Source organism: Elephas maximus, chromosome 14, assembly GCF_024166365.1.
Source record: "Elephas maximus indicus isolate mEleMax1 chromosome 14, mEleMax1 primary haplotype, whole genome shotgun sequence".
In the NCBI taxonomy this organism is placed as follows: Eukaryota; Metazoa; Chordata; class Mammalia; order Proboscidea; family Elephantidae; genus Elephas; species Elephas maximus.
The window spans coordinates 902,063-972,323 of record NC_064832.1 but is presented as its reverse complement, the minus strand read 5'-3'; positions in this window follow the sequence as shown (position 1 = coordinate 972,323).

Here is a 70,261-nt window from a genome sequence, read left to right as displayed (position 1 = left end):
CTCTCCACCCGGGGCCTTTGAAGAGCCGCGAGGGCTTAGGGCGTCTAAGCTCCGGCGTCATCTCCTCTTCAGTCCGGGCAGCCCGGGGTCGCCAAAGCTCAGGCTCAGGAGCCCAGAGGGAACGAAGCAAATAGTCTCCTGAGTCACACATTCCTTCTTTTCTTCACTTCCCTTCTTGGTTGCTCCTTCCTTTAACCCATTGGTTCCCTTAAGAAACCCTTCTGACCGACGAAAATCAAGAGATTCGGTAATGCGCAAAGGTGGCCACGCTGTGGACACATCGGCCCCTTCCCAAGTGGTCAGCAAGCAATGAGGAGGCACAAAGGGTCAGACAGGCAGTGGCGGGCTGCTGGGACCAAATGTCTAGACGCCAGCAAAGGAAGAAACCGCGGGAGGAAGAAGAGCGGGCAGTATGACTTCATTCCTACTGGGCAAGTGGGGGAGTGCGTAGCCGTCTGGGATAGGGGTAGGTGATTGGGATCATAGGAATGGGGCAGAGGCCCTGGAGAGGCACTTGTCATTTCCCAATCCTTTGTGCTCTGGAGATTTTTTGTTTCGCATGCATGTTCTCTGTGTTTCAATAGTGGCATTTTGTTTTCTTTTTTTGGTTTCAATTATCTGTCTGTTCCACCAATGAACTCCTTCATCCAGCTCGATAATCTCTATCACCTTTCCGAGGCTACCACGTCCAACGACGATGGGAGGAGTCTCAGGTGAAAGACGCTAAGAAAGAGGCCTGGTGTTTATGTATAAAAACTTAATTATTAATAAGTTGGGCAAGTGTCTGGACAGATATGACCCGGAATATATATACATTACTCCAAACACGTGCGACAGCAATCGCATCGATACACTTTCTTCGGCGATGGAATGGTGTTGCTCTAAGGCCTTTCAGTCCATCTTCTGTGTGTTGAAAGTGGCCCAAGGGAGACATCCGTTCACAGGGGGGCGGTTGCTCTGGGACGTAAACTGTGCCATCGTTCCTTCGGTGATAGCTGTGGAACAAACTGTCTTCCAGTTCCCAATTCCCACTCTCACACCTAAGGGAAAAGAAACATGTTCAATAAAAAAAAAAGAAAGAAAGAAAAAGAAACAACTGTCCTTTTTAAAAAATCCCCTTATGAGTAGAGAGGGCGTCCGCTCTTTCTCTACACACCTACCCAATAATTTCCAATTTGAGGGCCCATCTCGCCAGAAGGGAAAGAAGTTGAGATGTGTACAAGGTAGGCCTATTTCCGTCGCCGGGGTTCGCTTAGGATTCGTGGATTGCACAGACCGCCAAGGAGGCAATGATGGCAGGGAGGAGTTCCGATCAGTCGTGCGAAGGCTTTTGTTCATCTGGCTTTAGCCAATGGGTCCATCGCCTGGTGCCCCTGGTGCCTCCGGGGGCAAGACCGAGGAGCCTCCAAAGGATCAGGCGCCCCACGACTTGAGGATGCACAGTCAGCGCTGCGTCCATGTGCTAGGTCCAAGTTTCCCAGAGTCTTACCTTTCCTCCCGCGTGCCTTCTGCTCCGGAACACCGCGTCGTGGCTGTCCAGCATCTCTTTCCATCGTACGGATTCGTCCTCAAGGGATAGATGCCTGGATGTGGGTTCGGCCAATCTTGCAGCGCGTCAAGCAGAGCCCGAAAGCCAATGTCGCCGAGGGAGAGTTCGAGTTGTGGAGGGTCCTCCTCCTGTGGATCCGCGTTCAGAAAGGTTTGGGACTTTCCCTGCAACTCTGGGGCGGAGAGGAGTTCATCTAAAAGGCTCTCGGTTTCCTGGCAGTCTTGGTCTGGTGGATGAGATGACCCTTGAGCCGATTGTGCCGGCTCTGCCCACGGGTGTGCCTCGGAGTGTCCGGGCTGCTGGAGTGTCTCTTGGCTGGGTTCCCATCGGGCAGTCACACCCTGGGCCACCTCACAGCCCCATTGCGTGAAGGGAGCTGTGACTTGCTGAGCCGGAACCTGCCATTGCGTCTTTGAATTGTCAGGCCGAGAAGGGTCTTGGGCGAGCCACCCTGCCGAGACAGCGTGTTGGTCGCGATCCTGGTCATTTCCTGGGTATCGGGGCCAGAAAGGAGCCTGAGGGTCTGACAGCCTGTCTCCCACAGTGGGTCCTGTTGGCGATTGGTTCAGGTGTGTCCCCGGGGCTTGAGAGGTCTCTGCTGTCTTCTTCACAATCAGGGCGGGCTGGTCCATCACGGCACCTGGTGCTTGGCCGGCACAGCCCTGGGTGGGTTCCGAAGGAGGAAACGGTGTACGGGACTCAGTGAGAACAGGTAGGATGGCTTGGTTGCTGCTGGAAGGATGGGAGGGTGGGCCGAGAGGGTAGGTGCTCTGTACAGAGGACAGGTCGCTCTGGTCAAGTGGAAGCGTGGCCGCAGGAGTCGGGCTGTCTGCCAAGGACTTCGGCGGTGCACTCGCGCTCTGCACCGGCTTCCGAGCTCTTCGGTTCTGAAACCATACGTGAATTCGGGATCGCGGAAGGCCAGTTCGTTGAGCCAGTTCTTCCTTGGCCTCGTTACCAGGGTACCGGTTCTTCTCGAAGGCCTCGACTAGGAGACTCGTTTGCGATGTGGTGATGGGTGTGCGTTTTCGTCTGGCCGCTTTGGGGAAATTTTCCGGAGACCAAGGCTGAGGCCCTCCCTGTCCCTGGGACGGCTCTTCTTCTGAGGCCCGTCCGGAGGCCGAGCGGCTCTTCCTTAGGTGACCTGCTCTGCGGTTTCCGAACCAAGTCTGAATGCGATCCTCCGCGATGCCAGTTTCTCTGGCGAGTTCTCCTCTGGTAGTTATATCAGGGTAGGGGTTCTGTTCAAACGCTGCTTGCAGGGTCTCTCTTTGACTGGGCTTCAAAACCAACCTCTCTCGTCGGCCTCGTGGATTTTGAGAGCGACTCGAAGCGCCGGTCGGATCCATCGCGGCAAGTCAGCCGGACTGCACGGAGACTCGCGGCCAAGTGAACAGCTCCCGGAAACGCGGGACTCAGCCACACCCGGAATGCTTTGCGCAGCAAAGGAAGGCCCCAAGGCCCCTGTGGGAAATCACCTGACCCACGGGAGTCCTTCATTAAGTACCTGAGGCCTTGGAGGAAAGCGTTGAAGGGCCAGATGACTCACTCCTAAGTGGAAGTAGAGATTTTATCAGGGGATTTGGCAACGGTCGTCCTATTAGTGTGTTGCGTCAGAGGAATGCATTTCCAATGGAAGGATTTTCCGGCACCTTGTCAGGTCGGTGGGGGCTGGGGGACCGGACTGGGATTCCCAGGCGCCTTAGTTCGCTGGTGCCGCCCTGACAGAACTAGCACCCGTGCGTGGCTTTGGCAAACAGAAAGGTATTCTTTCACAGTCGACCAGGCGACGAGTTCCAATTCAGGGCGCCAGCGCCTGGGGAAGGAGTTCCCTGTCTGTCAGCTCTGGGTGAAGGCCCTAGTCATCAGTCAACTTCTGGTCTACGAGCTGCTCAGTGCAGGGACCCGAGGTCCGAAGGACGCGCTCTGCGTCTGCCTCTTCTTCCTTGGCGCCCACTGGTCCCTCTCCTCTCTGCTAGCTTCTCTCTTTTCTGTCTCAAAAGGGACTGCCTGCCCAGACAACCTAATCCTGTACGTTGCCTCCTCCCTCATTGACATAACCGCCGCCTGTGCTCCTGCCTCATTAACATCGTAAAAACCATCATAGAGGGTAGGATTTACAACCCCCGGGGTAATTAGGACGGATCACAAGTCCCAGAAGGACCAGACAAGTCTGGGAATCCTGGATTCCTTGGATTCTCAGGCCGCCAAGGGTCTTGACCCCGCAATCCTGCCAGACGGTGAGTTGATTGTGATCCTAGCGATATCCCGCCTATTAAGGCCAGGAGGGACTCTGAGTTTCTGACAGCCTCTTTCCCACAGACGGTTCTATTGGCGGCAGATCCGCGCCTCCCCCAAGGTGGTTGCCCCCACCCCGCCCATCGCCTTAGCAGGATGAGCTCCCTGCCCCGCTGGCTGGTGCGCCTACACATCCCGCCGCTAGTGGAGCTGGGTTGGGGCTTTGGGGGGAGGGCGGGCCCGGCGGGTACCCTTGCGTGTGCGGCCCACGCCCCTCCCTCCCGAGTCCTCTCTCCGTCGCCTTCTCTCTCTTCTCCTCGCGGGTTGGGAATGCCTGGATAATTGGACAGAACGCACCGTTGTCCGGAGGGTTAGTCAGGATTATTTTGACACAATCAGTGTCCCATTCCACGGTTTGTTCCAAAGAGAATGCCGGTGGTGTCCTCCTGGGGAAGCAATGGAGACCCACTCTCTTTCAGAAAATCCCTTGGCACCGCCAGGTGCAGCTGGCTGAACCGCTTGCCCCGGAGACGTTCTGCCTTGCGGCCAATAAATAAATGAAGGAATGAATAAGTAAGTACGTCACAGGATTATTCACTGGAAACAAAAGAAAAAGGAAATGAGATTAAAATCTCACAATACGGTGGCGTCTCGAGGCTTCGTGTCACGCAGTTCAGCAACTGAGGGCGTCACCCGCGCAGTCCACCGCCTCTCATACCGCACCGTACAGAGTATTCAGCGTTGGTTTTTGTCCTAATGTTAACGGTACATCGTAATTCCCGTACATCGCTCCTTCTTTCACCTTGAGTTACTACTTCATTCTCCAAAACATAACTATATAGAAAAAATAGACATGCATATCTCTCTAGACATAACTGACCCCGGCTCACAAATACTAATTCCCACAATATCGTACGTAAAACAGCAGAAACTTTGACCAAATCAGCGACTCCAAAAAGCCCAGCGGCAAAGAAAACAACAGCAGACAGACCGCGGAACCACGCGTTTCCAAGCGTCCTTGTAATCGGGTGATCGCCACATCTCTCCCCACACTGCTTTATCAGGTTCCGAAGGGAGGTTCGCATAGCTTCTTTAACCTTGTAGTTGCATCGACACACGTAAGCACGGCTTGCGAAAAATGTTTCTGTAGTTATGTGTACCTCCAGGGATATCGTTTTCAAAATAACGTACGTCTGCTGGAACGCATCGGCGACGTTTCTGGACAGTCGTTTTGGTGTGGCCCTCTGACAGTGTCACCCGGTTGGGTCCGCTTCTCCACGACCCCCATCCCGTGACTTCACTGGGAAAAGCAGGTCAACCCCTTTAGGTAGTCACGTAGGCGCGCAGTCGGCCCGGGATAAATTTGCTCTCCTGGACCCACTGAGTTTGTCGCGGACTCATTCCCGGACTCACCTCCCTGACCCGCCTTCAGCTGCCGCCCAGGCTCCGGGCCCGCCTCCTTGCCGCCCGCGGCCGCCAGAGGGCGCAGCCTCCCCTCGAGAGCGCGGCCTGGTCCCCTCCAAGCGCCGGGAGCTCCCGGGCTTCCCGCTCCAGCCTAGGGCCTTCGCCATCCGCCCTGACCTGGGGAGCAGGCCTCTGCGGAGGGCCTTGACACCGCGCGGACCTCGTCGCCTCCTCTAGCTCTCCCTGACTCGCTTCTGGACACACTGAACCCCGTCTGAGCTATCCGCCCTCCCCCTCCCCAGACCAGCCCCCCACCCCTCGGAGGAGCTAATTCACGCTGAACCCGCCGCTCTCCGCCTGGGGCCTTTGAAGGGCCGCGAGGGCTCAGGACCTCTGAACTCCGGCGTCATCTCATCTTCAATCCCGGACAGCCCGGGATCGCCAAAGCTCAGGCTCAGGAGGGTTTTGGTTAAGGGTAGGCTTAGGGCTATGGTTCAGGTTAGGGCTGGGGGGGGGGTTAGGGCTAGGGCTAGAGCTAGAGCTAAGATTAGGGCTAGGGCGAGGGCGAGGGCTAGGGCGAGGGTTAGGGTTAGTGTTAGGGTGAGGGTGAGGGTGAGGTGCTAATTCACGCTGAATCCGCCGCTCTCCACCCGGGGCCTTTGAAGAGCCGCGAGGGCTTAGGGCGTCTAAGCTCCGGCGTCATCTCCTCTTCAGTCCGGGCAGCCCGGGGTCGCCAAAGCTCAGGCTCAGGAGCCCAGAGGGAACGAAGCAAATAGTCTCCTGAGTCACACATTCCTTCTTTTCTTCACTTCCCTTCTTGGTTGCTCCTTCCTTTAACCCATTGGTTCCCTTAAGAAACCCTTCTGACCGACGAAAATCAAGAGATTCGGTAATGCGCAAAGGTGGCCACGCTGTGGACACATCGGCCCCTTCCCAAGTGGTCAGCAAGCAATGAGGAGGCACAAAGGGTCAGACAGGCAGTGGCGGGCTGCTGGGACCAAATGTCTAGACGCCAGCAAAGGAAGAAACCGCGGGAGGAAGAAGAGCGGGCAGTATGACTTCATTCCTACTGGGCAAGTGGGGGAGTGCGTAGCCGTCTGGGATAGGGGTAGGTGATTGGGATCATAGGAATGGGGCAGAGGCCCTGGAGAGGCACTTGTCATTTCCCAATCCTTTGTGCTCTGGAGATTTTTTGTTTCGCATGCATGTTCTCTGTGTTTCAATAGTGGCATTTTGTTTTCTTTTTTTGGTTTCAATTATCTGTCTGTTCCACCAATGAACTCCTTCATCCAGCTCGATAATCTCTATCACCTTTCCGAGGCTACCACGTCCAACGACGATGGGAGGAGTCTCAGGTGAAAGACGCTAAGAAAGAGGCCTGGTGTTTATGTATAAAAACTTAATTATTAATAAGTTGGGCAAGTGTCTGGACAGATATGACCCGGAATATATATACATTACTCCAAACACGTGCGACAGCAATCGCATCGATACACTTTCTTCGGCGATGGAATGGTGTTGCTCTAAGGCCTTTCAGTCCATCTTCTGTGTGTTGAAAGTGGCCCAAGGGAGACATCCGTTCACAGGGGGGCGGTTGCTCTGGGACGTAAACTGTGCCATCGTTCCTTCGGTGATAGCTGTGGAACAAACTGTCTTCCAGTTCCCAATTCCCACTCTCACACCTAAGGGAAAAGAAACATGTTCAATAAAAAAAAAAGAAAGAAAGAAAAAGAAACAACTGTCCTTTTTAAAAAATCCCCTTATGAGTAGAGAGGGCGTCCGCTCTTTCTCTACACACCTACCCAATAATTTCCAATTTGAGGGCCCATCTCGCCAGAAGGGAAAGAAGTTGAGATGTGTACAAGGTAGGCCTATTTCCGTCGCCGGGGTTGGCTTAGGATTCGTGGATTGCACAGACCGCCAAGGAGGCAATGATGGCAGGGAGGAGTTCCGATCAGTCGTGCGAAGGCTTTTGTTCATCTGGCTTTAGCCAATGGGTCCATCGCCTGGTGCCCCTGGTGCCTCCGGGGGCAAGACCGAGGAGCCTCCAAAGGATCAGGCGCCCCACGACTTGAGGATGCACAGTCAGCGCTGCGTCCATGTGCTAGGTCCAAGTTTCCCAGAGTCTTACCTTTCCTCCCGCGTGCCTTCTGCTCCGGAACACCGCGTCGTGGCTGTCCAGCATCTCTTTCCATCGTACGGATTCGTCCTCAAGGGATAGATGCCTGGATGTGGGTTCGGCCAATCTTGCAGCGCGTCAAGCAGAGCCCGAAAGCCAATGTCGCCGAGGGAGAGTTCGAGTTGTGGAGGGTCCTCCTCCTGTGGATCCGCGTTCAGAAAGGTTTGGGACTTTCCCTGCAACTCTGGGGCGGAGAGGAGTTCATCTAAAAGGCTCTCGGTTTCCTGGCAGTCTTGGTCTGGTGGATGAGATGACCCTTGAGCCGATTGTGCCGGCTCTGCCCACGGGTGTGCCTCGGAGTGTCCGGGCTGCTGGAGTGTCTCTTGGCTGGGTTCCCATCGGGCAGTCACACCCTGGGCCACCTCACAGCCCCATTGCGTGAAGGGAGCTGTGACTTGCTGAGCCGGAACCTGCCATTGCGTCTTTGAATTGTCAGGCCGAGAAGGGTCTTGGGCGAGCCACCCTGCCGAGACAGCGTGTTGGTCGCGATCCTGGTCATTTCCTGGGTATCGGGGCCAGAAAGGAGCCTGAGGGTCTGACAGCCTGTCTCCCACAGTGGGTCCTGTTGGCGATTGGTTCAGGTGTGTCCCCGGGGCGTGAGAGGTCTCTGCTGTCTTCTTCACAATCAGGGCGGGCTGGTCCATCACGGCACCTGGTGCTTGGCCGGCACAGCCCTGGGTGGGTTCCGAAGGAGGAAACGGTGTACGGGACTCAGTGAGAACAGGTAGGATGGCTTGGTTGCTGCTGGAAGGATGGGAGGGTGGGCCGAGAGGGTAGGTGCTCTGTACAGAGGACAGGTCGCTCTGGTCAAGTGGAAGCGTGGCCGCAGGAGTCGGGCTGTCTGCCAAGGACTTCGGCGGTGCACTCGCGCTCTGCACCGGCTTCCGAGCTCTTCGGTTCTGAAACCATACGTGAATTCGGGATCGCGGAAGGCCAGTTCGTTGAGCCAGTTCTTCCTTGGCCTCGTTACCAGGGTACCGGTTCTTCTCGAAGGCCTCGACTAGGAGACTCGTTTGCGATGTGGTGATGGGTGTGCGTTTTCGTCTGGCCGCTTTGGGGAAATTTTCCGGAGACCAAGGCTGAGGCCCTCCCTGTCCCTGGGACGGCTCTTCTTCTGAGGCCCGTCCGGAGGCCGAGCGGCTCTTCCTTAGGTGACCTGCTCTGCGGTTTCCGAACCAAGTCTGAATGCGATCCTCCGCGATGCCAGTTTCTCTGGCGAGTTCTCCTCTGGTAGTTATATCAGGGTAGGGGTTCTGTTCAAACGCTGCTTGCAGGGTCTCTCTTTGACTGGGCTTCAAAACCAACCTCTCTCGTCGGCCTCGTGGATTTTGAGAGCGACTCGAAGCGCCGGTCGGATCCATCGCGGCAAGTCAGCCGGACTGCACGGAGACTCGCGGCCAAGTGAACAGCTCCCGGAAACGCGGGACTCAGCCACACCCGGAATGCTTTGCGCAGCAAAGGAAGGCCCCAAGGCCCCTGTGGGAAATCACCTGACCCACGGGAGTCCTTCATTAAGTACCTGAGGCCTTGGAGGAAAGCGTTGAAGGGCCAGATGACTCACTCCTAAGTGGAAGTAGAGATTTTATCAGGGGATTTGGCAACGGTCGTCCTATTAGTGTGTTGCGTCAGAGGAATGCATTTCCAATGGAAGGATTTTCCGGCACCTTGTCAGGTCGGTGGGGGCTGGGGGACCGGACTGGGATTCCCAGGCGCCTTAGTTCGCTGGTGCCGCCCTGACAGAACTAGCACCCGTGCGTGGCTTTGGCAAACAGAAAGGTATTCTTTCACAGTCGACCAGGCGACGAGTTCCAATTCAGGGCGCCAGCGCCTGGGGAAGGAGTTCCCTGTCTGTCAGCTCTGGGTGAAGGCCCTAGTCATCAGTCAACTTCTGGTCTACGAGCTGCTCAGTGCAGGGACCCGAGGTCCGAAGGACGCGCTCTGCGTCTGCCTCTTCTTCCTTGGCGCCCACTGGTCCCTCTCCTCTCTGCTAGCTTCTCTCTTTTCTGTCTCAAAAGGGACTGCCTGCCCAGACAACCTAATCCTGTACGTTGCCTCCTCCCTCATTGACATAACCGCCGCCTGTGCTCCTGCCTCATTAACATCGTAAAAACCATCATAGAGGGTAGGATTTACAACCCCCGGGGTAATTAGGACGGATCACAAGTCCCAGAAGGACCAGACAAGTCTGGGAATCCTGGATTCCTTGGATTCTCAGGCCGCCAAGGGTCTTGACCCCGCAATCCTGCCAGACGGTGAGTTGATTGTGATCCTAGCGATATCCCGCCTATTAAGGCCAGGAGGGACTCTGAGTTTCTGACAGCCTCTTTCCCACAGACGGTTCTATTGGCGGCAGATCCGCGCCTCCCCCAAGGTGGTTGCCCCCACCCCGCCCATCGCCTTAGCAGGATGAGCTCCCTGCCCCGCTGGCTGGTGCGCCTACACATCCCGCCGCTAGTGGAGCTGGGTTGGGGCTTTGGGGGGAGGGCGGGCCCGGCGGGTACCCTTGCGTGTGCGGCCCACGCCCCTCCCTCCCGAGTCCTCTCTCCGTCGCCTTCTCTCTCTTCTCCTCGCGGGTTGGGAATGCCTGGATAATTGGACAGAACGCACCGTTGTCCGGAGGGTTAGTCAGGATTATTTTGACACAATCAGTGTCCCATTCCACGGTTTGTTCCAAAGAGAATGCCGGTGGTGTCCTCCTGGGGAAGCAATGGAGACCCACTCTCTTTCAGAAAATCCCTTGGCACCGCCAGGTGCAGCTGGCTGAACCGCTTGCCCCGGAGACGTTCTGCCTTGCGGCCAATAAATAAATGAAGGAATGAATAAGTAAGTACGTCACAGGATTATTCACTGGAAACAAAAGAAAAAGGAAATGAGATTAAAATCTCACAATACGGTGGCGTCTCGAGGCTTCGTGTCACGCAGTTCAGCAACTGAGGGCGTCACCCGCGCAGTCCACCGCCTCTCATACCGCACCGTACAGAGTATTCAGCGTTGGTTTTTGTCCTAATGTTAACGGTACATCGTAATTCCCGTACATCGCTCCTTCTTTCACCTTGAGTTACTACTTCATTCTCCAAAACATAACTATATAGAAAAAATAGACATGCATATCTCTCTAGACATAACTGACCCCGGCTCACAAATACTAATTCCCACAATATCGTACGTAAAACAGCAGAAACTTTGACCAAATCAGCGACTCCAAAAAGCCCAGCGGCAAAGAAAACAACAGCAGACAGACCGCGGAACCACGCGTTTCCAAGCGTCCTTGTAATCGGGTGATCGCCACATCTCTCCCCACACTGCTTTATCAGGTTCCGAAGGGAGGTTCGCATAGCTTCTTTAACCTTGTAGTTGCATCGACACACGTAAGCACGGCTTGCGAAAAATGTTTCTGTAGTTATGTGTACCTCCAGGGATATCGTTTTCAAAATAACCTACGTCTGCTGGAACGCATCGGCGACGTTTCTGGACAGTCGTTTTGGTGTGGCCCTCTGACAGTGTCACCCGGTTGGGTCCGCTTCTCCACGACCCCCATCCCGTGACTTCACTGGGAAAAGCAGGTCAACCCCTTTAGGTAGTCACGTAGGCGCGCAGTCGGCCCGGGATAAATTTGCTCTCCTGGACCCACTGAGTTTGTCGCGGACTCATTCCCGGACTCACCTCCCTGACCCGCCTTCAGCTGCCGCCCAGGCTCCGGGCCCGCCTCCTTGCCGCCCGCGGCCGCCAGAGGGCGCAGCCTCCCCTCGAGAGCGCGGCCTGGTCCCCTCCAAGCGCCGGGAGCTCCCGGGCTTCCCGCTCCAGCCTAGGGCCTTCGCCATCCGCCCTGACCTGGGGAGCAGGCCTCTGCGGAGGGCCTTGACACCGCGCGGACCTCGTCGCCTCCTCTAGCTCTCCCTGACTCGCTTCTGGACACACTGAACCCCGTCTGAGCTATCCGCCCTCCCCCTCCCCAGACCAGCCCCCCACCCCTCGGAGGAGCTAATTCACGCTGAACCCGCCGCTCTCCGCCTGGGGCCTTTGAAGGGCCGCGAGGGCTCAGGACCTCTGAACTCCGGCGTCATCTCATCTTCAATCCCGGACAGCCCGGGATCGCCAAAGCTCAGGCTCAGGAGGGTTTTGGTTAAGGGTAGGCTTAGGGCTATGGTTCAGGTTAGGGCTGGGGGGGGGGTTAGGGCTAGGGCTAGAGCTAGAGCTAAGATTAGGGCTAGGGCGAGGGCGAGGGCTAGGGCGAGGGTTAGGGTTAGTGTTAGGGTGAGGGTGAGGGTGAGGTGCTAATTCACGCTGAATCCGCCGCTCTCCACCCGGGGCCTTTGAAGAGCCGCGAGGGCTTAGGGCGTCTAAGCTCCGGCGTCATCTCCTCTTCAGTCCGGGCAGCCCGGGGTCGCCAAAGCTCAGGCTCAGGAGCCCAGAGGGAACGAAGCAAATAGTCTCCTGAGTCACACATTCCTTCTTTTCTTCACTTCCCTTCTTGGTTGCTCCTTCCTTTAACCCATTGGTTCCCTTAAGAAACCCTTCTGACCGACGAAAATCAAGAGATTCGGTAATGCGCAAAGGTGGCCACGCTGTGGACACATCGGCCCCTTCCCAAGTGGTCAGCAAGCAATGAGGAGGCACAAAGGGTCAGACAGGCAGTGGCGGGCTGCTGGGACCAAATGTCTAGACGCCAGCAAAGGAAGAAACCGCGGGAGGAAGAAGAGCGGGCAGTATGACTTCATTCCTACTGGGCAAGTGGGGGAGTGCGTAGCCGTCTGGGATAGGGGTAGGTGATTGGGATCATAGGAATGGGGCAGAGGCCCTGGAGAGGCACTTGTCATTTCCCAATCCTTTGTGCTCTGGAGATTTTTTGTTTCGCATGCATGTTCTCTGTGTTTCAATAGTGGCATTTTGTTTTCTTTTTTTGGTTTCAATTATCTGTCTGTTCCACCAATGAACTCCTTCATCCAGCTCGATAATCTCTATCACCTTTCCGAGGCTACCACGTCCAACGACGATGGGAGGAGTCTCAGGTGAAAGACGCTAAGAAAGAGGCCTGGTGTTTATGTATAAAAACTTAATTATTAATAAGTTGGGCAAGTGTCTGGACAGATATGACCCGGAATATATATACATTACTCCAAACACGTGCGACAGCAATCGCATCGATACACTTTCTTCGGCGATGGAATGGTGTTGCTCTAAGGCCTTTCAGTCCATCTTCTGTGTGTTGAAAGTGGCCCAAGGGAGACATCCGTTCACAGGGGGGCGGTTGCTCTGGGACGTAAACTGTGCCATCGTTCCTTCGGTGATAGCTGTGGAACAAACTGTCTTCCAGTTCCCAATTCCCACTCTCACACCTAAGGGAAAAGAAACATGTTCAATAAAAAAAAAAGAAAGAAAGAAAAAGAAACAACTGTCCTTTTTAAAAAATCCCCTTATGAGTAGAGAGGGCGTCCGCTCTTTCTCTACACACCTACCCAATAATTTCCAATTTGAGGGCCCATCTCGCCAGAAGGGAAAGAAGTTGAGATGTGTACAAGGTAGGCCTATTTCCGTCGCCGGGGTTGGCTTAGGATTCGTGGATTGCACAGACCGCCAAGGAGGCAATGATGGCAGGGAGGAGTTCCGATCAGTCGTGCGAAGGCTTTTGTTCATCTGGCTTTAGCCAATGGGTCCATCGCCTGGTGCCCCTGGTGCCTCCGGGGGCAAGACCGAGGAGCCTCCAAAGGATCAGGCGCCCCACGACTTGAGGATGCACAGTCAGCGCTGCGTCCATGTGCTAGGTCCAAGTTTCCCAGAGTCTTACCTTTCCTCCCGCGTGCCTTCTGCTCCGGAACACCGCGTCGTGGCTGTCCAGCATCTCTTTCCATCGTACGGATTCGTCCTCAAGGGATAGATGCCTGGATGTGGGTTCGGCCAATCTTGCAGCGCGTCAAGCAGAGCCCGAAAGCCAATGTCGCCGAGGGAGAGTTCGAGTTGTGGAGGGTCCTCCTCCTGTGGATCCGCGTTCAGAAAGGTTTGGGACTTTCCCTGCAACTCTGGGGCGGAGAGGAGTTCATCTAAAAGGCTCTCGGTTTCCTGGCAGTCTTGGTCTGGTGGATGAGATGACCCTTGAGCCGATTGTGCCGGCTCTGCCCACGGGTGTGCCTCGGAGTGTCCGGGCTGCTGGAGTGTCTCTTGGCTGGGTTCCCATCGGGCAGTCACACCCTGGGCCACCTCACAGCCCCATTGCGTGAAGGGAGCTGTGACTTGCTGAGCCGGAACCTGCCATTGCGTCTTTGAATTGTCAGGCCGAGAAGGGTCTTGGGCGAGCCACCCTGCCGAGACAGCGTGTTGGTCGCGATCCTGGTCATTTCCTGGGTATCGGGGCCAGAAAGGAGCCTGAGGGTCTGACAGCCTGTCTCCCACAGTGGGTCCTGTTGGCGATTGGTTCAGGTGTGTCCCCGGGGCGTGAGAGGTCTCTGCTGTCTTCTTCACAATCAGGGCGGGCTGGTCCATCACGGCACCTGGTGCTTGGCCGGCACAGCCCTGGGTGGGTTCCGAAGGAGGAAACGGTGTACGGGACTCAGTGAGAACAGGTAGGATGGCTTGGTTGCTGCTGGAAGGATGGGAGGGTGGGCCGAGAGGGTAGGTGCTCTGTACAGAGGACAGGTCGCTCTGGTCAAGTGGAAGCGTGGCCGCAGGAGTCGGGCTGTCTGCCAAGGACTTCGGCGGTGCACTCGCGCTCTGCACCGGCTTCCGAGCTCTTCGGTTCTGAAACCATACGTGAATTCGGGATCGCGGAAGGCCAGTTCGTTGAGCCAGTTCTTCCTTGGCCTCGTTACCAGGGTACCGGTTCTTCTCGAAGGCCTCGACTAGGAGACTCGTTTGCGATGTGGTGATGGGTGTGCGTTTTCGTCTGGCCGCTTTGGGGAAATTTTCCGGAGACCAAGGCTGAGGCCCTCCCTGTCCCTGGGACGGCTCTTCTTCTGAGGCCCGTCCGGAGGCCGAGCGGCTCTTCCTTAGGTGACCTGCTCTGCGGTTTCCGAACCAAGTCTGAATGCGATCCTCCGCGATGCCAGTTTCTCTGGCGAGTTCTCCTCTGGTAGTTATATCAGGGTAGGGGTTCTGTTCAAACGCTGCTTGCAGGGTCTCTCTTTGACTGGGCTTCAAAACCAACCTCTCTCGTCGGCCTCGTGGATTTTGAGAGCGACTCGAAGCGCCGGTCGGATCCATCGCGGCAAGTCAGCCGGACTGCACGGAGACTCGCGGCCAAGTGAACAGCTCCCGGAAACGCGGGACTCAGCCACACCCGGAATGCTTTGCGCAGCAAAGGAAGGCCCCAAGGCCCCTGTGGGAAATCACCTGACCCACGGGAGTCCTTCATTAAGTACCTGAGGCCTTGGAGGAAAGCGTTGAAGGGCCAGATGACTCACTCCTAAGTGGAAGTAGAGATTTTATCAGGGGATTTGGCAACGGTCGTCCTATTAGTGTGTTGCGTCAGAGGAATGCATTTCCAATGGAAGGATTTTCCGGCACCTTGTCAGGTCGGTGGGGGCTGGGGGACCGGACTGGGATTCCCAGGCGCCTTAGTTCGCTGGTGCCGCCCTGACAGAACTAGCACCCGTGCGTGGCTTTGGCAAACAGAAAGGTATTCTTTCACAGTCGACCAGGCGACGAGTTCCAATTCAGGGCGCCAGCGCCTGGGGAAGGAGTTCCCTGTCTGTCAGCTCTGGGTGAAGGCCCTAGTCATCAGTCAACTTCTGGTCTACGAGCTGCTCAGTGCAGGGACCCGAGGTCCGAAGGACGCGCTCTGCGTCTGCCTCTTCTTCCTTGGCGCCCACTGGTCCCTCTCCTCTCTGCTAGCTTCTCTCTTTTCTGTCTCAAAAGGGACTGCCTGCCCAGACAACCTAATCCTGTACGTTGCCTCCTCCCTCATTGACATAACCGCCGCCTGTGCTCCTGCCTCATTAACATCGTAAAAACCATCATAGAGGGTAGGATTTACAACCCCCGGGGTAATTAGGACGGATCACAAGTCCCAGAAGGACCAGACAAGTCTGGGAATCCTGGATTCCTTGGATTCTCAGGCCGCCAAGGGTCTTGACCCCGCAATCCTGCCAGACGGTGAGTTGATTGTGATCCTAGCGATATCCCGCCTATTAAGGCCAGGAGGGACTCTGAGTTTCTGACAGCCTCTTTCCCACAGACGGTTCTATTGGCGGCAGATCCGCGCCTCCCCCAAGGTGGTTGCCCCCACCCCGCCCATCGCCTTAGCAGGATGAGCTCCCTGCCCCGCTGGCTGGTGCGCCTACACATCCCGCCGCTAGTGGAGCTGGGTTGGGGCTTTGGGGGGAGGGCGGGCCCGGCGGGTACCCTTGCGTGTGCGGCCCACGCCCCTCCCTCCCGAGTCCTCTCTCCGTCGCCTTCTCTCTCTTCTCCTCGCGGGTTGGGAATGCCTGGATAATTGGACAGAACGCACCGTTGTCCGGAGGGTTAGTCAGGATTATTTTGACACAATCAGTGTCCCATTCCACGGTTTGTTCCAAAGAGAATGCCGGTGGTGTCCTCCTGGGGAAGCAATGGAGACCCACTCTCTTTCAGAAAATCCCTTGGCACCGCCAGGTGCAGCTGGCTGAACCGCTTGCCCCGGAGACGTTCTGCCTTGCGGCCAATAAATAAATGAAGGAATGAATAAGTAAGTACGTCACAGGATTATTCACTGGAAACAAAAGAAAAAGGAAATGAGATTAAAATCTCACAATACGGTGGCGTCTCGAGGCTTCGTGTCACGCAGTTCAGCAACTGAGGGCGTCACCCGCGCAGTCCACCGCCTCTCATACCGCACCGTACAGAGTATTCAGCGTTGGTTTTTGTCCTAATGTTAACGGTACATCGTAATTCCCGTACATCGCTCCTTCTTTCACCTTGAGTTACTACTTCATTCTCCAAAACATAACTATATAGAAAAAATAGACATGCATATCTCTCTAGACATAACTGACCCCGGCTCACAAATACTAATTCCCACAATATCGTACGTAAAACAGCAGAAACTTTGACCAAATCAGCGACTCCAAAAAGCCCAGCGGCAAAGAAAACAACAGCAGACAGACCGCGGAACCACGCGTTTCCAAGCGTCCTTGTAATCGGGTGATCGCCACATCTCTCCCCACACTGCTTTATCAGGTTCCGAAGGGAGGTTCGCATAGCTTCTTTAACCTTGTAGTTGCATCGACACACGTAAGCACGGCTTGCGAAAAATGTTTCTGTAGTTATGTGTACCTCCAGGGATATCGTTTTCAAAATAACCTACGTCTGCTGGAACGCATCGGCGACGTTTCTGGACAGTCGTTTTGGTGTGGCCCTCTGACAGTGTCACCCGGTTGGGTCCGCTTCTCCACGACCCCCATCCCGTGACTTCACTGGGAAAAGCAGGTCAACCCCTTTAGGTAGTCACGTAGGCGCGCAGTCGGCCCGGGATAAATTTGCTCTCCTGGACCCACTGAGTTTGTCGCGGACTCATTCCCGGACTCACCTCCCTGACCCGCCTTCAGCTGCCGCCCAGGCTCCGGGCCCGCCTCCTTGCCGCCCGCGGCCGCCAGAGGGCGCAGCCTCCCCTCGAGAGCGCGGCCTGGTCCCCTCCAAGCGCCGGGAGCTCCCGGGCTTCCCGCTCCAGCCTAGGGCCTTCGCCATCCGCCCTGACCTGGGGAGCAGGCCTCTGCGGAGGGCCTTGACACCGCGCGGACCTCGTCGCCTCCTCTAGCTCTCCCTGACTCGCTGCTGGACACACTGAACCCCGTCTGAGCTATCCGCCCTCCCCCTCCCCAGACCAGCCCCCCACCCCTCGGAGGAGCTAATTCACGCTGAACCCGCCGCTCTCCGCCTGGGGCCTTTGAAGGGCCGCGAGGGCTCAGGACCTCTGAACTCCGGCGTCATCTCATCTTCAATCCCGGACAGCCCGGGATCGCCAAAGCTCAGGCTCAGGAGGGTTTTGGTTAAGGGTAGGCTTAGGGCTATGGTTCAGGTTAGGGCTGGGGGGGGGGTTAGGGCTAGGGCTAGAGCTAGAGCTAAGATTAGGGCTAGGGCGAGGGCGAGGGCTAGGGCGAGGGTTAGGGTTAGTGTTAGGGTGAGGGTGAGGGTGAGGTGCTAATTCACGCTGAATCCGCCGCTCTCCACCCGGGGCCTTTGAAGAGCCGCGAGGGCTTAGGGCGTCTAAGCTCCGGCGTCATCTCCTCTTCAGTCCGGGCAGCCCGGGGTCGCCAAAGCTCAGGCTCAGGAGCCCAGAGGGAACGAAGCAAATAGTCTCCTGAGTCACACATTCCTTCTTTTCTTCACTTCCCTTCTTGGTTGCTCCTTCCTTTAACCCATTGGTTCCCTTAAGAAACCCTTCTGACCGACGAAAATCAAGAGATTCGGTAATGCGCAAAGGTGGCCACGCTGTGGACACATCGGCCCCTTCCCAAGTGGTCAGCAAGCAATGAGGAGGCACAAAGGGTCAGACAGGCAGTGGCGGGCTGCTGGGACCAAATGTCTAGACGCCAGCAAAGGAAGAAACCGCGGGAGGAAGAAGAGCGGGCAGTATGACTTCATTCCTACTGGGCAAGTGGGGGAGTGCGTAGCCGTCTGGGATAGGGGTAGGTGATTGGGATCATAGGAATGGGGCAGAGGCCCTGGAGAGGCACTTGTCATTTCCCAATCCTTTGTGCTCTGGAGATTTTTTGTTTCGCATGCATGTTCTCTGTGTTTCAATAGTGGCATTTTGTTTTCTTTTTTTGGTTTCAATTATCTGTCTGTTCCACCAATGAACTCCTTCATCCAGCTCGATAATCTCTATCACCTTTCCGAGGCTACCACGTCCAACGACGATGGGAGGAGTCTCAGGTGAAAGACGCTAAGAAAGAGGCCTGGTGTTTATGTATAAAAACTTAATTATTAATAAGTTGGGCAAGTGTCTGGACAGATATGACCCGGAATATATATACATTACTCCAAACACGTGCGACAGCAATCGCATCGATACACTTTCTTCGGCGATGGAATGGTGTTGCTCTAAGGCCTTTCAGTCCATCTTCTGTGTGTTGAAAGTGGCCCAAGGGAGACATCCGTTCACAGGGGGGCGGTTGCTCTGGGACGTAAACTGTGCCATCGTTCCTTCGGTGATAGCTGTGGAACAAACTGTCTTCCAGTTCCCAATTCCCACTCTCACACCTAAGGGAAAAGAAACATGTTCAATAAAAAAAAAAGAAAGAAAGAAAAAGAAACAACTGTCCTTTTTAAAAAATCCCCTTATGAGTAGAGAGGGCGTCCGCTCTTTCTCTACACACCTACCCAATAATTTCCAATTTGAGGGCCCATCTCGCCAGAAGGGAAAGAAGTTGAGATGTGTACAAGGTAGGCCTATTTCCGTCGCCGGGGTTCGCTTAGGATTCGTGGATTGCACAGACCGCCAAGGAGGCAATGATGGCAGGGAGGAGTTCCGATCAGTCGTGCGAAGGCTTTTGTTCATCTGGCTTTAGCCAATGGGTCCATCGCCTGGTGCCCCTGGTGCCTCCGGGGGCAAGACCGAGGAGCCTCCAAAGGATCAGGCGCCCCACGACTTGAGGATGCACAGTCAGCGCTGCGTCCATGTGCTAGGTCCAAGTTTCCCAGAGTCTTACCTTTCCTCCCGCGTGCCTTCTGCTCCGGAACACCGCGTCGTGGCTGTCCAGCATCTCTTTCCATCGTACGGATTCGTCCTCAAGGGATAGATGCCTGGATGTGGGTTCGGCCAATCTTGCAGCGCGTCAAGCAGAGCCCGAAAGCCAATGTCGCCGAGGGAGAGTTCGAGTTGTGGAGGGTCCTCCTCCTGTGGATCCGCGTTCAGAAAGGTTTGGGACTTTCCCTGCAACTCTGGGGCGGAGAGGAGTTCATCTAAAAGGCTCTCGGTTTCCTGGCAGTCTTGGTCTGGTGGATGAGATGACCCTTGAGCCGATTGTGCCGGCTCTGCCCACGGGTGTGCCTCGGAGTGTCCGGGCTGCTGGAGTGTCTCTTGGCTGGGTTCCCATCGGGCAGTCACACCCTGGGCCACCTCACAGCCCCATTGCGTGAAGGGAGCTGTGACTTGCTGAGCCGGAACCTGCCATTGCGTCTTTGAATTGTCAGGCCGAGAAGGGTCTTGGGCGAGCCACCCTGCCGAGACAGCGTGTTGGTCGCGATCCTGGTCATTTCCTGGGTATCGGGGCCAGAAAGGAGCCTGAGGGTCTGACAGCCTGTCTCCCACAGTGGGTCCTGTTGGCGATTGGTTCAGGTGTGTCCCCGGGGCGTGAGAGGTCTCTGCTGTCTTCTTCACAATCAGGGCGGGCTGGTCCATCACGGCACCTGGTGCTTGGCCGGCACAGCCCTGGGTGGGTTCCGAAGGAGGAAACGGTGTACGGGACTCAGTGAGAACAGGTAGGATGGCTTGGTTGCTGCTGGAAGGATGGGAGGGTGGGCCGAGAGGGTAGGTGCTCTGTACAGAGGACAGGTCGCTCTGGTCAAGTGGAAGCGTGGCCGCAGGAGTCGGGCTGTCTGCCAAGGACTTCGGCGGTGCACTCGCGCTCTGCACCGGCTTCCGAGCTCTTCGGTTCTGAAACCATACGTGAATTCGGGATCGCGGAAGGCCAGTTCGTTGAGCCAGTTCTTCCTTGGCCTCGTTACCAGGGTACCGGTTCTTCTCGAAGGCCTCGACTAGGAGACTCGTTTGCAATGTGGTGATGGGTGTGCGTTTTCGTCTGGCCGCTTTGGGGAAATTTTCCGGAGACCAAGGCTGAGGCCCTCCCTGTCCCTGGGACGGCTCTTCTTCTGAGGCCCGTCCGGAGGCCGAGCGGCTCTTCCTTAGGTGACCTGCTCTGCGGTTTCCGAACCAAGTCTGAATGCGATCCTCCGCGATGCCAGTTTCTCTGGCGAGTTCTCCTCTGGTAGTTATATCAGGGTAGGGGTTCTGTTCAAACGCTGCTTGCAGGGTCTCTCTTTGACTGGGCTTCAAAACCAACCTCTCTCGTCGGCCTCGTGGATTTTGAGAGCGACTCGAAGCGCCGGTCGGATCCATCGCGGCAAGTCAGCCGGACTGCACGGAGACTCGCGGCCAAGTGAACAGCTCCCGGAAACGCGGGACTCAGCCACACCCGGAATGCTTTGCGCAGCAAAGGAAGGCCCCAAGGCCCCTGTGGGAAATCACCTGACCCACGGGAGTCCTTCATTAAGTACCTGAGGCCTTGGAGGAAAGCGTTGAAGGGCCAGATGACTCACTCCTAAGTGGAAGTAGAGATTTTATCAGGGGATTTGGCAACGGTCGTCCTATTAGTGTGTTGCGTCAGAGGAATGCATTTCCAATGGAAGGATTTTCCGGCACCTTGTCAGGTCGGTGGGGGCTGGGGGACCGGACTGGGATTCCCAGGCGCCTTAGTTCGCTGGTGCCGCCCTGACAGAACTAGCACCCGTGCGTGGCTTTGGCAAACAGAAAGGTATTCTTTCACAGTCGACCAGGCGACGAGTTCCAATTCAGGGCGCCAGCGCCTGGGGAAGGAGTTCCCTGTCTGTCAGCTCTGGGTGAAGGCCCTAGTCATCAGTCAACTTCTGGTCTACGAGCTGCTCAGTGCAGGGACCCGAGGTCCGAAGGACGCGCTCTGCGTCTGCCTCTTCTTCCTTGGCGCCCACTGGTCCCTCTCCTCTCTGCTAGCTTCTCTCTTTTCTGTCTCAAAAGGGACTGCCTGCCCAGACAACCTAATCCTGTACGTTGCCTCCTCCCTCATTGACATAACCGCCGCCTGTGCTCCTGCCTCATTAACATCGTAAAAACCATCATAGAGGGTAGGATTTACAACCCCCGGGGTAATTAGGACGGATCACAAATCCCAGAAGGACCAGACAAGTCTGGGAATCCTGGATTCCTTGGATTCTCAGGCCGCCAAGGGTCTTGACCCCGCAATCCTGCCAGACGGTGAGTTGATTGTGATCCTAGCGATATCCCGCCTATTAAGGCCAGGAGGGACTCTGAGTTTCTGACAGCCTCTTTCCCACAGACGGTTCTATTGGCGGCAGATCCGCGCCTCCCCCAAGGTGGTTGCCCCCACCCCGCCCATCGCCTTAGCAGGATGAGCTCCCTGCCCCGCTGGCTGGTGCGCCTACACATCCCGCCGCTAGTGGAGCTGGGTTGGGGCTTTGGGGGGAGGGCGGGCCCGGCGGGTACCCTTGCGTGTGCGGCCCACGCCCCTCCCTCCCGAGTCCTCTCTCCGTCGCCTTCTCTCTCTTCTCCTCGCGGGTTGGCAATGCCTGGATAATTGGACAGAACGCACCGTTGTCCGGAGGGTTAGTCAGGATTATTTTGACACAATCAGTGTCCCATTCCACGGTTTGTTCCAAAGAGAATGCCGGTGGTGTCCTCCTGGGGAAGCAATGGAGACCCACTCTCTTTCAGAAAATCCCTTGGCACCGCCAGGTGCAGCTGGCTGAACCGCTTGCCCCGGAGACGTTCTGCCTTGCGGCCAATAAATAAATGAAGGAATGAATAAGTAAGTACGTCACAGGATTATTCACTGGAAACAAAAGAAAAAGGAAATGAGATTAAAATCTCACAATACGGTGGCGTCTCGAGGCTTCGTGTCACGCAGTTCAGCAACTGAGGGCGTCACCCGCGCAGTCCACCGCCTCTCATACCGCACCGTACAGAGTATTCAGCGTTGGTTTTTGTCCTAATGTTAACGGTACATCGTAATTCCCGTACATCGCTCCTTCTTTCACCTTGAGTTACTACTTCATTCTCCAAAACATAACTATATAGAAAAAATAGACATGCATATCTCTCTAGACATAACTGACCCCGGCTCACAAATACTAATTCCCACAATATCGTACGTAAAACAGCAGAAACTTTGACCAAATCAGCGACTCCAAAAAGCCCAGCGGCAAAGAAAACAACAGCAGACAGACCGCGGAACCACGCGTTTCCAAGCGTCCTTGTAATCGGGTGATCGCCACATCTCTCCCCACACTGCTTTATCAGGTTCCGAAGGGAGGTTCGCATAGCTTCTTTAACCTTGTAGTTGCATCGACACACGTAAGCACGGCTTGCGAAAAATGTTTCTGTAGTTATGTGTACCTCCAGGGATATCGTTTTCAAAATAACCTACGTCTGCTGGAACGCATCGGCGACGTTTCTGGACAGTCGTTTTGGTGTGGCCCTCTGACAGTGTCACCCGGTTGGGTCCGCTTCTCCACGACCCCCATCCCGTGACTTCACTGGGAAAAGCAGGTCAACCCCTTTAGGTAGTCACGTAGGCGCGCAGTCGGCCCGGGATAAATTTGCTCTCCTGGACCCACTGAGTTTGTCGCGGACTCATTCCCGGACTCACCTCCCTGACCCGCCTTCAGCTGCCGCCCAGGCTCCGGGCCCGCCTCCTTGCCGCCCGCGGCCGCCAGAGGGCGCAGCCTCCCCTCGAGAGCGCGGCCTGGTCCCCTCCAAGCGCCGGGAGCTCCCGGGCTTCCCGCTCCAGCCTAGGGCCTTCGCCATCCGCCCTGACCTGGGGAGCAGGCCTCTGCGGAGGGCCTTGACACCGCGCGGACCTCGTCGCCTCCTCTAGCTCTCCCTGACTCGCTTCTGGACACACTGAACCCCGTCTGAGCTATCCGCCCTCCCCCTCCCCAGACCAGCCCCCCACCCCTCGGAGGAGCTAATTCACGCTGAACCCGCCGCTCTCCGCCTGGGGCCTTTGAAGGGCCGCGAGGGCTCAGGACCTCTGAACTCCGGCGTCATCTCATCTTCAATCCCGGACAGCCCGGGATCGCCAAAGCTCAGGCTCAGGAGGGTTTTGGTTAAGGGTAGGCTTAGGGCTATGGTTCAGGTTAGGGCTGGGGGGGGGTTAGGGCTAGGGCTAGAGCTAGAGCTAAGATTAGGGCTAGGGCGAGGGCGAGGGCTAGGGCGAGGGTTAGGGTTAGTGTTAGGGTGAGGGTGAGGGTGAGGTGCTAATTCACGCTGAATCCGCCGCTCTCCACCCGGGGCCTTTGAAGAGCCGCGAGGGCTTAGGGCGTCTAAGCTCCGGCGTCATCTCCTCTTCAGTCCGGGCAGCCCGGGGTCGCCAAAGCTCAGGCTCAGGAGCCCAGAGGGAACGAAGCAAATAGTCTCCTGAGTCACACATTCCTTCTTTTCTTCACTTCCCTTCTTGGTTGCTCCTTCCTTTAACCCATTGGTTCCCTTAAGAAACCCTTCTGACCGACGAAAATCAAGAGATTCGGTAATGCGCAAAGGTGGCCACGCTGTGGACACATCGGCCCCTTCCCAAGTGGTCAGCAAGCAATGAGGAGGCACAAAGGGTCAGACAGGCAGTGGCGGGCTGCTGGGACCAAATGTCTAGACGCCAGCAAAGGAAGAAACCGCGGGAGGAAGAAGAGCGGGCAGTATGACTTCATTCCTACTGGGCAAGTGGGGGAGTGCGTAGCCGTCTGGGATAGGGGTAGGTGATTGGGATCATAGGAATGGGGCAGAGGCCCTGGAGAGGCACTTGTCATTTCCCAATCCTTTGTGCTCTGGAGATTTTTTGTTTCGCATGCATGTTCTCTGTGTTTCAATAGTGGCATTTTGTTTTCTTTTTTTGGTTTCAATTATCTGTCTGTTCCACCAATGAACTCCTTCATCCAGCTCGATAATCTCTATCACCTTTCCGAGGCTACCACGTCCAACGACGATGGGAGGAGTCTCAGGTGAAAGACGCTAAGAAAGAGGCCTGGTGTTTATGTATAAAAACTTAATTATTAATAAGTTGGGCAAGTGTCTGGACAGATATGACCCGGAATATATATACATTACTCCAAACACGTGCGACAGCAATCGCATCGATACACTTTCTTCGGCGATGGAATGGTGTTGCTCTAAGGCCTTTCAGTCCATCTTCTGTGTGTTGAAAGTGGCCCAAGGGAGACATCCGTTCACAGGGGGGCGGTTGCTCTGGGACGTAAACTGTGCCATCGTTCCTTCGGTGATAGCTGTGGAACAAACTGTCTTCCAGTTCCCAATTCCCACTCTCACACCTAAGGGAAAAGAAACATGTTCAATAAAAAAAAAAGAAAGAAAGAAAAAGAAACAACTGTCCTTTTTAAAAAATCCCCTTATGAGTAGAGAGGGCGTCCGCTCTTTCTCTACACACCTACCCAATAATTTCCAATTTGAGGGCCCATCTCGCCAGAAGGGAAAGAAGTTGAGATGTGTACAAGGTAGGCCTATTTCCGTCGCCGGGGTTCGCTTAGGATTCGTGGATTGCACAGACCGCCAAGGAGGCAATGATGGCAGGGAGGAGTTCCGATCAGTCGTGCGAAGGCTTTTGTTCATCTGGCTTTAGCCAATGGGTCCATCGCCTGGTGCCCCTGGTGCCTCCGGGGGCAAGACCGAGGAGCCTCCAAAGGATCAGGCGCCCCACGACTTGAGGATGCACAGTCAGCGCTGCGTCCATGTGCTAGGTCCAAGTTTCCCAGAGTCTTACCTTTCCTCCCGCGTGCCTTCTGCTCCGGAACACCGCGTCGTGGCTGTCCAGCATCTCTTTCCATCGTACGGATTCGTCCTCAAGGGATAGATGCCTGGATGTGGGTTCGGCCAATCTTGCAGCGCGTCAAGCAGAGCCCGAAAGCCAATGTCGCCGAGGGAGAGTTCGAGTTGTGGAGGGTCCTCCTCCTGTGGATCCGCGTTCAGAAAGGTTTGGGACTTTCCCTGCAACTCTGGGGCGGAGAGGAGTTCATCTAAAAGGCTCTCGGTTTCCTGGCAGTCTTGGTCTGGTGGATGAGATGACCCTTGAGCCGATTGTGCCGGCTCTGCCCACGGGTGTGCCTCGGAGTGTCCGGGCTGCTGGAGTGTCTCTTGGCTGGGTTCCCATCGGGCAGTCACACCCTGGGCCACCTCACAGCCCCATTGCGTGAAGGGAGCTGTGACTTGCTGAGCCGGAACCTGCCATTGCGTCTTTGAATTGTCAGGCTGAGAAGGGTCTTGGGCGAGCCACCCTGCCGAGACAGCGTGTTGGTCGCGATCCTGGTCATTTCCTGGGTATCGGGGCCAGAAAGGAGCCTGAGGGTCTGACAGCCTGTCTCCCACAGTGGGTCCTGTTGGCGATTGGTTCAGGTGTGTCCCCGGGGCTTGAGAGGTCTCTGCTGTCTTCTTCACAATCAGGGCGGGCTGGTCCATCACGGCACCTGGTGCTTGGCCGGCACAGCCCTGGGTGGGTTCCGAAGGAGGAAACGGTGTACGGGACTCAGTGAGAACAGGTAGGATGGCTTGGTTGCTGCTGGAAGGATGGGAGGGTGGGCCGAGAGGGTAGGTGCTCTGTACAGAGGACAGGTCGCTCTGGTCAAGTGGAAGCGTGGCCGCAGGAGTCGGGCTGTCTGCCAAGGACTTCGGCGGTGCACTCGCGCTCTGCACCGGCTTCCGAGCTCTTCGGTTCTGAAACCATACGTGAATTCGGGATCGCGGAAGGCCAGTTCGTTGAGCCAGTTCTTCCTTGGCCTCGTTACCAGGGTACCGGTTCTTCTCGAAGGCCTCGACTAGGAGACTCGTTTGCGATGTGGTGATGGGTGTGCGTTTTCGTCTGGCCGCTTTGGGGAAATTTTCCGGAGACCAAGGCTGAGGCCCTCCCTGTCCCTGGGACGGCTCTTCTTCTGAGGCCCGTCCGGAGGCCGAGCGGCTCTTCCTTAGGTGACCTGCTCTGCGGTTTCCGAACCAAGTCTGAATGCGATCCTCCGCGATGCCAGTTTCTCTGGCGAGTTCTCCTCTGGTAGTTATATCAGGGTAGGGGTTCTGTTCAAACGCTGCTTGCAGGGTCTCTCTTTGACTGGGCTTCAAAACCAACCTCTCTCGTCGGCCTCGTGGATTTTGAGAGCGACTCGAAGCGCCGGTCGGATCCATCGCGGCAAGTCAGCCGGACTGCACGGAGACTCGCGGCCAAGTGAACAGCTCCCGGAAACGCGGGACTCAGCCACACCCGGAATGCTTTGCGCAGCAAAGGAAGGCCCCAAGGCCCCTGTGGGAAATCACCTGACCCACGGGAGTCCTTCATTAAGTACCTGAGGCCTTGGAGGAAAGCGTTGAAGGGCCAGATGACTCACTCCTAAGTGGAAGTAGAGATTTTATCAGGGGATTTGGCAACGGTCGTCCTATTAGTGTGTTGCGTCAGAGGAATGCATTTCCAATGGAAGGATTTTCCGGCACCTTGTCAGGTCGGTGGGGGCTGGGGGACCGGACTGGGATTCCCAGGCGCCTTAGTTCGCTGGTGCCGCCCTGACAGAACTAGCACCCGTGCGTGGCTTTGGCAAACAGAAAGGTATTCTTTCACAGTCGACCAGGCGACGAGTTCCAATTCAGGGCGCCAGCGCCTGGGGAAGGAGTTCCCTGTCTGTCAGCTCTGGGTGAAGGCCCTAGTCATCAGTCAACTTCTGGTCTACGAGCTGCTCAGTGCAGGGACCCGAGGTCCGAAGGACGCGCTCTGCGTCTGCCTCTTCTTCCTTGGCGCCCACTGGTCCCTCTCCTCTCTGCTAGCTTCTCTCTTTTCTGTCTCAAAAGGGACTGCCTGCCCAGACAACCTAATCCTGTACGTTGCCTCCTCCCTCATTGACATAACCGCCGCCTGTGCTCCTGCCTCATTAACATCGTAAAAACCATCATAGAGGGTAGGATTTACAACCCCCGGGGTAATTAGGACGGATCACAAATCCCAGAAGGACCAGACAAGTCTGGGAATCCTGGATTCCTTGGATTCTCAGGCCGCCAAGGGTCTTGACCCCGCAATCCTGCCAGACGGTGAGTTGATTGTGATCCTAGCGATATCCCGCCTATTAAGGCCAGGAGGGACTCTGAGTTTCTGACAGCCTCTTTCCCACAGACGGTTCTATTGGCGGCAGATCCGCGCCTCCCCCAAGGTGGTTGCCCCCACCCCGCCCATCGCCTTAGCAGGATGAGCTCCCTGCCCCGCTGGCTGGTGCGCCTACACATCCCGCCGCTAGTGGAGCTGGGTTGGGGCTTTGGGGGGAGGGCGGGCCCGGCGGGTACCCTTGCGTGTGCGGCCCACGCCCCTCCCTCCCGAGTCCTCTCTCCGTCGCCTTCTCTCTCTCCCCCTCGCGGGTTGGCAATGCCTGGATAATTGGACAGAACGCACCGTTGTCCGGAGGGTTAGTCAGGATTATTTTGACACAATCAGTGTCCCATTCCACGGTTTGTTCCAAAGAGAATGCCGGTGGTGTCCTCCTGGGGAAGCAATGGAGACCCACTCTCTTTCAGAAAATCCCTTGGCACCGCCAGGTGCAGCTGGCTGAACCGCTTGCCCCGGAGACGTTCTGCCTTGCGGCCAATAAATAAATGAAGGAATGAATAAGTAAGTACGTCACAGGATTATTCACTGGAAACAAAAGAAAAAGGAAATGAGATTAAAATCTCACAATACGGTGGCGTCTCGAGGCTTCGTGTCACGCAGTTCAGCAACTGAGGGCGTCACCCGCGCAGTCCACCGCCTCTCATACCGCACCGTACAGAGTATTCAGCGTTGGTTTTTGTCCTAATGTTAACGGTACATCGTAATTCCCGTACATCGCTCCTTCTTTCACCTTGAGTTACTACTTCATTCTCCAAAACATAACTATATAGAAAAAATAGACATGCATATCTCTCTAGACATAACTGACCCCGGCTCACAAATACTAATTCCCACAATATCGTACGTAAAACAGCAGAAACTTTGACCAAATCAGCGACTCCAAAAAGCCCAGCGGCAAAGAAAACAACAGCAGACAGACCGCGGAACCACGCGTTTCCAAGCGTCCTTGTAATCGGGTGATCGCCACATCTCTCCCCACACTGCTTTATCAGGTTCCGAAGGGAGGTTCGCATAGCTTCTTTAACCTTGTAGTTGCATCGACACACGTAAGCACGGCTTGCGAAAAATGTTTCTGTAGTTATGTGTACCTCCAGGGATATCGTTTTCAAAATAACCTACGTCTGCTGGAACGCATCGGCGACGTTTCTGGACAGTCGTTTTGGTGTGGCCCTCTGACAGTGTCACCCGGTTGGGTCCGCTTCTCCACGACCCCCATCCCGTGACTTCACTGGGAAAAGCAGGTCAACCCCTTTAGGTAGTCACGTAGGCGCGCAGTCGGCCCGGGATAAATTTGCTCTCCTGGACCCACTGAGTTTGTCGCGGACTCATTCCCGGACTCACCTCCCTGACCCGCCTTCAGCTGCCGCCCAGGCTCCGGGCCCGCCTCCTTGCCGCCCGCGGCCGCCAGAGGGCGCAGCCTCCCCTCGAGAGCGCGGCCTGGTCCCCTCCAAGCGCCGGGAGCTCCCGGGCTTCCCGCTCCAGCCTAGGGCCTTCGCCATCCGCCCTGACCTGGGGAGCAGGCCTCTGCGGAGGGCCTTGACACCGCGCGGACCTCGTCGCCTCCTCTAGCTCTCCCTGACTCGCTTCTGGACACACTGAACCCCGTCTGAGCTATCCGCCCTCCCCCTCCCCAGACCAGCCCCCCACCCCTCGGAGGAGCTAATTCACGCTGAACCCGCCGCTCTCCGCCTGGGGCCTTTGAAGGGCCGCGAGGGCTCAGGACCTCTGAACTCCGGCGTCATCTCATCTTCAATCCCGGACAGCCCGGGATCGCCAAAGCTCAGGCTCAGGAGGGTTTTGGTTAAGGGTAGGCTTAGGGCTATGGTTCAGGTTAGGGCTGGGGGGGGGTTAGGGCTAGGGCTAGAGCTAGAGCTAAGATTAGGGCTAGGGCGAGGGCGAGGGCTAGGGCGAGGGTTAGGGTTAGTGTTAGGGTGAGGGTGAGGGTGAGGTGCTAATTCACGCTGAATCCGCCGCTCTCCACCCGGGGCCTTTGAAGAGCCGCGAGGGCTTAGGGCGTCTAAGCTCCGGCGTCATCTCCTCTTCAGTCCGGGCAGCCCGGGGTCGCCAAAGCTCAGGCTCAGGAGCCCAGAGGGAACGAAGCAAATAGTCTCCTGAGTCACACATTCCTTCTTTTCTTCACTTCCCTTCTTGGTTGCTCCTTCCTTTAACCCATTGGTTCCCTTAAGAAACCCTTCTGACCGACGAAAATCAAGAGATTCGGTAATGCGCAAAGGTGGCCACGCTGTGGACACATCGGCCCCTTCCCAAGTGGTCAGCAAGCAATGAGGAGGCACAAAGGGTCAGACAGGCAGTGGCGGGCTGCTGGGACCAAATGTCTAGACGCCAGCAAAGGAAGAAACCGCGGGAGGAAGAAGAGCGGGCAGTATGACTTCATTCCTACTGGGCAAGTGGGGGAGTGCGTAGCCGTCTGGGATAGGGGTAGGTGATTGGGATCATAGGAATGGGGCAGAGGCCCTGGAGAGGCACTTGTCATTTCCCAATCCTTTGTGCTCTGGAGATTTTTTGTTTCGCATGCATGTTCTCTGTGTTTCAATAGTGGCATTTTGTTTTCTTTTTTTGGTTTCAATTATCTGTCTGTTCCACCAATGAACTCCTTCATCCAGCTCGATAATCTCTATCACCTTTCCGAGGCTACCACGTCCAACGACGATGGGAGGAGTCTCAGGTGAAAGACGCTAAGAAAGAGGCCTGGTGTTTATGTATAAAAACTTAATTATTAATAAGTTGGGCAAGTGTCTGGACAGATATGACCCGGAATATATATACATTACTCCAAACACGTGCGACAGCAATCGCATCGATACACTTTCTTCGGCGATGGAATGGTGTTGCTCTAAGGCCTTTCAGTCCATCTTCTGTGTGTTGAAAGTGGCCCAAGGGAGACATCCGTTCACAGGGGGGCGGTTGCTCTGGGACGTAAACTGTGCCATCGTTCCTTCGGTGATAGCTGTGGAACAAACTGTCTTCCAGTTCCCAATTCCCACTCTCACACCTAAGGGAAAAGAAACATGTTCAATAAAAAAAAAAGAAAGAAAGAAAAAGAAACAACTGTCCTTTTTAAAAAATCCCCTTATGAGTAGAGAGGGCGTCCGCTCTTTCTCTACACACCTACCCAATAATTTCCAATTTGAGGGCCCATCTCGCCAGAAGGGAAAGAAGTTGAGATGTGTACAAGGTAGGCCTATTTCCGTCGCCGGGGTTCGCTTAGGATTCGTGGATTGCACAGACCGCCAAGGAGGCAATGATGGCAGGGAGGAGTTCCGATCAGTCGTGCGAAGGCTTTTGTTCATCTGGCTTTAGCCAATGGGTCCATCGCCTGGTGCCCCTGGTGCCTCCGGGGGCAAGACCGAGGAGCCTCCAAAGGATCAGGCGCCCCACGACTTGAGGATGCACAGTCAGCGCTGCGTCCATGTGCTAGGTCCAAGTTTCCCAGAGTCTTACCTTTCCTCCCGCGTGCCTTCTGCTCCGGAACACCGCGTCGTGGCTGTCCAGCATCTCTTTCCATCGTACGGATTCGTCCTCAAGGGATAGATGCCTGGATGTGGGTTCGGCCAATCTTGCAGCGCGTCAAGCAGAGCCCGAAAGCCAATGTCGCCGAGGGAGAGTTCGAGTTGTGGAGGGTCCTCCTCCTGTGGATCCGCGTTCAGAAAGGTTTGGGACTTTCCCTGCAACTCTGGGGCGGAGAGGAGTTCATCTAAAAGGCTCTCGGTTTCCTGGCAGTCTTGGTCTGGTGGATGAGATGACCCTTGAGCCGATTGTGCCGGCTCTGCCCACGGGTGTGCCTCGGAGTGTCCGGGCTGCTGGAGTGTCTCTTGGCTGGGTTCCCATCGGGCAGTCACACCCTGGGCCACCTCACAGCCCCATTGCGTGAAGGGAGCTGTGACTTGCTGAGCCGGAACCTGCCATTGCGTCTTTGAATTGTCAGGCCGAGAAGGGTCTTGGGCGAGCCACCCTGCCGAGACAGCGTGTTGGTCGCGATCCTGGTCATTTCCTGGGTATCGGGGCCAGAAAGGAGCCTGAGGGTCTGACAGCCTGTCTCCCACAGTGGGTCCTGTTGGCGGTTGGTTCAGGTGTGTCCCCGGGGCGTGAGAGGTCTCTGCTGTCTTCTTCACAATCAGGGCGGGCTGGTCCATCACGGCACCTGGTGCTTGGCCGGCACAGCCCTGGGTGGGTTCCGAAGGAGGAAACGGTGTACGGGACTCAGTGAGAACAGGTAGGATGGCTTGGTTGCTGCTGGAAGGATGGGAGGGTGGGCCGAGAGGGTAGGTGCTCTGTACAGAGGACAGGTCGCTCTGGTCAAGTGGAAGCGTGGCCGCAGGAGTCGGGCTGTCTGCCAAGGACTTCGGCGGTGCACTCGCGCTCTGCACCGGCTTCCGAGCTCTTCGGTTCTGAAACCATACGTGAATTCGGGATCGCGGAAGGCCAGTTCGTTGAGCCAGTTCTTCCTTGGCCTCGTTACCAGGGTACCGGTTCTTCTCGAAGGCCTCGACTAGGAGACTCGTTTGCGATGTGGTGATGGGTGTGCGTTTTCGTCTGGCCGCTTTGGGGAAATTTTCCGGAGACCAAGGCTGAGGCCCTCCCTGTCCCTGGGACGGCTCTTCTTCTGAGGCCCGTCCGGAGGCCGAGCGGCTCTTCCTTAGGTGACCTGCTCTGCGGTTTCCGAACCAAGTCTGAATGCGATCCTCCGCGATGCCAGTTTCTCTGGCGAGTTCTCCTCTGGTAGTTATATCAGGGTAGGGGTTCTGTTCAAACGCTGCTTGCAGGGTCTCTCTTTGACTGGGCTTCAAAACCAACCTCTCTCGTCGGCCTCGTGGATTTTGAGAGCGACTCGAAGCGCCGGTCGGATCCATCGCGGCAAGTCAGCCGGACTGCACGGAGACTCGCGGCCAAGTGAACAGCTCCCGGAAACGCGGGACTCAGCCACGCCCGGAATGCTTTGCGCAGCAAAGGAAGGCCCCAAGGCCCCTGTGGGAAATCACCTGACCCACGGGAGTCCTTCATTAAGTACCTGAGGCCTTGGAGGAAAGCGTTGAAGGGCCAGATGACTCACTCCTAAGTGGAAGTAGAGATTTTATCAGGGGATTTGGCAACGGTCGTCCTATTAGTGTGTTGCGTCAGAGGAATGCATTTCCAATGGAAGGATTTTCCGGCACCTTGTCAGGTCGGTGGGGGCTGGGGGACCGGACTGGGATTCCCAGGCGCCTTAGTTCGCTGGTGCCGCCCTGACAGAACTAGCACCCGTGCGTGGCTTTGGCAAACAGAAAGGTATTCTTTCACAGTCGACCAGGCGACGAGTTCCAATTCAGGGCGCCAGCGCCTGGGGAAGGAGTTCCCTGTCTGTCAGCTCTGGGTGAAGGCCCTAGTCATCAGTCAACTTCTGGTCTACGAGCTGCTCAGTGCAGGGACCCGAGGTCCGAAGGACGCGCTCTGCGTCTGCCTCTTCTTCCTTGGCGCCCACTGGTCCCTCTCCTCTCTGCTAGCTTCTCTCTTTTCTGTCTCAAAAGGGACTGCCTGCCCAGACAACCTAATCCTGTACGTTGCCTCCTCCCTCATTGACATAACCGCCGCCTGTGCTCCTGCCTCATTAACATCGTAAAAACCATCATAGAGGGTAGGATTTACAACCCCCGGGGTAATTAGGACGGATCACAAGTCCCAGAAGGACCAGACAAGTCTGGGAATCCTGGATTCCTTGGATTCTCAGGCCGCCAAGGGTCTTGACCCCGCAATCCTGCCAGACGGTGAGTTGATTGTGATCCTAGCGATATCCCGCCTATTAAGGCCAGGAGGGACTCTGAGTTTCTGACAGCCTCTTTCCCACAGACGGTTCTATTGGCGGCAGATCCGCGCCTCCCCCAAGGTGGTTGCCCCCACCCCGCCCATCGCCTTAGCAGGATGAGCTCCCTGCCCCGCTGGCTGGTGCGCCTACACATCCCGCCGCTAGTGGAGCTGGGTTGGGGCTTTGGGGGGAGGGCGGGCCCGGCGGGTACCCTTGCGTGTGCGGCCCACGCCCCTCCCTCCCGAGTCCTCTCTCCGTCGCCTTCTCTCTCTCCCCCTCGCGGGTTGGCAATGCCTGGATAATTGGACAGAACGCACCGTTGTCCGGAGGGTTAGTCAGGATTATTTTGACACAATCAGTGTCCCATTCCACGGTTTGTTCCAAAGAGAATGCCGGTGGTGTCCTCCTGGGGAAGCAATGGAGACCCACTCTCTTTCAGAAAATCCCTTGGCACCGCCAGGTGCAGCTGGCTGAACCGCTTGCCCCGGAGACGTTCTGCCTTGCGGCCAATAAATAAATGAAGGAATGAATAAGTAAGTACGTCACAGGATTATTCACTGGAAACAAAAGAAAAAGGAAATGAGATTAAAATCTCACAATACGGTGGCGTCTCGAGGCTTCGTGTCACGCAGTTCAGCAACTGAGGGCGTCACCCGCGCAGTCCACCGCCTCTCATACCGCACCGTACAGAGTATTCAGCGTTGGTTTTTGTCCTAATGTTAACGGTACATCGTAATTCCCGTACATCGCTCCTTCTTTCACCTTGAGTTACTACTTCATTCTCCAAAACATAACTATATAGAAAAAATAGACATGCATATCTCTCTAGACATAACTGACCCCGGCTCACAAATACTAATTCCCACAATATCGTACGTAAAACAGCAGAAACTTTGACCAAATCAGCGACTCCAAAAAGCCCAGCGGCAAAGAAAACAACAGCAGACAGACCGCGGAACCACGCGTTTCCAAGCGTCCTTGTAATCGGGTGATCGCCACATCTCTCCCCACACTGCTTTATCAGGTTCCGAAGGGAGGTTCGCATAGCTTCTTTAACCTTGTAGTTGCATCGACACACGTAAGCACGGCTTGCGAAAAATGTTTCTGTAGTTATGTGTACCTCCAGGGATATCGTTTTCAAAATAACCTACGTCTGCTGGAACGCATCGGCGACGTTTCTGGACAGTCGTTTTGGTGTGGCCCTCCGACAGTGTCACCCGGTTGGGTCCGCTTCTCCACGACCCCCATCCCGTGACTTCACTGGGAAAAGCAGGTCAACCCCTTTAGGTAGTCACGTAGGCGCGCAGTCGGCCCGGGATAAATTTGCTCTCCTGGACCCACTGAGTTTGTCGCGGACTCATTCCCGGACTCACCTCCCTGACCCGCCTTCAGCTGCCGCCCAGGCTCCGGGCCCGCCTCCTTGCCGCCCGCGGCCGCCAGAGGGCGCAGCCTCCCCTCGAGAGCGCGGCCTGGTCCCCTCCAAGCGCCGGGAGCTCCCGGGCTTCCCGCTCCAGCCTAGGGCCTTCGCCATCCGCCCTGACCTGGGGAGCAGGCCTCTGCGGAGGGCCTTGACACCGCGCGGACCTCGTCGCCTCCTCTAGCTCTCCCTGACTCGCTTCTGGACACACTGAACCCCGTCTGAGCTATCCGCCCTCCCCCTCCCCAGACCAGCCCCCCACCCCTCGGAGGAGCTAATTCACGCTGAACCCGCCGCTCTCCGCCTGGGGCCTTTGAAGGGCCGCGAGGGCTCAGGACCTCTGAACTCCGGCGTCATCTCATCTTCAATCCCGGACAGCCCGGGATCGCCAAAGCTCAGGCTCAGGAGGGTTTTGGTTAAGGGTAGGCTTAGGGCTATGGTTCAGGTTAGGGCTGGGGGGGGGTTAGGGCTAGGGCTAGAGCTAGAGCTAAGATTAGGGCGAGGGCTAGGGCGAGGGTTAGGGTTAGTGTTAGGGTGAGGGTGAGGGTGAGGTGCTAATTCACGCTGAATCCGCCGCTCTCCACCCGGGGCCTTTGAAGAGCCGCGAGGGCTTAGGGCGTCTAAGCTCCGGCGTCATCTCCTCTTCAGTCCGGGCAGCCCGGGGTCGCCAAAGCTCAGGCTCAGGAGCCCAGAGGGAACGAAGCAAATAGTCTCCTGAGTCACACATTCCTTCTTTTCTTCACTTCCCTTCTTGGTTGCTCCTTCCTTTAACCCATTGGTTCCCTTAAGAAACCCTTCTGACCGACGAAAATCAAGAGATTCGGTAATGCGCAAAGGTGGCCACGCTGTGGACACATCGGCCCCTTCCCAAGTGGTCAGCAAGCAATGAGGAGGCACAAAGGGTCAGACAGGCAGTGGCGGGCTGCTGGGACCAAATGTCTAGACGCCAGCAAAGGAAGAAACCGCGGGAGGAAGAAGAGCGGGCAGTATGACTTCATTCCTACTGGGCAAGTGGGGGAGTGCGTAGCCGTCTGGGATAGGGGTAGGTGATTGGGATCATAGGAATGGGGCAGAGGCCCTGGAGAGGCACTTGTCATTTCCCAATCCTTTGTGCTCTGGAGATTTTTTGTTTCGCATGCATGTTCTCTGTGTTTCAATAGTGGCATTTTGTTTTCTTTTTTTGGTTTCAATTATCTGTCTGTTCCACCAATGAACTCCTTCATCCAGCTCGATAATCTCTATCACCTTTCCGAGGCTACCACGTCCAACGACGATGGGAGGAGTCTCAGGTGAAAGACGCTAAGAAAGAGGCCTGGTGTTTATGTATAAAAACTTAATTATTAATAAGTTGGGCAAGTGTCTGGACAGATATGACCCGGAATATATATACATTACTCCAAACACGTGCGACAGCAATCGCATCGATACACTTTCTTCGGCGATGGAATGGTGTTGCTCTAAGGCCTTTCAGTCCATCTTCTGTGTGTTGAAAGTGGCCCAAGGGAGACATCCGTTCACAGGGGGGCGGTTGCTCTGGGACGTAAACTGTGCCATCGTTCCTTCGGTGATAGCTGTGGAACAAACTGTCTTCCAGTTCCCAATTCCCACTCTCACACCTAAGGGAAAAGAAACATGTTCAATAAAAAAAAAAGAAAGAAAGAAAAAGAAACAACTGTCCTTTTTAAAAAATCCCCTTATGAGTAGAGAGGGCGTCCGCTCTTTCTCTACACACCTACCCAATAATTTCCAATTTGAGGGCCCATCTCGCCAGAAGGGAAAGAAGTTGAGATGTGTACAAGGTAGGCCTATTTCCGTCGCCGGGGTTCGCTTAGGATTCGTGGATTGCACAGACCGCCAAGGAGGCAATGATGGCAGGGAGGAGTTCCGATCAGTCGTGCGAAGGCTTTTGTTCATCTGGCTTTAGCCAATGGGTCCATCGCCTGGTGCCCCTGGTGCCTCCGGGGGCAAGACCGAGGAGCCTCCAAAGGATCAGGCGCCCCACGACTTGAGGATGCACAGTCAGCGCTGCGTCCATGTGCTAGGTCCAAGTTTCCCAGAGTCTTACCTTTCCTCCCGCGTGCCTTCTGCTCCGGAACACCGCGTCGTGGCTGTCCAGCATCTCTTTCCATCGTACGGATTCGTCCTCAAGGGATAGATGCCTGGATGTGGGTTCGGCCAATCTTGCAGCGCGTCAAGCAGAGCCCGAAAGCCAATGTCGCCGAGGGAGAGTTCGAGTTGTGGAGGGTCCTCCTCCTGTGGATCCGCGTTCAGAAAGGTTTGGGACTTTTCCTGCAACTCTGGGGCGGAGAGGAGTTCATCTAAAAGGCTCTCGGTTTCCTGGCAGTCTTGGTCTGGTGGATGAGATGACCCTTGAGCCGATTGTGCCGGCTCTGCCCACGGGTGTGCCTCGGAGTGTCCGGGCTGCTGGAGTGTCTCTTGGCTGGGTTCCCATCGGGCAGTCACACCCTGGGCCACCTCACAGCCCCATTGCGTGAAGGGAGCTGTGACTTGCTGAGCCGGAACCTGCCATTGCGTCTTTGAATTGTCAGGCCGAGAAGGGTCTTGGGCGAGCCACCCTGCCGAGACAGCGTGTTGGTCGCGATCCTGGTCATTTCCTGGGTATCGGGGCCAGAAAGGAGCCTGAGGGTCTGACAGCCTGTCTCCCACAGTGGGTCCTGTTGGCGGTTGGTTCAGGTGTGTCCCCGGGGCGTGAGAGGTCTCTGCTGTCTTCTTCACAATCAGGGCGGGCTGGTCCATCACGGCACCTGGTGCTTGGCCGGCACAGCCCTGGGTGGGTTCCGAAGGAGGAAACGGTGTACGGGACTCAGTGAGAACAGGTAGGATGGCTTGGTTGCTGCTGGAAGGATGGGAGGGTGGGCCGAGAGGGTAGGTGCTCTGTACAGAGGACAGGTCGCTCTGGTCAAGTGGAAGCGTGGCCGCAGGAGTCGGGCTGTCTGCCAAGGACTTCGGCGGTGCACTCGCGCTCTGCACCGGCTTCCGAGCTCTTCGGTTCTGAAACCATACGTGAATTCGGGATCGCGGAAGGCCAGTTCGTTGAGCCAGTTCTTCCTTGGCCTCGTTACCAGGGTACCGGTTCTTCTCGAAGGCCTCGACTAGGAGACTCGTTTGCGATGTGGTGATGGGTGTGCGTTTTCGTCTGGCCGCTTTGGGGAAATTTTCCGGAGACCAAGGCTGAGGCCCTCCCTGTCCCTGGGACGGCTCTTCTTCTGAGGCCCGTCCGGAGGCCGAGCGGCTCTTCCTTAGGTGACCTGCTCTGCGGTTTCCGAACCAAGTCTGAATGTGATCCTCCGCGATGCCAGTTTCTCTGGCGAGTTCTCCTCTGGTAGTTATATCAGGGTAGGGGTTCTGTTCAAACGCTGCTTGCAGGGTCTCTCTTTGACTGGGCTTCAAAACCAACCTCTCTCGTCGGCCTCGTGGATTTTGAGAGCGACTCGAAGCGCCGGTCGGATCCATCGCGGCAAGTCAGCCGGACTGCACGGAGACTCGCGGCCAAGTGAACAGCTCCCGGAAACGCGGGACTCAGCCACACCCGGAATGCTTTGCGCAGCAAAGGAAGGCCCCAAGGCCCCTGTGGGAAATCACCTGACCCACGGGAGTCCTTCATTAAGTACCTGAGGCCTTGGAGGAAAGCGTTGAAGGGCCAGATGACTCACTCCTAAGTGGAAGTAGAGATTTTATCAGGGGATTTGGCAACGGTCGTCCTATTAGTGTGTTGCGTCAGAGGAATGCATTTCCAATGGAAGGATTTTCCGGCACCTTGTCAGGTCGGTGGGGGCTGGGGGACCGGACTGGGATTCCCAGGCGCCTTAGTTCGCTGGTGCCGCCCTGACAGAACTAGCACCCGTGCGTGGCTTTGGCAAACAGAAAGGTATTCTTTCACAGTCGACCAGGCGACGAGTTCCAATTCAGGGCGCCAGCGCCTGGGGAAGGAGTTCCCTGTCTGTCAGCTCTGGGTGAAGGCCCTAGTCATCAGTCAACTTCTGGTCTACGAGCTGCTCAGTGCAGGGACCCGAGGTCCGAAGGACGCGCTCTGCGTCTGCCTCTTCTTCCTTGGCGCCCACTGGTCCCTCTCCTCTCTGCTAGCTTCTCTCTTTTCTGTCTCAAAAGGGACTGCCTGCCCAGACAACCTAATCCTGTACGTTGCCTCCTCCCTCATTGACATAACCGCCGCCTGTGCTCCTGCCTCATTAACATCGTAAAAACCATCATAGAGGGTAGGATTTACAACCCCCGGGGTAATTAGGACGGATCACAAATCCCAGAAGGACCAGACAAGTCTGGGAATCCTGGATTCCTTGGATTCTCAGGCCGCCAAGGGTCTTGACCCCGCAATCCTGCCAGACGGTGAGTTGATTGTGATCCTAGCGATATCCCGCCTATTAAGGCCAGGAGGGACTCTGAGTTTCTGACAGCCTCTTTCCCACAGACGGTTCTATTGGCGGCAGATCCGCGCCTCCCCCAAGGTGGTTGCCCCCACCCCGCCCATCGCCTTAGCAGGATGAGCTCCCTGCCCCGCTGGCTGGTGCGCCTACACATCCCGCCGCTAGTGGAGCTGGGTTGGGGCTTTGGGGGGAGGGCGGGCCCGGCGGGTACCCTTGCGTGTGCGGCCCACGCCCCTCCCTCCCGAGTCCTCTCTCCGTCGCCTTCTCTCTCTTCTCCTCGCGGGTTGGCAATGCCTGGATAATTGGACAGAACGCGCCGTTGTCCGGAGGGTTAGTCAGGATTATTTTGACACAATCAGTGTCCCATTCCACGGTTTGTTCCAAAGAGAATGCCGGTGGTGTCCTCCTGGGGAAGCAATGGAGACCCACTCTCTTTCAGAAAATCCCTTGGCACCGCCAGGTGCAGCTGGCTGAACCGCTTGCCCCGGAGACGTTCTGCCTTGCGGCCAATAAATAAATGAAGGAATGAATAAGTAAGTACGTCACAGGATTATTCACTGGAAACAAAAGAAAAAGGAAATGAGATTAAAATCTCACAATACGGTGGCGTCTCGAGGCTTCGTGTCACGCAGTTCAGCAACTGAGGGCGTCACCCGCGCAGTCCACCGCCTCTCATACCGCACCGTACAGAGTATTCAGCGTTGGTTTTTGTCCTAATGTTAACGGTACATCGTAATTCCCGTACATCGCTCCTTCTTTCACCTTGAGTTACTACTTCATTCTCCAAAACATAACTATATAGAAAAAATAGACATGCATATCTCTCTAGACATAACTGACCCCGGCTCACAAATACTAATTCCCACAATATCGTACGTAAAACAGCAGAAACTTTGACCAAATCAGCGACTCCAAAAAGCCCAGCGGCAAAGAAAACAACAGCAGACAGACCGCGGAACCACGCGTTTCCAAGCGTCCTTGTAATCGGGTGATCGCCACATCTCTCCCCACACTGCTTTATCAGGTTCCGAAGGGAGGTTCGCATAGCTTCTTTAACCTTGTAGTTGCATCGACACACGTAAGCACGGCTTGCGAAAAATGTTTCTGTAGTTATGTGTACCTCCAGGGATATCGCTTTCAAAATAACGTACGTCTGCTGGAACGCATCGGCGACGTTTCTGGACAGTGGTTTTGGTGTGGCCCTCCGACAGTGTCACCCGGTTGGGTCCGCTTCTCCACGACCCCCATCCCGTGACTTCACTGGGAAAAGCAGGTCAACCCCTTTAGGTAGTCACGTAGGCGCGCAGTCGGCCCGGGATAAATTTGCTCTCCTGGACCCACTGAGTTTGTCGCGGACTCATTCCCGGACTCACCTCCCTGACCCGCCTTCAGCTGCCGCCCAGGCTCCGGGCCCGCCTCCTTGCCGCCCGCGGCCGCCAGAGGGCGCAGCCTCCCCTCGAGAGCGCGGCCTGGTCCCCTCCAAGCGCCGGGAGCTCCCGGGCTTCCCGCTCCAGCCTAGGGCCTTCGCCATCCGCCCTGACCTGGGGAGCAGGCCTCTGCGGAGGGCCTTGACACCGCGCGGACCTCGTCGCCTCCTCTAGCTCTCCCTGACTCGCTTCTGGACACACTGAACCCCGTCTGAGCTATCCGCCCTCCCCCTCCCCAGACCAGCCCCCCACCCCTCGGAGGAGCTAATTCACGCTGAACCCGCCGCTCTCCGCCTGGGGCCTTTGAAGGGCCGCGAGGGCTCAGGACCTCTGAACTCCGGCGTCATCTCATCTTCAATCCCGGACAGCCCGGGATCGCCAAAGCTCAGGCTCAGGAGGGTTTTGGTTAAGGGTAGGCTTAGGGCTATGGTTCAGGTTAGGGCTGGGGGGGGGGTTAGGGCTAGGGCTAGAGCTAGAGCTAAGATTAGGGCTAGGGCGAGGGCGAGGGCTAGGGCGAGGGTTAGGGTTAGTGTTAGGGTGAGGGTGAGGGTGAGGTGCTAATTCACGCTGAATCCGCCGCTCTCCACCCGGGGCCTTTGAAGAGCCGCGAGGGCTTAGGGCGTCTAAGCTCCGGCGTCATCTCCTCTTCAGTCCGGGCAGCCCGGGGTCGCCAAAGCTCAGGCTCAGGAGCCCAGAGGGAACGAAGCAAATAGTCTCCTGAGTCACACATTCCTTCTTTTCTTCACTTCCCTTCTTGGTTGCTCCTTCCTTTAACCCATTGGTTCCCTTAAGAAACCCTTCTGACCGACGAAAATCAAGAGATTCGGTAATGCGCAAAGGTGGCCACGCTGTGGACACATCGGCCCCTTCCCAAGTGGTCAGCAAGCAATGAGGAGGCACAAAGGGTCAGACAGGCAGTGGCGGGCTGCTGGGACCAAATGTCTAGACGCCAGCAAAGGAAGAAACCGCGGGAGGAAGAAGAGCGGGCAGTATGACTTCATTCCTACTGGGCAAGTGGGGGAGTGCGTAGCCGTCTGGGATAGGGGTAGGTGATTGGGATCATAGGAATGGGGCAGAGGCCCTGGAGAGGCACTTGTCATTTCCCAATCCTTTGTGCTCTGGAGATTTTTTGTTTCGCATGCATGTTCTCTGTGTTTCAATAGTGGCATTTTGTTTTCTTTTTTTGGTTTCAATTATCTGTCTGTTCCACCAATGAACTCCTTCATCCAGCTCGATAATCTCTATCACCTTTCCGAGGCTACCACGTCCAACGACGATGGGAGGAGTCTCAGGTGAAAGACGCTAAGAAAGAGGCCTGGTGTTTATGTATAAAAACTTAATTATTAATAAGTTGGGCAAGTGTCTGGACAGATATGACCCGGAATATATATACATTACTCCAAACACGTGCGACAGCAATCGCATCGATACACTTTCTTCGGCGATGGAATGGTGTTGCTCTAAGGCCTTTCAGTCCATCTTCTGTGTGTTGAAAGTGGCCCAAGGGAGACATCCGTTCACAGGGGGGCGGTTGCTCTGGGACGTAAACTGTGCCATCGTTCCTTCGGTGATAGCTGTGGAACAAACTGTCTTCCAGTTCCCAATTCCCACTCTCACACCTAAGGGAAAAGAAACATGTTCAATAAAAAAAAAAGAAAGAAAGAAAAAGAAACAACTGTCCTTTTTAAAAAATCCCCTTATGAGTAGAGAGGGCGTCCGCTCTTTCTCTACACACCTACCCAATAATTTCCAATTTGAGGGCCCATCTCGCCAGAAGGGAAAGAAGTTGAGATGTGTACAAGGTAGGCCTATTTCCGTCGCCGGGGTTCGCTTAGGATTCGTGGATTGCACAGACCGCCAAGGAGGCAATGATGGCAGGGAGGAGTTCCGATCAGTCGTGCGAAGGCTTTTGTTCATCTGGCTTTAGCCAATGGGTCCATCGCCTGGTGCCCCTGGTGCCTCCGGGGGCAAGACCGAGGAGCCTCCAAAGGATCAGGCGCCCCACGACTTGAGGATGCACAGTCAGCGCTGCGTCCATGTGCTAGGTCCAAGTTTCCCAGAGTCTTACCTTTCCTCCCGCGTGCCTTCTGCTCCGGAACACCGCGTCGTGGCTGTCCAGCATCTCTTTCCATCGTACGGATTCGTCCTCAAGGGATAGATGCCTGGATGTGGGTTCGGCCAATCTTGCAGCGCGTCAAGCAGAGCCCGAAAGCCAATGTCGCCGAGGGAGAGTTCGAGTTGTGGAGGGTCCTCCTCCTGTGGATCCGCGTTCAGAAAGGTTTGGGACTTTCCCTGCAACTCTGGGGCGGAGAGGAGTTCATCTAAAAGGCTCTCGGTTTCCTGGCAGTCTTGGTCTGGTGGATGAGATGACCCTTGAGCCGATTGTGCCGGCTCTGCCCACGGGTGTGCCTCGGAGTGTCCGGGCTGCTGGAGTGTCTCTTGGCTGGGTTCCCATCGGGCAGTCACACCCTGGGCCACCTCACAGCCCCATTGCGTGAAGGGAGCTGTGACTTGCTGAGCCGGAACCTGCCATTGCGTCTTTGAATTGTCAGGCCGAGAAGGGTCTTGGGCGAGCCACCCTGCCGAGACAGCGTGTTGGTCGCGATCCTGGTCATTTCCTGGGTATCGGGGCCAGAAAGGAGCCTGAGGGTCTGACAGCCTGTCTCCCACAGTGGGTCCTGTTGGCGATTGGTTCAGGTGTGTCCCCGGGGCTTGAGAGGTCTCTGCTGTCTTCTTCACAATCAGGGCGGGCTGGTCCATCACGGCACCTGGTGCTTGGCCGGCACAGCCCTGGGTGGGTTCCGAAGGAGGAAACGGTGTACGGGACTCAGTGAGAACAGGTAGGATGGCTTGGTTGCTGCTGGAAGGATGGGAGGGTGGGCCGAGAGGGTAGGTGCTCTGTACAGAGGACAGGTCGCTCTGGTCAAGTGGAAGCGTGGCCGCAGGAGTCGGGCTGTCTGCCAAGGACTTCGGCGGTGCACTCGCGCTCTGCACCGGCTTCCGAGCTCTTCGGTTCTGAAACCATACGTGAATTCGGGATCGCGGAAGGCCAGTTCGTTGAGCCAGTTCTTCCTTGGCCTCGTTACCAGGGTACCGGTTCTTCTCGAAGGCCTCGACTAGGAGACTCGTTTGCGATGTGGTGATGGGTGTGCGTTTTCGTCTGGCCGCTTTGGGGAAATTTTCCGGAGACCAAGGCTGAGGCCCTCCCTGTCCCTGGGACGGCTCTTCTTCTGAGGCCCGTCCGGAGGCCGAGCGGCTCTTCCTTAGGTGACCTGCTCTGCGGTTTCCGAACCAAGTCTGAATGCGATCCTCCGCGATGCCAGTTTCTCTGGCGAGTTCTCCTCTGGTAGTTATATCAGGGTAGGGGTTCTGTTCAAACGCTGCTTGCAGGGTCTCTCTTTGACTGGGCTTCAAAACCAACCTCTCTCGTCGGCCTCGTGGATTTTGAGAGCGACTCGAAGCGCCGGTCGGATCCATCGCGGCAAGTCAGCCGGACTGCACGGAGACTCGCGGCCAAGTGAACAGCTCCCGGAAACGCGGGACTCAGCCACACCCGGAATGCTTTGCGCAGCAAAGGAAGGCCCCAAGGCCCCTGTGGGAAATCACCTGACCCACGGGAGTCCTTCATTAAGTACCTGAGGCCTTGGAGGAAAGCGTTGAAGGGCCAGATGACTCACTCCTAAGTGGAAGTAGAGATTTTATCAGGGGATTTGGCAACGGTCGTCCTATTAGTGTGTTGCGTCAGAGGAATGCATTTCCAATGGAAGGATTTTCCGGCACCTTGTCAGGTCGGTGGGGGCTGGGGGACCGGACTGGGATTCCCAGGCGCCTTAGTTCGCTGGTGCCGCCCTGACAGAACTAGCACCCGTGCGTGGCTTTGGCAAACAGAAAGGTATTCTTTCACAGTCGACCAGGCGACGAGTTCCAATTCAGGGCGCCAGCGCCTGGGGAAGGAGTTCCCTGTCTGTCAGCTCTGGGTGAAGGCCCTAGTCATCAGTCAACTTCTGGTCTACGAGCTGCTCAGTGCAGGGACCCGAGGTCCGAAGGACGCGCTCTGCGTCTGCCTCTTCTTCCTTGGCGCCCACTGGTCCCTCTCCTCTCTGCTAGCTTCTCTCTTTTCTGTCTCAAAAGGGACTGCCTGCCCAGACAACCTAATCCTGTACGTTGCCTCCTCCCTCATTGACATAACCGCCGCCTGTGCTCCTGCCTCATTAACATCGTAAAAACCATCATAGAGGGTAGGATTTACAACCCCCGGGGTAATTAGGACGGATCACAAATCCCAGAAGGACCAGACAAGTCTGGGAATCCTGGATTCCTTGGATTCTCAGGCCGCCAAGGGTCTTGACCCCGCAATCCTGCCAGACGGTGAGTTGATTGTGATCCTAGCGATATCCCGCCTATTAAGGCCAGGAGGGACTCTGAGTTTCTGACAGCCTCTTTCCCACAGACGGTTCTATTGGCGGCAGATCCGCGCCTCCCCCAAGGTGGTTGCCCCCACCCCGCCCATCGCCTTAGCAGGATGAGCTCCCTGCCCCGCTGGCTGGTGCGCCTACACATCCCGCCGCTAGTGGAGCTGGGTTGGGGCTTTGGGGGGAGGGCGGGCCCGGCGGGTACCCTTGCGTGTGCGGCCCACGCCCCTCCCTCCCGAGTCCTCTCTCCGTCGCCTTCTCTCTCTCCCCCTCGCGGGTTGGCAATGCCTGGATAATTGGACAGAACGCACCGTTGTCCGGAGGGTTAGTCAGGATTATTTTGACACAATCAGTGTCCCATTCCACGGTTTGTTCCAAAGAGAATGCCGGTGGTGTCCTCCTGGGGAAGCAATGGAGACCCACTCTCTTTCAGAAAATCCCTTGGCACCGCCAGGTGCAGCTGGCTGAACCGCTTGCCCCGGAGACGTTCTGCCTTGCGGCCAATAAATAAATGAAGGAATGAATAAGTAAGTACGTCACAGGATTATTCACTGGAAACAAAAGAAAAAGGAAATGAGATTAAAATCTCACAATACGGTGGCGTCTCGAGGCTTCGTGTCACGCAGTTCAGCAACTGAGGGCGTCACCCGCGCAGTCCACCGCCTCTCATACCGCACCGTACAGAGTATTCAGCGTTGGTTTTTGTCCTAATGTTAACGGTACATCGTAATTCCCGTACATCGCTCCTTCTTTCACCTTGAGTTACTACTTCATTCTCCAAAACATAACTATATAGAAAAAATAGACATGCATATCTCTCTAGACATAACTGACCCCGGCTCACAAATACTAATTCCCACAATATCGTACGTAAAACAGCAGAAACTTTGACCAAATCAGCGACTCCAAAAAGCCCAGCGGCAAAGAAAACAACAGCAGACAGACCGCGGAACCACGCGTTTCCAAGCGTCCTTGTAATCGGGTGATCGCCACATCTCTCCCCACACTGCTTTATCAGGTTCCGAAGGGAGGTTCGCATAGCTTCTTTAACCTTGTAGTTGCATCGACACACGTAAGCACGGCTTGCGAAAAATGTTTCTGTAGTTATGTGTACCTCCAGGGATATCGTTTTCAAAATAACGTACGTCTGCTGGAACGCATCGGCGACGTTTCTGGACAGTCGTTTTGGTGTGGCCCTCTGACAGTGTCACCCGGTTGGGTCCGCTTCTCCACGACCCCCATCCCGTGACTTCACTGGGAAAAGCAGGTCAACCCCTTTAGGTAGTCACGTAGGCGCGCAGTCGGCCCGGGATAAATTTGCTCTCCTGGACCCACTGAGTTTGTCGCGGACTCATTCCCGGACTCACCTCCCTGACCCGCCTTCAGCTGCCGCCCAGGCTCCGGGCCCGCCTCCTTGCCGCCCGCGGCCGCCAGAGGGCGCAGCCTCCCCTCGAGAGCGCGGCCTGGTCCCCTCCAAGCGCCGGGAGCTCCCGGGCTTCCCGCTCCAGCCTAGGGCCTTCGCCATCCGCCCTGACCTGGGGAGCAGGCCTCTGCGGAGGGCCTTGACACCGCGCGGACCTCGTCGCCTCCTCTAGCTCTCCCTGACTCGCTTCTGGACACACTGAACCCCGTCTGAGCTATCCGCCCTCCCCCTCCCCAGACCAGCCCCCCACCCCTCGGAGGAGCTAATTCACGCTGAACCCGCCGCTCTCCGCCTGGGGCCTTTGAAGGGCCGCGAGGGCTCAGGACCTCTGAACTCCGGCGTCATCTCATCTTCAATCCCGGACAGCCCGGGATCGCCAAAGCTCAGGCTCAGGAGGGTTTTGGTTAAGGGTAGGCTTAGGGCTATGGTTCAGGTTAGGGCTGGGGGGGGGGTTAGGGCTAGGGCTAGAGCTAGAGCTAAGATTAGGGCTAGGGCGAGGGCGAGGGCTAGGGCGAGGGTTAGGGTTAGTGTTAGGGTGAGGGTGAGGGTGAGGTGCTAATTCACGCTGAATCCGCCGCTCTCCACCCGGGGCCTTTGAAGAGCCGCGAGGGCTTAGGGCGTCTAAGCTCCGGCGTCATCTCCTCTTCAGTCCGGGCAGCCCGGGGTCGCCAAAGCTCAGGCTCAGGAGCCCAGAGGGAACGAAGCAAATAGTCTCCTGAGTCACACATTCCTTCTTTTCTTCACTTCCCTTCTTGGTTGCTCCTTCCTTTAACCCATTGGTTCCCTTAAGAAACCCTTCTGACCGACGAAAATCAAGAGATTCGGTAATGCGCAAAGGTGGCCACGCTGTGGACACATCGGCCCCTTCCCAAGTGGTCAGCAAGCAATGAGGAGGCACAAAGGGTCAGACAGGCAGTGGCGGGCTGCTGGGACCAAATGTCTAGACGCCAGCAAAGGAAGAAACCGCGGGAGGAAGAAGAGCGGGCAGTATGACTTCATTCCTACTGGGCAAGTGGGGGAGTGCGTAGCCGTCTGGGATAGGGGTAGGTGATTGGGATCATAGGAATGGGGCAGAGGCCCTGGAGAGGCACTTGTCATTTCCCAATCCTTTGTGCTCTGGAGATTTTTTGTTTCGCATGCATGTTCTCTGTGTTTCAATAGTGGCATTTTGTTTTCTTTTTTTGGTTTCAATTATCTGTCTGTTCCACCAATGAACTCCTTCATCCAGCTCGATAATCTCTATCACCTTTCCGAGGCTACCACGTCCAACGACGATGGGAGGAGTCTCAGGTGAAAGACGCTAAGAAAGAGGCCTGGTGTTTATGTATAAAAACTTAATTATTAATAAGTTGGGCAAGTGTCTGGACAGATATGACCCGGAATATATATACATTACTCCAAACACGTGCGACAGCAATCGCATCGATACACTTTCTTCGGCGATGGAATGGTGTTGCTCTAAGGCCTTTCAGTCCATCTTCTGTGTGTTGAAAGTGGCCCAAGGGAGACATCCGTTCACAGGGGGGCGGTTGCTCTGGGACGTAAACTGTGCCATCGTTCCTTCGGTGATAGCTGTGGAACAAACTGTCTTCCAGTTCCCAATTCCCACTCTCACACCTAAGGGAAAAGAAACATGTTCAATAAAAAAAAAAGAAAGAAAGAAAAAGAAACAACTGTCCTTTTTAAAAAATCCCCTTATGAGTAGAGAGGGCGTCCGCTCTTTCTCTACACAACTACCCAATAATTTCCAATTTGAGGGCCCATCTCGCCAGAAGGGAAAGAAGTTGAGATGTGTACAAGGTAGGCCTATTTCCGTCGCCGGGGTTCGCTTAGGATTCGTGGATTGCACAGACCGCCAAGGAGGCAATGATGGCAGGGAGGAGTTCCGATCAGTCGTGCGAAGGCTTTTGTTCATCTGGCTTTAGCCAATGGGTCCATCGCCTGGTGCCCCTGGTGCCTCCGGGGGCAAGACCGAGGAGCCTCCAAAGGATCAGGCGCCCCACGACTTGAGGATGCACAGTCAGCGCTGCGTCCATGTGCTAGGTCCAAGTTTCCCAGAGTCTTACCTTTCCTCCCGCGTGCCTTCTGCTCCGGAACACCGCGTCGTGGCTGTCCAGCATCTCTTTCCATCGTACGGATTCGTCCTCAAGGGATAGATGCCTGGATGTGGGTTCGGCCAATCTTGCAGCGCGTCAAGCAGAGCCCGAAAGCCAATGTCGCCGAGGGAGAGTTCGAGTTGTGGAGGGTCCTCCTCCTGTGGATCCGCGTTCAGAAAGGTTTGGGACTTTCCCTGCAACTCTGGGGCGGAGAGGAGTTCATCTAAAAGGCTCTCGGTTTCCTGGCAGTCTTGGTCTGGTGGATGAGATGACCCTTGAGCCGATTGTGCCGGCTCTGGCCACGGGTGTGCCTCGGAGTGTCCGGGCTGCTGGAGTGTCTCTTGGCTGGGTTCCCATCGGGCAGTCACACCCTGGGCCACCTCACAGCCCCATTGCGTGAAGGGAGCTGTGACTTGCTGAGCCGGAACCTGCCATTGCGTCTTTGAATTGTCAGGCCGAGAAGGGTCTTGGGCGAGCCACCCTGCCGAGACAGCGTGTTGGTCGCGATCCTGGTCATTTCCTGGGTATCGGGGCCAGAAAGGAGCCTGAGGGTCTGACAGCCTGTCTCCCACAGTGGGTCCTGTTGGCGATTGGTTCAGGTGTGTCCCCGGGGCTTGAGAGGTCTCTGCTGTCTTCTTCACAATCAGGGCGGGCTGGTCCATCACGGCACCTGGTGCTTGGCCGGCACAGCCCTGGGTGGGTTCCGAAGGAGGAAACGGTGTACGGGACTCAGTGAGAACAGGTAGGATGGCTTGGTTGCTGCTGGAAGGATGGGAGGGTGGGCCGAGAGGGTAGGTGCTCTGTACAGAGGACAGGTCGCTCTGGTCAAGTGGAAGCGTGGCCGCAGGAGTCGGGCTGTCTGCCAAGGACTTCGGCGGTGCACTCGCGCTCTGCACCGGCTTCCGAGCTCTTCGGTTCTGAAACCATACGTGAATTCGGGATCGCGGAAGGCCAGTTCGTTGAGCCAGTTCTTCCTTGGCCTCGTTACCAGGGTACCGGTTCTTCTCGAAGGCCTCGACTAGGAGACTCGTTTGCGATGTGGTGATGGGTGTGCGTTTTCGTCTGGCCGCTTTGGGGAAATTTTCCGGAGACCAAGGCTGAGGCCCTCCCTGTCCCTGGGACGGCTCTTCTTCTGAGGCCCGTCCGGAGGCCGAGCGGCTCTTCCTTAGGTGACCTGCTCTGCGGTTTCCGAACCAAGTCTGAATGCGATCCTCCGCGATGCCAGTTTCTCTGGCGAGTTCTCCTCTGGTAGTTATATCAGGGTAGGGGTTCTGTTCAAACGCTGCTTGCAGGGTCTCTCTTTGACTGGGCTTCAAAACCAACCTCTCTCGTCGGCCTCGTGGATTTTGAGAGCGACTCGAAGCGCCGGTCGGATCCATCGCGGCAAGTCAGCCGGACTGCACGGAGACTCGCGGCCAAGTGAACAGCTCCCGGAAACGCGGGACTCAGCCACACCCGGAATGCTTTGCGCAGCAAAGGAAGGCCCCAAGGCCCCTGTGGGAAATCACCTGACCCACGGGAGTCCTTCATTAAGTACCTGAGGCCTTGGAGGAAAGCGTTGAAGGGCCAGATGACTCACTCCTAAGTGGAAGTAGAGATTTTATCAGGGGATTTGGCAACGGTCGTCCTATTAGTGTGTTGCCTCAGAGGAATGCATTTCCAATGGAAGGATTTTCCGGCACCTTGTCAGGTCGGTGGGGGCTGGGGGACCGGACTGGGATTCCCAGGCGCCTTAGTTCGCTGGTGCCGCCCTGACAGAACTAGCACCCGTGCGTGGCTTTGGCAAACAGAAAGGTATTCTTTCACAGTCGACCAGGCGACGAGTTCCAATTCAGGGCGCCAGCGCCTGGGGAAGGAGTTCCCTGTCTGTCAGCTCTGGGTGAAGGCCCTAGTCATCAGTCAACTTCTGGTCTACGAGCTGCTCAGTGCAGGGACCCGAGGTCCGAAGGACGCGCTCTGCGTCTGCCTCTTCTTCCTTGGCGCCCACTGGTCCCTCTCCTCTCTGCTAGCTTCTCTCTTTTCTGTCTCAAAAGGGACTGCCTGCCCAGACAACCTAATCCTGTACGTTGCCTCCTCCCTCATTGACATAACCGCCGCCTGTGCTCCTGCCTCATTAACATCGTAAAAACCATCATAGAGGGTAGGATTTACAACCCCCGGGGTAATTAGGACGGATCACAAGTCCCAGAAGGACCAGACAAGTCTGGGAATCCTGGATTCCTTGGATTCTCAGGCCGCCAAGGGTCTTGACCCCGCAATCCTGCCAGACGGTGAGTTGATTGTGATCCTAGCGATATCCCGCCTATTAAGGCCAGGAGGGACTCTGAGTTTCTGACAGCCTCTTTCCCACAGACGGTTCTATTGGCGGCAGATCCGCGCCTCCCCCAAGGTGGTTGCCCCCACCCCGCCCATCGCCTTAGCAGGATGAGCTCCCTGCCCCGCTGGCTGGTGCGCCTACACATCCCGCCGCTAGTGGAGCTGGGTTGGGGCTTTGGGGGGAGGGCGGGCCCGGCGGGTACCCTTGCGTGTGCGGCCCACGCCCCTCCCTCCCGAGTCCTCTCTCCGTCGCCTTCTCTCTCTTCTCCTCGCGGGTTGGCAATGCCTGGATAATTGGACAGAACGCGCCGTTGTCCGGAGGGTTAGTCAGGATTATTTTGACACAATCAGTGTCCCATTCCACGGTTTGTTCCAAAGAGAATGCCGGTGGTGTCCTCCTGGGGAAGCAATGGAGACCCACTCTCTTTCAGAAAATCCCTTGGCACCGCCAGGTGCAGCTGGCTGAACCGCTTGCCCCGGAGACGTTCTGCCTTGCGGCCAATAAATAAATGAAGGAATGAATAAGTAAGTACGTCACAGGATTATTCACTGGAAACAAAAGAAAAAGGAAATGAGATTAAAATCTCACAATACGGTGGCGTCTCGAGGCTTCGTGTCACGCAGTTCAGCAACTGAGGGCGTCACCCGCGCAGTCCACCGCCTCTCATACCGCACCGTACAGAGTATTCAGCGTTGGTTTTTGTCCTAATGTTAACGGTACATCGTAATTCCCGTACATCGCTCCTTCTTTCACCTTGAGTTACTACTTCATTCTCCAAAACATAACTATATAGAAAAAATAGACATGCATATCTCTCTAGACATAACTGACCCCGGCTCACAAATACTAATTCCCACAATATCGTACGTAAAACAGCAGAAACTTTGACCAAATCAGCGACTCCAAAAAGCCCAGCGGCAAAGAAAACAACAGCAGACAGACCGCGGAACCACGCGTTTCCAAGCGTCCTTGTAATCGGGTGATCGCCACATCTCTCCCCACACTGCTTTATCAGGTTCCGAAGGGAGGTTCGCATAGCTTCTTTAACCTTGTAGTTGCATCGACACACGTAAGCACGGCTTGCGAAAAATGTTTCTGTAGTTATGTGTACCTCCAGGGATATCGTTTTCAAAATAACGTACGTCTGCTGGAACGCATCGGCGACGTTTCTGGACAGTCGTTTTGGTGTGGCCCTCTGACAGTGTCACCCGGTTGGGTCCGCTTCTCCACGACCCCCATCCCGTGACTTCACTGGGAAAAGCAGGTCAACCCCTTTAGGTAGTCACGTAGGCGCGCAGTCGGCCCGGGATAAATTTGCTCTCCTGGACCCACTGAGTTTGTCGCGGACTCATTCCCGGACTCACCTCCCTGACCCGCCTTCAGCTGCCGCCCAGGCTCCGGGCCCGCCTCCTTGCCGCCCGCGGCCGCCAGAGGGCGCAGCCTCCCCTCGAGAGCGCGGCCTGGTCCCCTCCAAGCGCCGGGAGCTCCCGGGCTTCCCGCTCCAGCCTAGGGCCTTCGCCATCCGCCCTGACCTGGGGAGCAGGCCTCTGCGGAGGGCCTTGACACCGCGCGGACCTCGTCGCCTCCTCTAGCTCTCCCTGACTCGCTTCTGGACACACTGAACCCCGTCTGAGCTATCCGCCCTCCCCCTCCCCAGACCAGCCCCCCACCCCTCGGAGGAGCTAATTCACGCTGAACCCGCCGCTCTCCGCCTGGGGCCTTTGAAGGGCCGCGAGGGCTCAGGACCTCTGAACTCCGGCGTCATCTCATCTTCAATCCCGGACAGCCCGGGATCGCCAAAGCTCAGGCTCAGGAGGGTTTTGGTTAAGGGTAGGCTTAGGGCTATGGTTCAGGTTAGGGCTGGGGGGGGGGTTAGGGCTAGGGCTAGAGCTAGAGCTAAGATTAGGGCTAGGGCGAGGGCGAGGGCTAGGGCGAGGGTTAGGGTTAGTGTTAGGGTGAGGGTGAGGGTGAGGTGCTAATTCACGCTGAATCCGCCGCTCTCCACCCGGGGCCTTTGAAGAGCCGCGAGGGCTTAGGGCGTCTAAGCTCCGGCGTCATCTCCTCTTCAGTCCGGGCAGCCCGGGGTCGCCAAAGCTCAGGCTCAGGAGCCCAGAGGGAACGAAGCAAATAGTCTCCTGAGTCACACATTCCTTCTTTTCTTCACTTCCCTTCTTGGTTGCTCCTTCCTTTAACCCATTGGTTCCCTTAAGAAACCCTTCTGACCGACGAAAATCAAGAGATTCGGTAATGCGCAAAGGTGGCCACGCTGTGGACACATCGGCCCCTTCCCAAGTGGTCAGCAAGCAATGAGGAGGCACAAAGGGTCAGACAGGCAGTGGCGGGCTGCTGGGACCAAATGTCTAGACGCCAGCAAAGGAAGAAACCGCAGGAGGAAGAAGAGCGGGCAGTATGACTTCATTCCTACTGGGCAAGTGGGGGAGTGCGTAGCCGTCTGGGATAGGGGTAGGTGATTGGGATCATAGGAATGGGGCAGAGGCCCTGGAGAGGCACTTGTCATTTCCCAATCCTTTGTGCTCTGGAGATTTTTTGTTTCGCATGCATGTTCTCTGTGTTTCAATAGTGGCATTTTGTTTTCTTTTTTTGGTTTCAATTATCTGTCTGTTCCACCAATGAACTCCTTCATCCAGCTCGATAATCTCTATCACCTTTCCGAGGCTACCACGTCCAACGACGATGGGAGGAGTCTCAGGTGAAAGACGCTAAGAAAGAGGCCTGGTGTTTATGTATAAAAACTTAATTATTAATAAGTTGGGCAAGTGTCTGGACAGATATGACCCGGAATATATATACATTACTCCAAACACGTGCGACAGCAATCGCATCGATACACTTTCTTCGGCGATGGAATGGTGTTGCTCTAAGGCCTTTCAGTCCATCTTCTGTGTGTTGAAAGTGGCCCAAGGGAGACATCCGTTCACAGGGGGGCGGTTGCTCTGGGACGTAAACTGTGCCATCGTTCCTTCGGTGATAGCTGTGGAACAAACTGTCTTCCAGTTCCCAATTCCCACTCTCACACCTAAGGGAAAAGAAACATGTTCAATAAAAAAAAAAGAAAGAAAGAAAAAGAAACAACTGTCCTTTTTAAAAAATCCCCTTATGAGTAGAGAGGGCGTCCGCTCTTTCTCTACACACCTACCCAATAATTTCCAATTTGAGGGCCCATCTCGCCAGAAGGGAAAGAAGTTGAGATGTGTACAAGGTAGGCCTATTTCCGTCGCCGGGGTTCGCTTAGGATTCGTGGATTGCACAGACCGCCAAGGAGGCAATGATGGCAGGGAGGAGTTCCGATCAGTCGTGCGAAGGCTTTTGTTCATCTGGCTTTAGCCAATGGGTCCATCGCCTGGTGCCCCTGGTGCCTCCGGGGGCAAGACCGAGGAGCCTCCAAAGGATCAGGCGCCCCACGACTTGAGGATGCACAGTCAGCGCTGCGTCCATGTGCTAGGTCCAAGTTTCCCAGAGTCTTACCTTTCCTCCCGCGTGCCTTCTGCTCCGGAACACCGCGTCGTGGCTGTCCAGCATCTCTTTCCATCGTACGGATTCGTCCTCAAGGGATAGATGCCTGGATGTGGGTTCGGCCAATCTTGCAGCGCGTCAAGCAGAGCCCGAAAGCCAATGTCGCCGAGGGAGAGTTCGAGTTGTGGAGGGTCCTCCTCCTGTGGATCCGCGTTCAGAAAGGTTTGGGACTTTCCCTGCAACTCTGGGGCGGAGAGGAGTTCATCTAAAAGGCTCTCGGTTTCCTGGCAGTCTTGGTCTGGTGGATGAGATGACCCTTGAGCCGATTGTGCCGGCTCTGGCCACGGGTGTGCCTCGGAGTGTCCGGGCTGCTGGAGTGTCTCTTGGCTGGGTTCCCATCGGGCAGTCACACCCTGGGCCACCTCACAGCCCCATTGCGTGAAGGGAGCTGTGACTTGCTGAGCCGGAACCTGCCATTGCGTCTTTGAATTGTCAGGCCGAGAAGGGTCTTGGGCGAGCCACCCTGCCGAGACAGCGTGTTGGTCGCGATCCTGGTCATTTCCTGGGTATCGGGGCCAGAAAGGAGCCTGAGGGTCTGACAGCCTGTCTCCCACAGTGGGTCCTGTTGGCGGTTGGTTCAGGTGTGTCCCCGGGGCGTGAGAGGTCTCTGCTGTCTTCTTCACAATCAGGGCGGGCTGGTCCATCACGGCACCTGGTGCTTGGCCGGCACAGCCCTGGGTGGGTTCCGAAGGAGGAAACGGTGTACGGGACTCAGTGAGAACAGGTAGGATGGCTTGGTTGCTGCTGGAAGGATGGGAGGGTGGGCCGAGAGGGTAGGTGCTCTGTACAGAGGACAGGTCGCTCTGGTCAAGTGGAAGCGTGGCCGCAGGAGTCGGGCTGTCTGCCAAGGACTTCGGCGGTGCACTCGCGCTCTGCACCGGCTTCCGAGCTCTTCGGTTCTGAAACCATACGTGAATTCGGGATCGCGGAAGGCCAGTTCGTTGAGCCAGTTCTTCCTTGGCCTCGTTACCAGGGTACCGGTTCTTCTCGAAGGCCTCGACTAGGAGACTCGTTTGCGATGTGGTGATGGGTGTGCGTTTTCGTCTGGCCGCTTTGGGGAAATTTTCCGGAGACCAAGGCTGAGGCCCTCCCTGTCCCTGGGACGGCTCTTCTTCTGAGGCCCGTCCGGAGGCCGAGCGGCTCTTCCTTAGGTGACCTGCTCTGCGGTTTCCGAACCAAGTCTGAATGCGATCCTCCGCGATGCCAGTTTCTCTGGCGAGTTCTCCTCTGGTAGTTATATCAGGGTAGGGGTTCTGTTCAAACGCTGCTTGCAGGGTCTCTCTTTGACTGGGCTTCAAAACCAACCTCTCTCGTCGGCCTCGTGGATTTTGAGAGCGACTCGAAGCGCCGGTCGGATCCATCGCGGCAAGTCAGCCGGACTGCACGGAGACTCGCGGCCAAGTGAACAGCTCCCGGAAACGCGGGACTCAGCCACACCCGGAATGCTTTGCGCAGCAAAGGAAGGCCCCAAGGCCCCTGTGGGAAATCACCTGACCCACGGGAGTCCTTCATTAAGTACCTGAGGCCTTGGAGGAAAGCGTTGAAGGGCCAGATGACTCACTCCTAAGTGGAAGTAGAGATTTTATCAGGGGATTTGGCAACGGTCGTCCTATTAGTGTGTTGCCTCAGAGGAATGCATTTCCAATGGAAGGATTTTCCGGCACCTTGTCAGGTCGGTGGGGGCTGGGGGACCGGACTGGGATTCCCAGGCGCCTTAGTTCGCTGGTGCCGCCCTGACAGAACTAGCACCCGTGCGTGGCTTTGGCAAACAGAAAGGTAATCTTTCACAGTCGACCAGGCGACGAGTTCCAATTCAGGGCGCCAGCGCCTGGGGAAGGAGTTCCCTGTCTGTCAGCTCTGGGTGAAGGCCCTAGTCATCAGTCAACTTCTGGTCTACGAGCTGCTCAGTGCAGGGACCCGAGGTCCGAAGGACGCGCTCTGCGTCTGCCTCTTCTTCCTTGGCGCCCACTGGTCCCTCTCCTCTCTGCTAGCTTCTCTCTTTTCTGTCTCAAAAGGGACTGCCTGCCCAGACAACCTAATCCTGTACGTTGCCTCCTCCCTCATTGACATAACCGCCGCCTGTGCTCCTGCCTCATTAACATCGTAAAAACCATCATAGAGGGTAGGATTTACAACCCCCGGGGTAATTAGGACGGATCACAAATCCCAGAAGGACCAGACAAGTCTGGGAATCCTGGATTCCTTGGATTCTCAGGCCGCCAAGGGTCTTGACCCCGCAATCCTGCCAGACGGTGAGTTGATTGTGATCCTAGCGATATCCCGCCTATTAAGGCCAGGAGGGACTCTGAGTTTCTGACAGCCTCTTTCCCACAGACGGTTCTATTGGCGGCAGATCCGCGCCTCCCCCAAGGTGGTTGCCCCCACCCCGCCCATCGCCTTAGCAGGATGAGCTCCCTGCCCCGCTGGCTGGTGCGCCTACACATCCCGCCGCTAGTGGAGCTGGGTTGGGGCTTTGGGGGGAGGGCGGGCCCGGCGGGTACCCTTGCGTGTGCGGCCCACGCCCCTCCCTCCCGAGTCCTCTCTCCGTCGCCTTCTCTCTCTTCTCCTCGCGGGTTGGCAATGCCTGGATAATTGGACAGAACGCACCGTTGTCCGGAGGGTTAGTCAGGATTATTTTGACACAATCAGTGTCCCATTCCACGGTTTGTTCCAAAGAGAATGCCGGTGGTGTCCTCCTGGGGAAGCAATGGAGACCCACTCTCTTTCAGAAAATCCCTTGGCACCGCCAGGTGCAGCTGGCTGAACCGCTTGCCCCGGAGACGTTCTGCCTTGCGGCCAATAAATAAATGAAGGAATGAATAAGTAAGTACGTCACAGGATTATTCACTGGAAACAAAAGAAAAAGGAAATGAGATTAAAATCTCACAATACGGTGGCGTCTCGAGGCTTCGTGTCACGCAGTTCAGCAACTGAGGGCGTCACCCGCGCAGTCCACCGCCTCTCATACCGCACCGTACAGAGTATTCAGCGTTGGTTTTTGTCCTAATGTTAACGGTACATCGTAATTCCCGTACATCGCTCCTTCTTTCACCTTGAGTTACTACTTCATTCTCCAAAACATAACTATATAGAAAAAATAGACATGCATATCTCTCTAGACATAACTGACCCCGGCTCACAAATACTAATTCCCACAATATCGTACGCAAAACAGCAGAAACTTTGACCAAATCAGCGACTCCAAAAAGCCCAGCGGCAAAGAAAACAACAGCAGACAGACCGCGGAACCACGCGTTTCCAAGCGTCCTTGTAATCGGGTGATCGCCACATCTCTCCCCACACTGCTTTATCAGGTTCCGAAGGGAGGTTCGCATAGCTTCTTTAACCTTGTAGTTGCATCGACACACGTAAGCACGGCTTGCGAAAAATGTTTCTGTAGTTATGTGTACCTCCAGGGATATCGTTTTCAAAATAACCTACGTCTGCTGGAACGCATCGGCGACGTTTCTGGACAGTCGTTTTGGTGTGGCCCTCTGACAGTGTCACCCGGTTGGGTCCGCTTCTCCACGACCCCCATCCCGTGACTTCACTGGGAAAAGCAGGTCAACCCCTTTAGGTAGTCACGTAGGCGCGCAGTCGGCCCGGGATAAATTTGCTCTCCTGGACCCACTGAGTTTGTCGCGGACTCATTCCCGGACTCACCTCCCTGACCCGCCTTCAGCTGCCGCCCAGGCTCCGGGCCCGCCTCCTTGCCGCCCGCGGCCGCCAGAGGGCGCAGCCTCCCCTCGAGAGCGCGGCCTGGTCCCCTCCAAGCGCCGGGAGCTCCCGGGCTTCCCGCTCCAGCCTAGGGCCTTCGCCATCCGCCCTGACCTGGGGAGCAGGCCTCTGCGGAGGGCCTTGACACCGCGCGGACCTCGTCGCCTCCTCTAGCTCTCCCTGACTCGCTTCTGGACACACTGAACCCCGTCTGAGCTATCCGCCCTCCCCCTCCCCAGACCAGCCCCCCACCCCTCGGAGGAGCTAATTCACGCTGAACCCGCCGCTCTCCGCCTGGGGCCTTTGAAGGGCCGCGAGGGCTCAGGACCTCTGAACTCCGGCGTCATCTCATCTTCAATCCCGGACAGCCCGGGATCGCCAAAGCTCAGGCTCAGGAGGGTTTTGGTTAAGGGTAGGCTTAGGGCTATGGTTCAGGTTAGGGCTGGGGGGGGGTTAGGGCTAGGGCTAGAGCTAGAGCTAAGATTAGGGCGAGGGCTAGGGCGAGGGTTAGGGTTAGTGTTAGGGTGAGGGTGAGGGTGAGGTGCTAATTCACGCTGAATCCGCCGCTCTCCACCCGGGGCCTTTGAAGAGCCGCGAGGGCTTAGGGCGTCTAAGCTCCGGCGTCATCTCCTCTTCAGTCCGGGCAGCCCGGGGTCGCCAAAGCTCAGGCTCAGGAGCCCAGAGGGAACGAAGCAAATAGTCTCCTGAGTCACACATTCCTTCTTTTCTTCACTTCCCTTCTTGGTTGCTCCTTCCTTTAACCCATTGGTTCCCTTAAGAAACCCTTCTGACCGACGAAAATCAAGAGATTCGGTAATGCGCAAAGGTGGCCACGCTGTGGACACATCGGCCCCTTCCCAAGTGGTCAGCAAGCAATGAGGAGGCACAAAGGGTCAGACAGGCAGTGGCGGGCTGCTGGGACCAAATGTCTAGACGCCAGCAAAGGAAGAAACCGCAGGAGGAAGAAGAGCGGGCAGTATGACTTCATTCCTACTGGGCAAGTGGGGGAGTGCGTAGCCGTCTGGGATAGGGGTAGGTGATTGGGATCATAGGAATGGGGCAGAGGCCCTGGAGAGGCACTTGTCATTTCCCAATCCTTTGTGCTCTGGAGATTTTTTGTTTCGCATGCATGTTCTCTGTGTTTCAATAGTGGCATTTTGTTTTCTTTTTTTGGTTTCAATTATCTGTCTGTTCCACCAATGAACTCCTTCATCCAGCTCGATAATCTCTATCACCTTTCCGAGGCTACCACGTCCAACGACGATGGGAGGAGTCTCAGGTGAAAGACGCTAAGAAAGAGGCCTGGTGTTTATGTATAAAAACTTAATTATTAATAAGTTGGGCAAGTGTCTGGACAGATATGACCCGGAATATATATACATTACTCCAAACACGTGCGACAGCAATCGCATCGATACACTTTCTTCGGCGATGGAATGGTGTTGCTCTAAGGCCTTTCAGTCCATCTTCTGTGTGTTGAAAGTGGCCCAAGGGAGACATCCGTTCACAGGGGGGCGGTTGCTCTGGGACGTAAACTGTGCCATCGTTCCTTCGGTGATAGCTGTGGAACAAACTGTCTTCCAGTTCCCAATTCCCACTCTCACACCTAAGGGAAAAGAAACATGTTCAATAAAAAAAAAAGAAAGAAAGAAAAAGAAACAACTGTCCTTTTTAAAAAATCCCCTTATGAGTAGAGAGGGCGTCCGCTCTTTCTCTACACACCTACCCAATAATTTCCAATTTGAGGGCCCATCTCGCCAGAAGGGAAAGAAGTTGAGATGTGTACAAGGTAGGCCTATTTCCGTCGCCGGGGTTCGCTTAGGATTCGTGGATTGCACAGACCGCCAAGGAGGCAATGATGGCAGGGAGGAGTTCCGATCAGTCGTGCGAAGGCTTTTGTTCATCTGGCTTTAGCCAATGGGTCCATCGCCTGGTGCCCCTGGTGCCTCCGGGGGCAAGACCGAGGAGCCTCCAAAGGATCAGGCGCCCCACGACTTGAGGATGCACAGTCAGCGCTGCGTCCATGTGCTAGGTCCAAGTTTCCCAGAGTCTTACCTTTCCTCCCGCGTGCCTTCTGCTCCGGAACACCGCGTCGTGGCTGTCCAGCATCTCTTTCCATCGTACGGATTCGTCCTCAAGGGATAGATGCCTGGATGTGGGTTCGGCCAATCAAGCAGCGCGTCAAGCAGAGCCCGAAAGCCAATGTCGCCGAGGGAGAGTTCGAGTTGTGGAGGGTCCTCCTCCTGTGGATCCGCGTTCAGAAAGGTTTGGGACTTTCCCTGCAACTCTGGGGCGGAGAGGAGTTCATCTAAAAGGCTCTCGGTTTCCTGGCAGTCTTGGTCTGGTGGATGAGATGACCCTTGAGCCGATTGTGCCGGCTCTGGCCACGGGTGTGCCTCGGAGTGTCCGGGCTGCTGGAGTGTCTCTTGGCTGGGTTCCCATCGGGCAGTCACACCCTGGGCCACCTCACAGCCCCATTGCGTGAAGGGAGCTGTGACTTGCTGAGCCGGAACCTGCCATTGCGTCTTTGAATTGTCAGGCCGAGAAGGGTCTTGGGCGAGCCACCCTGCCGAGACAGCGTGTTGGTCGCGATCCTGGTCATTTCCTGGGTATCGGGGCCAGAAAGGAGCCTGAGGGTCTGACAGCCTGTCTCCCACAGTGGGTCCTGTTGGCGATTGGTTCAGGTGTGTCCCCGGGGCGTGAGAGGTCTCTGCTGTCTTCTTCACAATCAGGGCGGGCTGGTCCATCACGGCACCTGGTGCTTGGCCGGCACAGCCCTGGGTGGGTTCCGAAGGAGGAAACGGTGTACGGGACTCAGTGAGAACAGGTAGGATGGCTTGGTTGCTGCTGGAAGGATGGGAGGGTGGGCCGAGAGGGTAGGTGCTCTGTACAGAGGACAGGTCGCTCTGGTCAAGTGGAAGCGTGGCCGCAGGAGTCGGGCTGTCTGCCAAGGACTTCGGCGGTGCACTCGCGCTCTGCACCGGCTTCCGAGCTCTTCGGTTCTGAAACCATACGTGAATTCGGGATCGCGGAAGGCCAGTTCGTTGAGCCAGTTCTTCCTTGGCCTCGTTACCAGGGTACCGGTTCTTCTCGAAGGCCTCGACTAGGAGACTCGTTTGCGATGTGGTGATGGGTGTGCGTTTTCGTCTGGCCGCTTTGGGGAAATTTTCCGGAGACCAAGGCTGAGGCCCTCCCTGTCCCTGGGACGGCTCTTCTTCTGAGGCCCGTCCGGAGGCCGAGCGGCTCTTCCTTAGGTGACCTGCTCTGCGGTTTCCGAACCAAGTCTGAATGCGATCCTCCGCGATGCCAGTTTCTCTGGCGAGTTCTCCTCTGGTAGTTATATCAGGGTAGGGGTTCTGTTCAAACGCTGCTTGCAGGGTCTCTCTTTGACTGGGCTTCAAAACCAACCTCTCTCGTCGGCCTCGTGGATTTTGAGAGCGACTCGAAGCGCCGGTCGGATCCATCGCGGCAAGTCAGCCGGACTGCACGGAGACTCGCGGCCAAGTGAACAGCTCCCGGAAACGCGGGACTCAGCCACACCCGGAATGCTTTGCGCAGCAAAGGAAGGCCCCAAGGCCCCTGTGGGAAATCACCTGACCCACGGGAGTCCTTCATTAAGTACCTGAGGCCTTGGAGGAAAGCGTTGAAGGGCCAGATGACTCACTCCTAAGTGGAAGTAGAGATTTTATCAGGGGATTTGGCAACGGTCGTCCTATTAGTGTGTTGCGTCAGAGGAATGCATTTCCAATGGAAGGATTTTCCGGCACCTTGTCAGGTCGGTGGGGGCTGGGGGACCGGACTGGGATTCCCAGGCGCCTTAGTTCGCTGGTGCCGCCCTGACAGAACTAGCACCCGTGCGTGGCTTTGGCAAACAGAAAGGTATTCTTTCACAGTCGACCAGGCGACGAGTTCCAATTCAGGGCGCCAGCGCCTGGGGAAGGAGTTCCCTGTCTGTCAGCTCTGGGTGAAGGCCCTAGTCATCAGTCAACTTCTGGTCTACGAGCTGCTCAGTGCAGGGACCCGAGGTCCGAAGGACGCGCTCTGCGTCTGCCTCTTCTTCCTTGGCGCCCACTGGTCCCTCTCCTCTCTGCTAGCTTCTCTCTTTTCTGTCTCAAAAGGGACTGCCTGCCCAGACAACCTAATCCTGTACGTTGCCTCCTCCCTCATTGACATAACCGCCGCCTGTGCTCCTGCCTCATTAACATCGTAAAAACCATCATAGAGGGTAGGATTTACAACCCCCGGGGTAATTAGGACGGATCACAAATCCCAGAAGGACCAGACAAGTCTGGGAATCCTGGATTCCTTGGATTCTCAGGCCGCCAAGGGTCTTGACCCCGCAATCCTGCCAGACGGTGAGTTGATTGTGATCCTAGCGATATCCCGCCTATTAAGGCCAGGAGGGACTCTGAGTTTCTGACAGCCTCTTTCCCACAGACGGTTCTATTGGCGGCAGATCCGCGCCTCCCCCAAGGTGGTTGCCCCCACCCCGCCCATCGCCTTAGCAGGATGAGCTCCCTGCCCCGCTGGCTGGTGCGCCTACACATCCCGCCGCTAGTGGAGCTGGGTTGGGGCTTTGGGGGGAGGGCGGGCCCGGCGGGTACCCTTGCGTGTGCGGCCCACGCCCCTCCCTCCCGAGTCCTCTCTCCGTCGCCTTCTCTCTCTTCTCCTCGCGGGTTGGCAATGCCTGGATAATTGGACAGAACGCGCCGTTGTCCGGAGGGTTAGTCAGGATTATTTTGACACAATCAGTGTCCCATTCCACGGTTTGTTCCAAAGAGAATGCCGGTGGTGTCCTCCTGGGGAAGCAATGGAGACCCACTCTCTTTCAGAAAATCCCTTGGCACCGCCAGGTGCAGCTGGCTGAACCGCTTGCCCCGGAGACGTTCTGCCTTGCGGCCAATAAATAAATGAAGGAATGAATAAGTAAGTACGTCACAGGATTATTCACTGGAAACAAAAGAAAAAGGAAATGAGATTAAAATCTCACAATACGGTGGCGTCTCGAGGCTTCGTGTCACGCAGTTCAGCAACTGAGGGCGTCACCCGCGCAGTCCACCGCCTCTCATACCGCACCGTACAGAGTATTCAGCGTTGGTTTTTGTCCTAATGTTAACGGTACATCGTAATTCCCGTACATCGCTCCTTCTTTCACCTTGAGTTACTACTTCATTCTCCAAAACATAACTATATAGAAAAAATAGACATGCATATCTCTCTAGACATAACTGACCCCGGCTCACAAATACTAATTCCCACAATATCGTACGCAAAACAGCAGAAACTTTGACCAAATCAGCGACTCCAAAAAGCCCAGCGGCAAAGAAAACAACAGCAGACAGACCGCGGAACCACGCGTTTCCAAGCGTCCTTGTAATCGGGTGATCGCCACATCTCTCCCCACACTGCTTTATCAGGTTCCGAAGGGAGGTTCGCATAGCTTCTTTAACCTTGTAGTTGCATCGACACACGTAAGCACGGCTTGCGAAAAATGTTTCTGTAGTTATGTGTACCTCCAGGGATATCGTTTTCAAAATAACCTACGTCTGCTGGAACGCATCGGCGACGTTTCTGGACAGTCGTTTTGGTGTGGCCCTCTGACAGTGTCACCCGGTTGGGTCCGCTTCTCCACGACCCCCATCCCGTGACTTCACTGGGAAAAGCAGGTCAACCCCTTTAGGTAGTCACGTAGGCGCGCAGTCGGCCCGGGATAAATTTGCTCTCCTGGACCCACTGAGTTTGTCGCGGACTCATTCCCGGACTCACCTCCCTGACCCGCCTTCAGCTGCCGCCCAGGCTCCGGGCCCGCCTCCTTGCCGCCCGCGGCCGCCAGAGGGCGCAGCCTCCCCTCGAGAGCGCGGCCTGGTCCCCTCCAAGCGCCGGGAGCTCCCGGGCTTCCCGCTCCAGCCTAGGGCCTTCGCCATCCGCCCTGACCTGGGGAGCAGGCCTCTGCGGAGGGCCTTGACACCGCGCGGACCTCGTCGCCTCCTCTAGCTCTCCCTGACTCGCTTCTGGACACACTGAACCCCGTCTGAGCTATCCGCCCTCCCCCTCCCCAGACCAGCCCCCCACCCCTCGGAGGAGCTAATTCACGCTGAACCCGCCGCTCTCCGCCTGGGGCCTTTGAAGGGCCGCGAGGGCTCAGGACCTCTGAACTCCGGCGTCATCTCATCTTCAATCCCGGACAGCCCGGGATCGCCAAAGCTCAGGCTCAGGAGGGTTTTGGTTAAGGGTAGGCTTAGGGCTATGGTTCAGGTTAGGGCTGGGGGGGGGTTAGGGCTAGGGCTAGAGCTAGAGCTAAGATTAGGGCGAGGGCTAGGGCGAGGGTTAGGGTTAGTGTTAGGGTGAGGGTGAGGGTGAGGTGCTAATTCACGCTGAATCCGCCGCTCTCCACCCGGGGCCTTTGAAGAGCCGCGAGGGCTTAGGGCGTCTAAGCTCCGGCGTCATCTCCTCTTCAGTCCGGGCAGCCCGGGGTCGCCAAAGCTCAGGCTCAGGAGCCCAGAGGGAACGAAGCAAATAGTCTCCTGAGTCACACATTCCTTCTTTTCTTCACTTCCCTTCTTGGTTGCTCCTTCCTTTAACCCATTGGTTCCCTTAAGAAACCCTTCTGACCGACGAAAATCAAGAGATTCGGTAATGCGCAAAGGTGGCCACGCTGTGGACACATCGGCCCCTTCCCAAGTGGTCAGCAAGCAATGAGGAGGCACAAAGGGTCAGACAGGCAGTGGCGGGCTGCTGGGACCAAATGTCTAGACGCCAGCAAAGGAAGAAACCGCAGGAGGAAGAAGAGCGGGCAGTATGACTTCATTCCTACTGGGCAAGTGGGGGAGTGCGTAGCCGTCTGGGATAGGGGTAGGTGATTGGGATCATAGGAATGGGGCAGAGGCCCTGGAGAGGCACTTGTCATTTCCCAATCCTTTGTGCTCTGGAGATTTTTTGTTTCGCATGCATGTTCTCTGTGTTTCAATAGTGGCATTTTGTTTTCTTTTTTTGGTTTCAATTATCTGTCTGTTCCACCAATGAACTCCTTCATCCAGCTCGATAATCTCTATCACCTTTCCGAGGCTACCACGTCCAACGACGATGGGAGGAGTCTCAGGTGAAAGACGCTAAGAAAGAGGCCTGGTGTTTATGTATAAAAACTTAATTATTAATAAGTTGGGCAAGTGTCTGGACAGATATGACCCGGAATATATATACATTACTCCAAACACGTGCGACAGCAATCGCATCGATACACTTTCTTCGGCGATGGAATGGTGTTGCTCTAAGGCCTTTCAGTCCATCTTCTGTGTGTTGAAAGTGGCCCAAGGGAGACATCCGTTCACAGGGGGGCGGTTGCTCTGGGACGTAAACTGTGCCATCGTTCCTTCGGTGATAGCTGTGGAACAAACTGTCTTCCAGTTCCCAATTCCCACTCTCACACCTAAGGGAAAAGAAACATGTTCAATAAAAAAAAAAGAAAGAAAGAAAAAGAAACAACTGTCCTTTTTAAAAAATCCCCTTATGAGTAGAGAGGGCGTCCGCTCTTTCTCTACACACCTACCCAATAATTTCCAATTTGAGGGCCCATCTCGCCAGAAGGGAAAGAAGTTGAGATGTGTACAAGGTAGGCCTATTTCCGTCGCCGGGGTTCGCTTAGGATTCGTGGATTGCACAGACCGCCAAGGAGGCAATGATGGCAGGGAGGAGTTCCGATCAGTCGTGCGAAGGCTTTTGTTCATCTGGCTTTAGCCAATGGGTCCATCGCCTGGTGCCCCTGGTGCCTCCGGGGGCAAGACCGAGGAGCCTCCAAAGGATCAGGCGCCCCACGACTTGAGGATGCACAGTCAGCGCTGCGTCCATGTGCTAGGTCCAAGTTTCCCAGAGTCTTACCTTTCCTCCCGCGTGCCTTCTGCTCCGGAACACCGCGTCGTGGCTGTCCAGCATCTCTTTCCATCGTACGGATTCGTCCTCAAGGGATAGATGCCTGGATGTGGGTTCGGCCAATCAAGCAGCGCGTCAAGCAGAGCCCGAAAGCCAATGTCGCCGAGGGAGAGTTCGAGTTGTGGAGGGTCCTCCTCCTGTGGATCCGCGTTCAGAAAGGTTTGGGACTTTCCCTGCAACTCTGGGGCGGAGAGGAGTTCATCTAAAAGGCTCTCGGTTTCCTGGCAGTCTTGGTCTGGTGGATGAGATGACCCTTGAGCCGATTGTGCCGGCTCTGGCCACGGGTGTGCCTCGGAGTGTCCGGGCTGCTGGAGTGTCTCTTGGCTGGGTTCCCATCGGGCAGTCACACCCTGGGCCACCTCACAGCCCCATTGCGTGAAGGGAGCTGTGACTTGCTGAGCCGGAACCTGCCATTGCGTCTTTGAATTGTCAGGCCGAGAAGGGTCTTGGGCGAGCCACCCTGCCGAGACAGCGTGTTGGTCGCGATCCTGGTCATTTCCTGGGTATCGGGGCCAGAAAGGAGCCTGAGGGTCTGACAGCCTGTCTCCCACAGTGGGTCCTGTTGGCGATTGGTTCAGGTGTGTCCCCGGGGCGTGAGAGGTCTCTGCTGTCTTCTTCACAATCAGGGCGGGCTGGTCCATCACGGCACCTGGTGCTTGGCCGGCACAGCCCTGGGTGGGTTCCGAAGGAGGAAACGGTGTACGGGACTCAGTGAGAACAGGTAGGATGGCTTGGTTGCTGCTGGAAGGATGGGAGGGTGGGCCGAGAGGGTAGGTGCTCTGTACAGAGGACAGGTCGCTCTGGTCAAGTGGAAGCGTGGCCGCAGGAGTCGGGCTGTCTGCCAAGGACTTCGGCGGTGCACTCGCGCTCTGCACCGGCTTCCGAGCTCTTCGGTTCTGAAACCATACGTGAATTCGGGATCGCGGAAGGCCAGTTCGTTGAGCCAGTTCTTCCTTGGCCTCGTTACCAGGGTACCGGTTCTTCTCGAAGGCCTCGACTAGGAGACTCGTTTGCGATGTGGTGATGGGTGTGCGTTTTCGTCTGGCCGCTTTGGGGAAATTTTCCGGAGACCAAGGCTGAGGCCCTCCCTGTCCCTGGGACGGCTCTTCTTCTGAGGCCCGTCCAGAGGCCGAGCGGCTCTTCCTTAGGTGACCTGCTCTGCGGTTTCCGAACCAAGTCTGAATGCGATCCTCCGCGATGCCAGTTTCTCTGGCGAGTTCTCCTCTGGTAGTTATATCAGGGTAGGGGTTCTGTTCAAACGCTGCTTGCAGGGTCTCTCTTTGACTGGGCTTCAAAACCAACCTCTCTCGTCGGCCTCGTGGATTTTGAGAGCGACTCGAAGCGCCGGTCGGATCCATCGCGGCAAGTCAGCCGGACTGCACGGAGACTCGCGGCCAAGTGAACAGCTCCCGGAAACGCGGGACTCAGCCACACCCGGAATGCTTTGCGCAGCAAAGGAAGGCCCCAAGGCCCCTGTGGGAAATCACCTGACCCACGGGAGTCCTTCATTAAGTACCTGAGGCCTTGGAGGAAAGCGTTGAAGGGCCAGATGACTCACTCCTAAGTGGAAGTAGAGATTTTATCAGGGGATTTGGCAACGGTCGTCCTATTAGTGTGTTGCGTCAGAGGAATGCATTTCCAATGGAAGGATTTTCCGGCACCTTGTCAGGTCGGTGGGGGCTGGGGGACCGGACTGGGATTCCCAGGCGCCTTAGTTCGCTGGTGCCGCCCTGACAGAACTAGCACCCGTGCGTGGCTTTGGCAAACAGAAAGGTATTCTTTCACAGTCGACCAGGCGACGAGTTCCAATTCAGGGCGCCAGCGCCTGGGGAAGGAGTTCCCTGTCTGTCAGCTCTGGGTGAAGGCCCTAGTCATCAGTCAACTTCTGGTCTACGAGCTGCTCAGTGCAGGGACCCGAGGTCCGAAGGACGCGCTCTGCGTCTGCCTCTTCTTCCTTGGCGCCCACTGGTCCCTCTCCTCTCTGCTAGCTTCTCTCTTTTCTGTCTCAAAAGGGACTGCCTGCCCAGACAACCTAATCCTGTACGTTGCCTCCTCCCTCATTGACATAACCGCCGCCTGTGCTCCTGCCTCATTAACATCGTAAAAACCATCATAGAGGGTAGGATTTACAACCCCCGGGGTAATTAGGACGGATCACAAATCCCAGAAGGACCAGACAAGTCTGGGAATCCTGGATTCCTTGGATTCTCAGGCCGCCAAGGGTCTTGACCCCGCAATCCTGCCAGACGGTGAGTTGATTGTGATCCTAGCGATATCCCGCCTATTAAGGCCAGGAGGGACTCTGAGTTTCTGACAGCCTCTTTCCCACAGACGGTTCTATTGGCGGCAGATCCGCGCCTCCCCCAAGGTGGTTGCCCCCACCCCGCCCATCGCCTTAGCAGGATGAGCTCCCTGCCCCGCTGGCTGGTGCGCCTACACATCCCGCCGCTAGTGGAGCTGGGTTGGGGCTTTGGGGGGAGGGCGGGCCCGGCGGGTACCCTTGCGTGTGCGGCCCACGCCCCTCCCTCCCGAGTCCTCTCTCCGTCGCCTTCTCTCTCTTCTCCTCGCGGGTTGGCAATGCCTGGATAATTGGACAGAACGCGCCGTTGTCCGGAGGGTTAGTCAGGATTATTTTGACACAATCAGTGTCCCATTCCACGGTTTGTTCCAAAGAGAATGCCGGTGGTGTCCTCCTGGGGAAGCAATGGAGACCCACTCTCTTTCAGAAAATCCCTTGGCACCGCCAGGTGCAGCTGGCTGAACCGCTTGCCCCGGAGACGTTCTGCCTTGCGGCCAATAAATAAATGAAGGAATGAATAAGTAAGTACGTCACAGGATTATTCACTGGAAACAAAAGAAAAAGGAAATGAGATTAAAATCTCACAATACGGTGGCGTCTCGAGGCTTCGTGTCACGCAGTTCAGCAACTGAGGGCGTCACCCGCGCAGTCCACCGCCTCTCATACCGCACCGTACAGAGTATTCAGCGTTGGTTTTTGTCCTAATGTTAACGGTACATCGTAATTCCCGTACATCGCTCCTTCTTTCACCTTGAGTTACTACTTCATTCTCCAAAACATAACTATATAGAAAAAATAGACATGCATATCTCTCTAGACATAACTGACCCCGGCTCACAAATACTAATTCCCACAATATCGTACGTAAAACAGCAGAAACTTTGACCAAATCAGCGACTCCAAAAAGCCCAGCGGCAAAGAAAACAACAGCAGACAGACCGCGGAACCACGCGTTTCCAAGCGTCCTTGTAATCGGGTGATCGCCACATCTCTCCCCACACTGCTTTATCAGGTTCCGAAGGGAGGTTCGCATAGCTTCTTTAACCTTGTAGTTGCATCGACACACGTAAGCACGGCTTGCGAAAAATGTTTCTGTAGTTATGTGTACCTCCAGGGATATCGTTTTCAAAATAACCTACGTCTGCTGGAACGCATCGGCGACGTTTCTGGACAGTCGTTTTGGTGTGGCCCTCTGACAGTGTCACCCGGTTGGGTCCGCTTCTCCACGACCCCCATCCCGTGACTTCACTGGGAAAAGCAGGTCAACCCCTTTAGGTAGTCACGTAGGCGCGCAGTCGGCCCGGGATAAATTTGCTCTCCTGGACCCACTGAGTTTGTCGCGGACTCATTCCCGGACTCACCTCCCTGACCCGCCTTCAGCTGCCGCCCAGGCTCCGGGCCCGCCTCCTTGCCGCCCGCGGCCGCCAGAGGGCGCAGCCTCCCCTCGAGAGCGCGGCCTGGTCCCCTCCAAGCGCCGGGAGCTCCCGGGCTTCCCGCTCCAGCCTAGGGCCTTCGCCATCCGCCCTGACCTGGGGAGCAGGCCTCTGCGGAGGGCCTTGACACCGCGCGGACCTCGTCGCCTCCTCTAGCTCTCCCTGACTCGCTTCTGGACACACTGAACCCCGTCTGAGCTATCCGCCCTCCCCCTCCCCAGACCAGCCCCCCACCCCTCGGAGGAGCTAATTCACGCTGAACCCGCCGCTCTCCGCCTGGGGCCTTTGAAGGGCCGCGAGGGCTCAGGACCTCTGAACTCCGGCGTCATCTCATCTTCAATCCCGGACAGCCCGGGATCGCCAAAGCTCAGGCTCAGGAGGGTTTTGGTTAAGGGTAGGCTTAGGGCTATGGTTCAGGTTAGGGCTGGGGGGGGGTTAGGGCTAGGGCTAGAGCTAGAGCTAAGATTAGGGCTAGGGCGAGGGCGAGGGCTAGGGCGAGGGTTAGGGTTAGTGTTAGGGTGAGGGTGAGGGTGAGGTGCTAATTCACGCTGAATCCGCCGCTCTCCACCCGGGGCCTTTGAAGAGCCGCGAGGGCTTAGGGCGTCTAAGCTCCGGCGTCATCTCCTCTTCAGTCCGGGCAGCCCGGGGTCGCCAAAGCTCAGGCTCAGGAGCCCAGAGGGAACGAAGCAAATAGTCTCCTGAGTCACACATTCCTTCTTTTCTTCACTTCCCTTCTTGGTTGCTCCTTCCTTTAACCCATTGGTTCCCTTAAGAAACCCTTCTGACCGACGAAAATCAAGAGATTCGGTAATGCGCAAAGGTGGCCACGCTGTGGACACATCGGCCCCTTCCCAAGTGGTCAGCAAG